This window comes from Balearica regulorum, chromosome 16 (genome assembly GCF_011004875.1).
Source record: "Balearica regulorum gibbericeps isolate bBalReg1 chromosome 16, bBalReg1.pri, whole genome shotgun sequence".
In the NCBI taxonomy this organism is placed as follows: Eukaryota; Metazoa; Chordata; class Aves; order Gruiformes; family Gruidae; genus Balearica; species Balearica regulorum.
The window spans coordinates 9,953,696-10,024,128 of NC_046199.1; the positions used below are offsets into that span (position 1 = coordinate 9,953,696).

The 70,433-nt window shown below is 47.0% G+C and overlaps 2 protein-coding genes across 3 annotated transcripts; one reads left to right on the plus strand and one right to left on the minus strand.

Moving 5' to 3' along the window:
* The first annotated feature begins 14,089 nt into the window (after positions 1 to 14,089).
* Positions 14,090 to 29,273, plus strand: OPRL1 (opioid related nociceptin receptor 1). Of its 2 annotated transcripts, XM_075768759.1 has the most exons (4): positions 16,169 to 16,473; positions 17,009 to 17,262; positions 26,173 to 26,528; positions 26,808 to 29,273. In XM_075768759.1, exons 2-4 carry the CDS (start codon positions 17,036 to 17,038, stop codon positions 27,329 to 27,331), a joined length of 1,107 nt encoding a protein of 368 aa, XP_075624874.1. In that variant the 5' UTR covers positions 16,169 to 16,473; positions 17,009 to 17,035; the 3' UTR covers positions 27,332 to 29,273. The 2 variants fall into 2 exon arrangements, with proteins under 2 accessions (XP_075624875.1, XP_075624874.1); XM_075768760.1 differs by lacking the exons at positions 16,169 to 16,473; positions 17,009 to 17,262 and adding an exon at positions 14,090 to 14,292.
* Positions 29,274 to 39,745: 10,472 nt separating this feature from the next.
* NPBWR2 (neuropeptides B and W receptor 2) lies at positions 39,746 to 41,611 on the minus strand. Its single transcript, XM_010310210.2, has one exon. The coding sequence runs from the start codon at positions 41,471 to 41,473 to the stop codon at positions 40,475 to 40,477; it is 999 nt and encodes a 332-aa protein (XP_010308512.1). The 5' UTR covers positions 41,474 to 41,611; the 3' UTR covers positions 39,746 to 40,474.
* Positions 41,612 to 70,433: the final 28,822 nt, after the last annotated feature.

Consider the following 70,433-nt stretch of genomic DNA (forward strand, 5'->3'; position numbering starts at 1 on the left):
ACAGCATCTTCCAAAGCCAAGAAACAGGATCTTCACCTTTCTGTCTTCTCAAAGTTTCTGAGGGCTCCATGTAGACAAGAGGATCAGCTGAAGCTGTCAGAAGGCAGATCAGATCAGGTCAGGAGATCTTTGGACTTGAATCAGAGCTGGGAAACCACTGCCTGGAGTGAGACAGGTTCAGAGGAATGAAGTGTTTGTCTTTGCTTTACATCTCACCATCTCTTTTCTGGCACCTCAAGGACAGTGTTTGTGCATTGAAAGAAATGAGTTGCTGGAACAGCCCTGCCCAGCCAGCCTGGTGGCTCTCTGGGGACTGAGACACTTTATTTCACTGACTGCAATGAAGTCCTCTGTCTCCTCAGCCAGGGCAGCCTGGGCTTTGCCACAGGGGTTGCTTCCTCCTCTCCCCCAGCCCTGTTGTGCTGATGGTCCTTGCAGCACTCCTCTCGTGCATGCACACGATTAACCAACTGAAGTTACTCTGCATGGGGTTGCTTTGACTCTGCAAAGGCAAGCTCAGTCCTGGTTTAGAGCTGTACCTCCCTGTGCAATTCTGCCTTCTCCAAGGACTGCTCCTAGCTGTGGGCTATTGGAAGCAGGGAGCGATGTTGCCCAAGCCTCACTTTTCCTCCCAGCATCACCCTGGCTATTAGCAATAACCCACAAGCAAGCCATGAAGCCCAGAGAGAAACACAAATTCACTCCAAAAGAGGACCTGAGCTATTCATTCTTCTTGTGTTCCTACTTCGTTTCTAACATTCACTTGAAAGGACACAATGTTGCTGTGAAGGATGTGCCAGGAGAGCCAACAAGCACAGGCAGAGCCTCTCGGAGTTGCTAGGTGACTGCTGCCCTCAGGGCACGATCCCCCAATACCGCCTGCTCCCAGGGTGAGTAATGCATCTCATTTGCATCCGTTGGACAAAAATGCTGTCACTTGGGTCTTGCTGGTTGAGTCATTCCCGCTGGGAGCAATGGGTTATGTGGGTGGCCAAGAGAGGCTCCTGCCACCCCGGAGGTGCTCAGCCCCCAGAGCAAACCTCTCCCACTGGGCTGGGGTTGACCTCAGGGAGCATCCTGGTCACCTGCCACTCTGTGGTTCCATGCCAAAGAGCTGCTCTTAGCACACAAGCACAGCAATAGCAACAAACAGGTGTGCCCATTGGCCAGTGCTCTTTGGCTAACAATCAAAGATCTCATCTGAATTTTTTTTAACTGTCCCTAGAGGGTAGAGAAGCCTTTCATATCCCAACTGTAAAGATGGGGAGAACAAGATATGGGGAGAAGGTGAAATGACGATTTCAAGGTGCAGCCAGGACTGCGATGCAGGCATTGACCCCTTTGGGTGTGCAAGCAAATGCTTGTGACATGTCTGTGGACTTCCATGGGTTTAGATTAATTTATTGAGTTAAAGACAGTTATAGCATAACATAAAAAAGTTGTTTGGCTTATCTTCCTTCTGGTTTCACATGTAAGACATGATTTCAGGTTAAATGCTGTTTTGGCAGTGGCCCAGTGATGTTAGGGCTGAATCGATGAACAAGACTTTTAAGATCACTTCTTCCAAGAGGACAAAATGGAGATATTTTAGTCCATGGTAGCCAATGATTTTAATGCTTGAGTGCTGTCTCTTAAGAAGATATTATAAAGTACAGGGAAACTTGTTTTAGTGTCATTCCCTGGGCAAGTGGAAGAAATTGTAAACTGTTGTTTTCAAGCTGTTCCTACTCACTTGTGGCATCAGAGAGGTGAAGTGGTGGTTGCAACCAAAGTGGTGGGATACAGCTCCCAGCACTTGCTACACAGTGGCAGCACCCATGGGCCACACCGTGGCAGATGCTGCACAGACACAAACTGAGCAGCGGTTTGTACCTCAAAGAGTTTGCAATTAAAGCTGAAGGGAGAGGAGTGGGAGAGTATGAGGAATCAATGGCAAAATATGAGCCATTATTTTCAGCAGTGGTATTGGACATGCTCGTATCCAGCTGGGTTTGGGAAGCTTTTATCTAGAATATAGAGTAAACACACACTAAGAGGTGAAGGAAAGACTTTTTCCACCAAGATTTCATTATTGGAGAAAAGCTGCTGCAGATGAGCTGGGAAAGATGGTCTGGGAGCAGAGTGCGGGCAGCAAAGCAAGAGCTGTCCTGTAGCAGGGCTTGGGGTTGGGGGTTTCTTTCACAAAACATCAGGAGGTTTTGGAAGCCCTCGGTGAGCTGTTGATGTGATCTGCATAAAGGGCACAGCCTCACACAGCTAACAAGCTCCAGGGCAGCTCATCTGCCTTTGATTTCAGGCTTTTCTCCAAGCAGGGATGGTAAATTGTAGGCAAAAATAATTTCTGTCAAGGATTTAATGATGCTTCAAGTTTCTGCAACCTTTCAGATAAACAGGGTGGAACAGTGTAGTGAATTTTGTAAGAAATCTCTAAAAATGTGCAGTGAACATAATGAAGTAAAATTGATCTGTTGTTTTCTCTCGGGAAACAAATACTGCATGAGGATGCAAAAAGAAGACAGGCCAGAAAAATACAGCTGTACTCTCAAAATGGGTCAGTCATAGGGACAGCAGCTGTCCTCAGACATTAATGTTTTCACATAAAAGAAAAGAAAAATTAGGAGCCGTATTTATGCAGCTGCACATTAACATCTAAGGATGAAATCCTCCAAACAGCTCATCTAAATATTCAGCCCAAAGCCACATAAATGCATGATCTGAAGAACAACCTTGAGACATGTGCACTTGCCTTGCTGAAAGACAGGAATTTGGAAAAGAGAGCATGAGTCCATGATTCAGAGCTGAGCGAGATTCACTTTACACATAAAAGACAAAACCAGGAGTTAACTGGGAAAAAAGACAGGTAGCACATTTCAAGCACATAATGCCCTTGAGGGGACAGATAGCAAACTGAACGAAAGCAGCAGCTGCTCAGCTGGGTTGGGAAAAGCTCAGGGATGTCCCTCAGCAGGGCTGCGAGTAATGCGCGATCCCAGCAGAAATGATCTTGGGCATCTTCACCCCTGTCTGAATCCCTCGGTAGAGTCCCAGGTAAATCGGTACAACAGCCTTCTGGGGGTAAGTGAGCTCCCAGGGCAGCAGATCAGAGCTGATGGATGGGGCCAGGGCCATCAGTGGGTACATCCCAGGGTCCCTAAATGGGTTCAAGACAACATGGGTGGGGAACGGGTCTTTGTTTTCTCCTGTGTGGCCTGTGCAAAGACACTGGGTGGTGTTGGGTTCTGCCCTTGCAAAATTTCAGGGGAGCTCCAAGGTTTGGACCAAGTCAGCTTCTTGCTGCAGGCTTAGGGATGTCCAAATGGGTGAGCCTGATCCAGCGAGAGGCCTGGCAGTTGTGCATGGCTGATGTTACTGACATACACACAGGGGCTTATCTGGACCCTGACACCCCTGAGGGTTTTGCTGTGCCTACGGGGTTGCCATCTTTCATCCCAGACGTGATGGTCTGCAATAGCAGGGGACAGGCTTCATTGGGTGTCTGCAGAGAGCTGCACCCTTCTGAAGATTCTGCTTGGAGGCAGGAAGGGCACAGCTCCAGCTCCCAGCACTGATCCACAGCCTGAGGAGCGACCTGGGAACTGAGGAGCGTGGTTTCCTAAATGACTGCTGAAAGGCTTTCCAGTGCTTTTTAAATATATGCCGTCATCCAGGGCTGTGATGAAGCAGAGATCTGGTTGGTGCTTTGCTGCGCCCAGGATGGAGGCTCACCAGTGACAAGGGGATTGCTGAGGATGGAGAAGGTCCTTGTGTCGTTTTGGGGTGGGAGAAAGAGGATGGTGCTGGCAGACCCACGCAGAGAGATTGGGGGAATGCTCCTGCCCAAAGTAATGATGGACTGCACGCAGGTTAGAAGAAGATGGATGAACACAGACTTGCAGGGGGAAGAGGCTGGGAGTCACTGCTGTGCGTGTATATGGCGGCGCTACCAGGGCTCACGTTTATAGCAGCACGTTTACTGCTGGCTTCTGCAGCTGCCATAAACCGTTTCCGCACTCCCGAATTTATGGCTGGCTCTCGAGAGCCCTTCGCTGCACTGCGTGGGCGCGGGCGTGCTCTGAGAACAGGCAGGTGCCAGCCCCACTTCTCGGGGCTGAAAGAGCAGAGCTCTCCTCTGGCGTCGGAGGGCTTCAGGTGCCTCATCGAACTCCCTTGTTACATTTTGCTGTGACTTGTTGTTAAGGAGCAAAAAACCCAACAGCTTCCCAGCTAACTAGGAAATGATTTTTCAACACTCTCCTTGAGGACGGCAGCCACACCTGGTATTTCTTAGAATGAAAGCAAATATTTTTCTTTCTTTCTTTGATTCTTCCTTTTTTCCTAGAAATTAATTTTCAATCATGCCATCTGGTTGCCAGAGGTGACATTTTCTGCAGCTGAGGTAGTTGATGTCATGGGAGGATGCCGTGGAGGACTCTGAGCATTTCTGTTTCAGATTACTTTTGTTTATTTTCCATCAAGGTCACTGTGTCACTTAACCAGGGTTTGATTCTTACTTTAGCTGGAGCTTTCAAGAAAATGTTAGTGCCATCATTTCTTTATGGGAAAAATGCTGTGCAAGGTTGACAGAAACTGCAGGAAAATTTGGGTGAAATTCATCTAGAATTGAGCTAGGGATTAAAAGGGGATATGAAAGTTTGCTTTGAACTTGTGGTCTTTGTTTGTTCTGTTTAGATCCTCATGATGATGTGCTTTCAGGGAAATCAGTGCACATCAACTGAACTAAATCCTCAGGGAAAGGAAAATAAAAGGAACTAAAATCTTTACAAAAATGTTCATCACGCAAAACTTTTAAGCTTGGTACATTTCCATGCTGGAAATAAAGGCATCCTACAGACCCCTAAACTACCAGGTGTTACTATTAGTTTTATGTGGAAGTTCCTTAGAAGAGGATGTATGGAATTTGTGCAGACAAAGCAATGAGGGATGCAGGGAGAAAAACATCCCCTGTGCAAATCCATCAGATCCAGCAGGATGGATGGAAACGTGCGTGCATTTCTTCTCCACATGCCCACCGGTGCGCACAATCTTTGCATGCTCGGATCAGTGTGTTGCAGCCCCCAATTCCCAATTTACACCCATTGTTGCAAATATAATACACGGAAACTGGGGTGTTGTGGAGCCACTGGCCAGTTTGCTGGTGTCCACTTTCATCGTTTCCTGGATGTTGGGGTCTTGGTCCCCACGGTGAGTGGGGCAGGACTGAAGGTGTCAAACTCTTCCCTTGAAATACTGAAGATTATTGTTTCCCCTTCAGCTACTGAAGTTTGGCAACACTTGCAAATGTCATTGCCTGTCAGGAATATCTTCTGCATTTCCCATCCCCTGGAGTGGAGGCTGCCTATCAAGTGTTTCTTCTTCACAGTTTAATGTTTCTGGTAAAACTACTGATTTGATTTTTACATTTTGTCTGCACAGAATTAGCACGTATCACATGCTTGAGCTGCCAGTTAAAAGAAAAGCCAAGGAATGGTCAGGGGAATAAAACAAGTTATCCCTTCTGGGGCTACTTCAGCAGACCAAGCCTAGAAGGCAAAAGGCATTTAGTCCATGGGATCCCGTGAATGTTTGCATGCGAGGGTGCCACCACATCAACCACGCCGTGCCTGCCCTTGGTGGCGGCTGGTGGGTATCAACTGGCGTGGAAATGGGGAGGATGAGGCAGTGGCTGCACATCTGGATGGGTCCAGGACTGACCAGCTGTGTGCTGTGGCTGGCTGGAGATGGGAGCTCAGCAGGGGCTTGTGCAGGTGTCTGGGTTCCCCTGCAGTGGTGGGGTGATGGAAAAGGGTGGTGGAGCATTTATGTCTCTCAGGGAACACTGGCAACAGCAAGGGATTTTGCTGATATTTAGTGAGACATGTCAATGTCTCCTTTTTCTTTTTATCTAATAAAAGTTGTCTCTCTCACAGGCAGAGATCTCAGCTGAAACATTTACATGCAGAATTAACTCAAGCACTAAAAGCAAAAAAACAACCCAGAGAGGTGCATCTGTAGCACTGATAACCTTTGCAATGTTCAAGCTTCAAGGGAAGACCATCAAGATGATTTGCCAGGGAGACTTGCAAATCAGTATGACTCCCATAAACTGCTGCTGATGCATGCCTTGGAAAGGAAAAAAGACATCTCTTCTTGCTTTAGACAGGGTCATTTACTGCACTACCTTATGTTTGCAGAGGGATGCACTAGAAGTTAGATGCTGAGCACAAATCTCCTCTTCCAACACAGCTGCTTCCTGCAATGTTCACTCCAACACCTGCAGACTTGCAAGGGGACATGCAGTGTCTGTCACACACCAGGAATGGCAAAGCGAGGTCAGGAAAATGCAGCCTTGGAGCTTTGCAAGTGCTCCAAGAAGGTCAGATCAAGGAAAGCTTAGATCCTTCTAACCTTCCATGAGATAAATATTCCTTTTTTTTTTTTTTTTTCAGATGTCCTCGCTCCATCCTAGGTGTAAAAAAGCCCATGTATATTTTCAGGGATTGAAGAGCTGACTACACAGCGAGAACAAAGCCATATGCTACATGTCATCATTTATATCCTACACTTTCTAAATCCCCCACCAAGATCACAGTATTTTTCTCACTTATGAATTTTATGGAAGGAAAATAAAAGTCTAATAGAAGGCAGAATGAACTCCATGTTTTCTGCTTCAGCATCACCTGCTGGTTCCAATGGGATTTGCAAACCCCTGAAAGAGCTCAGGAGGTGTTGGGTAGGAGGTGCAAAGTAACCCATTTTGCAGGCTTTGGGATTTCTAATGGGATGCGTGGGTGCTGTTCAGTAAATGGCTCACTACCTGAAGGCTTAAATGAAGAAAACAAGGGCAAGAAGGACAGCAATAAGGCAGGCTTGTTAAATAATTTAAATTTTACTGTCGTACTCTGAGATTCACAATGAGGAGGCAATAAAAGGCATCCTTGGGCAACATTTAACAACCACCTTGGTGACTGTGGCACTGAACTGCTTTAGTAGCTACTTTAAAGTTAGTAGAAGCAACTCCAAGCATATTGTAAAATCTAATCCATCTTGTCTGAAAGATCAAAGTCCTCAGGAAAGCACAAAATCCAAACCTCCAAAAGTATAATTGCCCCTGAGCTCCAGGTGCAATATTAAAAATGCCGTTTCCCTTCTTTTTCCCCTTTCTCTTTCCTCAGCCTTCATTCAGATTTTCATTAAACCAATTGATAGCATGAGATGATGCCCCAGCTTGTAGGGTGATCTCATACAAAGACAAGATCTCAACTGAGCTTTATAATTTTTGGGCAGGGTTTGGTTTTATTTGTTTATTTATATCAAGAAACAGCTGGGAGATTTATTTTGCTCTCAAGTCTGTCCTGTCATATGGATTGACCCTCAATGCAGAACACGGACTTAATATGTCTGCACCAGACCTCAGCCGTGGGGAAACCTTGGGAAGAACTTGTGGGAACATCTTCCTGGAACAGCCAGTCTTGGGGAAATCCTGATATACGAGCATGCAGCGAAAGCTCAGGCAGCACATGGGGGCTGTTCAGAAGTCATGGGACAGAGGGTGTTGGGGCAAGGAGGAAATATTGTCCCAGGATTGTCCTGACCTGTGCAGCATTTTTATTATGTTAGAACTAGAAACCTTCAATCACACATCAGGGGTGGTAGCTGGAAGCATTCAACTTATATAGTTATTATAAAAAAATAAGAGAGATGTGGCAAAGGTCTCCCAAAGTGTCCTCAGAAATTAATTCAGTGAGATCCCAGAGGAATTAGATGTCTAAGGCTGTTTTTAAGTTCTCCAAGGCAGCTCTGTCACTACTTTGTCACTCCAAAATGTGGAGGTTTGGTGCTCAGATGTCTAGATGAGACCTGAGGAAGGAATAGGTTTCCTGTCCCACAGAGTATGCCGAACGATTAGAAAACATCCCTTACTTACTGGATTGAATCTAAGACACTTCTGGGTAATGCAAAAACCCCCAAGTTAATAGTAAGATTTCACAAAAGCATGTGAGATTTCCTAGTTTCATGTGTCAAAGCTGTTCAACACTTTGATGTGGCTGAGATCTGAGCAACGTGGTATCTGGGCATGTCCGTGGTCTCAGAAAGCCTTAGCACTTGCAGATGCTATCAGAATTTCTCAGCAATCTGAGATGATTTCCAGGGGAAATCTGATATGGTTTGTATTAGAGATGGACTGTTTGGAGCAGAGCAGACAAACGTGCCTTGAGAGGTTGTGGTGTGAACTGAGCAGGGGATGTGATAAATGGGAAGGGGACTGAGGATCCTCATGGCTGTGCTGGTGCTGGCGAGGGGACAGGTAGGAAAGCCATCAGAGGTGGGTGCCCTCATCAATCCAGCTGCCTGGTGGGATGCTGCTTTCAGATGACAGTGCCCTCAATTTGGATAGCTCTCACAACTGCAGGTCCTCTGGGCACGGCAACAGCACTTTGCAAGGCTGAGACATTTTTACCTCTCTGGGATGCTCCTTTACTCTCACCTCCTGCATTTTATCCCCAGGCTCCTGGTATCTCTCCCCCTCCATCCATCTCATAAATGAGTTTGCAGAGTTTGCAGCGCTGTCTGGGTTTCTGCAGGAGAAGCACGGTTTAAAAAGTCAATCCTTATTTCTGTGATTAGTGTGGCTGGCAGATCCTGCCTCTGGCACTGAGCTCATGCTGCTCTGGGAGATGGACTCAACCCGACACTGCCTCAGCGAAGGTGATGGAGGGTGCAAGTCTGGAAAAAGCAGAAGATATGAAGCAAAATGGTCTTGAGGGCAGTTTGGGGGAAGTAATGAGAGGTTCAGAAACTGGGAATGAGCTGGGGTCAGGCCTGGCAGGAGCATCTCTCTGTGAAGGAGAGGATAAGGTGCTGAAGTGCAGCTATACCCCACCAACAGCCCCAAATTTGTTCCTTTTGTGGGTTGAGTGGGTGAGGGATAAAAGGCTGGGTGGGGGTAGGGGTGGTGTGGAGAGTGAGGGGCATGTGGAAGCAGAGAAGCCCTGGTGGGACCAAGCAACTTCAAGGTAAGACTTTGGCTTAGGGCAAGGTGGGAGAGGTTCTTGATGGAGGTTAAATACTATTTTTGTAGGGGAATGGTACAATATTGTAGGGGAATGGGAGGGAAAGCTGAGCAGCCCAGGGTGCTGGATAGCCCCTCTCAGTGCACCTCTGCACACTCGATGCATGCGTGCCCATGGTCCTGTGGGCAGGCATGGCTGGGCGTAGTCACTGGCATCTCTGTGACACAAATTTAGAACTGTTTTCCTATTCTGTCAAACCTTCAGGCCATGGTTTTTGGCTCCTGTGAAGCAGCACAGCTTTGCTGGAACCAAATTATCCCAGCAGGGTTGTTGACTCTCAATCCCACATAAAATTATGGGGAGCTGGAGTGTATGTACAGTACTTCTGGCATGGCTTTTTGCATGACATCTTCAGAGTAAGCATGACAGCCGCATAAATAGCATATGTGAGGAGACATTACATATCTGCTGGTTGTTGCATATTATTTACATACATATCCTCTACCTAGCTGATGGTTCTTCCTAGTTATAGATTCGTTAAAGACTGCAGTCTTTTCAAGGCAGATATTCAAGCCTTTGGAAAACTGATGGGAATGTTTTTCCCTCTACAGTTGCTTGAAATTTTCAGTAAACATCTATTGTTTTCTCTCGCTAGAAAATGGAGCAAGGGAAGGCTTCTGAGACTGCATTTAGGTGGGTTAAAACTGAAAAAACACCTGCCCGAAAGCAAGTATTCAGGCATCATCTGCTATTGATCCAAATAACAGCAAGATCTTGAGTGACATCTCTTTGGGGAAAGCAAGCTCAGAGGGAAGCAAACAGCAAATGGACACTGAATATCTTGGTACTAGACTTTTTTGCAGCAAATTTGTTGCTCTCAAAGCTGTTCGCTATGTAAAATGACTGCAGTACAGAGGTGATAAGCAGATCCTTCCTTTGAAAGACTTCTGTGAAAATCACCATCTGAGCACAGAGATGTTTTCTTCCCTAAGGGATAAGAGGTTAAAGTGCTGGGATGGAGCTTGCAGGATCTGATTTCAGCATTGCTTCTGTTTCTTACTGACGACCTGTGTAAATCACGCAACCATCATTTCCTTTCCCTAAATCAGAGACCCTTCTTCTCTCAGCATCTGGGCTATGGGGACCTCCAAATAGTGAGGCATGGATGCTGAGTGCCCGCTCCCAAAATGACAGGAAAAAAATCAGTGTCCTGGGTGAGGAGACAGCAGGAGGAAGGAGGGTTTCTGTCTTGCAAGAATGGAAGAATTTGCTTACTTTAAGGTCGATGGGTTTGAGATGCAAAGAGGAATATGACTATAAAAAATAATATAATGTTGCAGAGAGGATTGTTAATGGCCTCATCCACAATCACCTGAAATGATCAGTCCCTGGAAAATTGCAAATAATGATGGCAAACAATAAAATATCAGTGAAGTGGGTAGCATCGTGTACTCTCTTTTTCCTGTTAGAACTTGAGGTATTTTGCTCTAAACTAATTTTTGGTGAAAGCAGGATCCACTCTAATTATTTGTAAGTAATAAGGATCAGGCTCACCACTGCACCTGGTTCTTCAAAATGCAGGTGGCTGCTGGCATTAAGTGCATCTGGTTATTCTCCTCACCATGGGCCCTTGTAGCTTAAGGGGGTATGGGAACCTCTGGTCTTGGTGGCTGCTGTCCTTTGGACATGACCAAAGGGCATGGGCAAGGTGTGCTGGAAACATAGGAGAGACTGGAATAGGACTGAAGCAACTCTTCTTGTGAAGTTGTGCTCAGGTTTCGGGAGCTAAATGGCTCTTTCTTCTCCCATTGCGTGGTCCCAGGGAATGTAGCGGGAGCTGATATATTTATTGGCATGGTAACTCCATGGCTTTGGGAGCTGGAGAGCAAATGGAATGAAAAAGATGCGTAGAAGAGGAGAGATTCCCTTTGTATTTGTACTTGAAATGGGCATGAGTTATACTTGTTTCACTGTCCTGCTATTTTAGAAAGAGGACTCAATTGACCTCAACTCTGTTAGCTAAGTGTCCCTGAGGATCAGCTGTCTCTTGCATGAAATTGTTCTATTGTATAATATGCCTGTTCCTATGGATCAGTTCCTTGCTTGCAGCCTCAGGAATAGGCAGGGAGGTACCCAGCAGCAGTGTTGGGTTTTCAGGGTACAGAGAGAAGCAGGCACTGACCCCACGGCTCTGGCACAGCAAGCATCGAGAGCAGGCAGGTGGAGCTGCCTTTCAGGGCCATGGGGATGGATGGATGAGCTCACCTGCCTTTCTCTGCTGGCTTGAGCTAAAGGCTGTATGCAAGTGACTGGGCTTATATTTATGGCTAGGTCCAAGAGTAGATGGGATGTACTAGGATCAGTCACCTGTGATATGGACTGGACCCTCACCATCACCCTGCCACGTGCATCCTGAGATCTTGTCTCAAATGCGCTCTTCCTGAGAAGTTCAGTGATCTTGGAGAGGAAAAAGGGACTTCGAAACAGGTGGGGACATCCTGCTGACCCCATTCCCCTCAGTTGGTTTGAGTTTTAAGGAGTGTCCCAATCCAAGCTGAAGTCAGCAGGAATCTTTTTTCCCACAATGTGTTTGTTCCCAGGCCCCTGTTTGCTCCTTGAGAAAGTTATTCCTTTTTTCTTTCTTTGTTCTGACTCAGCACTGCTAGAAAAGGATCTGCAGAGATTTCTGCCATCTGTAAAAGGAGTCTGATGGAGAAAATACAGAAACTACACAGAATATTATTGCAAATATTGAAGAAGCTGATGTCCCTCTTCTTCAGAGGTCTTATTTCTCATTCTTTGAACGAGTCCATCAGCGATGGAGGGCAGATAATCCACTTCTGGAATATCTCTCTCCTTGCATTGTTACATGATTTATAACATCACACAAGGAACAGAATTTCTCACTGCTGTTTCTGCGAAGGACAACTGAATCCCCTTGTAGAGGGGTAGAAGTGTTTTTTGGGGCTCAAGAGACATTTTTTTTCATTTGGCTATGACTTCTCATTGATTTCTTCCTGCTAGTTTCTCTGATGCTCTAGTTGTTGGCCATAGATCAGTGATATTATGTAAATCAGTCAGTGTTCATATGCTGAACCCAACATCTCTGGCTCTTTTTTCTGGAGCTGGGGCAGGGCTAAGCAGTGATTTCCCCATGCTCTTCCATAGCTTGACCATCCTAGACATTATTTTCCATGTCTGTTTAGCAGGTTTTCCTGCTCTAGAAAGGTGCTCTTGCTTTAATTTCTCTAGCTGTAATGCAGTTTCTCTCTCTTCTTTCTTTTTTTTTTCTCTGCGCTGAACCCCAATACCCTTAGTGTTTAATGGTTGCGGGAAGATGCAGTGACTGCTGGTGCTGCTCTGCCTGCTGAGCTGCAGACAGTTCATTTCCCTGCTCAGCACCGACCCAGCAAAGGGAGCAGCGATGCTCAAGGACCTCCCAGTGCTCGCTGGTAATGCTGGCCTTGGGGAGGCCTTGGCTAGCCCAAGCCACTGCTAGGCTTTCCTTGACTTGTACAGATGCTTAACAAAACCAAAAAGCTGGGAGAGAGGGAGCAGAGAGCTCAGGGAAGCACTTGTAAAGCCAAGGCTGAAGAGGGTGAAATGGAGAACCAGAGGGAATGCTCTGAGGATGCAATTCTTGCTGGAGAGGTGAATCTGGGGGGTTCTGAACAGCCAAAAGCTGAGTATTGAAAAGTGTGAACAGTTGATCAGGAAAACAAGACATTCTGTGCTTTTTTGCATAAATTTTCAACAGCAAATTACAAACCTACCTGCATGTCACATCTGTTTTTCATCCTACCAAACAGCATGAGCTATGATACTTGAATGAATGGGCTCACTGATGGTAATGCACTGCCAGTACTATCAGTTTTGATGCGTGGAGGATGCGTGTATTAAATAGAAATGTTTTCAGTGTTTATGGTGTGGACAGTGGTGGGAGAAATGAGGCTGTGTGTCTCCCTGTATGTGCCTGTTCTTGGTTGCTTGAATGTATTTAAGTATGGTCATTAACATCCAAAGAACAAATTTCACCCACCACCAGTGGCTGTGGTACAAATTTAGCTAATTAGCCTTTGGCACGTGGTTGGTAGGTGCCAGTCATCCCAGGAGTGACAGCTGCATTTTTGAACCTTTGTTTTCCAGCCTTTCCAGCACCCTCCATGTCCCCTCCCCAGCCTTCCTCCCTCTCCTCTCCAGCCCAGGCTCTTGTTCCCTGCATGAGAAATGATTTCACATCTTGCAAAATTAATTCTCTGCTCATGATGGCCTTGATTAAACAGATTGGCAAAGTGTGCTAAAGGTGGCAAAACAGCTCTGACATGCAGACAGCTTCTCCTCCTGAAAGGAAAGGCAAAAAACCTGTGGGCTGATGCTATTATGAAATGAAGGTGGCTGTGGGCTGTTTTCTGCAAAAGCAGCAAAAATTTTCCACATTTAGGAACAGTGTCTGTAAAGTTAACCTGGTTGAAACAGCTGTAGATGTAATTATTGGCACTTGAACTAGATTAGCTTGAAATAGATAAGGTTTGTTCATGCACAACTGGATGGACTGTACTGATGCTCCAGGAGTTTGGAGATAGATATGCTATAGGTATGTGGGGAAAGCCCAGGGTCCTGCCTCTGCCAAGATATATCCATTAACCAAGCAGAGTACAAGCATGCTTAGGTCCCAGCTGTGGTTCTTTATAATATAAGCCTCTGAAAATTTACAAAAAACCCTCGAATATGCACAAAGCTCATTTTCAGATAATTTTGGTTTTTTATGGATATTCTAATCATTTACCCAATTAAAAAACTTTTGTGTATTTTTGGTTTGAATCTTATTTTGTGGATATTCAATGGAAAGTGGGGTTGAGAAAAAAAGTATTTGCACAACGAATGTGTTCGACTTGTATGTTGATGCTCTGGACACTTTCATGTAAATCCAGCATCTATTCATGGTGTGTCATCTACTGCCTTCATGCATACTTTCTGGGCAATCATCGCCTTGAAGAAGGGTTGCATTTTTTTACTTGTTCTTTTTTGGCTTTGTTTACCTTGCTGTCTGCATAGAAACCTTCAAGCAGAAGAGTTGATCTGTTTTTCTAAGAAATAGGCTGGAACAAGTCCTTTTGGGTCATGCAGATGAAATCTTGGTGGCCTTCCTTCTCAGCCTTTGTGCATAGACCCCAATGGACACGGTGAAGACTTCTGTTAAGGAAGAAAGCTGGCAAGTCTCCTGCTCTTGAGATGACTGTCTGTCCTCCTCCTATTCCAGGGATCCCCGGAAGACCAGAAGGTAAGATACCATGAGATGTTCTGGAAGAACAGATCTCTTCATGGTTGAATGAGGATTGAGGTCAAATCATGTGGAACAGTGGGCTTGGGACATGAACATCCTGGGCTTTTTCCTGTGCAAAAGGACAGGGCTGAACAGTGTGAAAATGCTAGATGGATGGAGGAGGAGAAATTTTGGAAGAGTTCTCAAAGAGTTTGGAAGAGAGGAAAACAAAACATGTCTTGGCTGTCAGTAGTTCAAGGTGGCTATCCTGATCCTTTTTACAGCAATCGTTACAAAACACTAGGCTTCGAGTTCAAACAAGCACCGCAACAAGATAAATAGGTGAACATGCTGTATTTGCTGCACTGAGTTAACATAAAATGAGTATGTGAAGGGCTAAGTGCATTTATTGGGGTGGGAGCCAGCAGATAGGAGCAGAGCTGAATTTGCAAACACTCTTTTCCCGTAGACTTCAGGGCTGTCCAGCTGGGCTTTCTCACACTGATTTACTGCTGTCCTTCCTTCAGCCTTTGAAAATCAATCCATTAACAATTAAAGTAATGTCTAGTCTAGTATTTATTTCACACTCTCTCCTTAATGGACTGACCAAAAAAAAAAAAACTTCTTCAAGCACTAGGACTGTTGTATTTCACAAGAGGGCTGTATCTCTGGGTCATGCTTTTTCCCTTGTTCCCTATTAGAACAGAGACCTGCTCTTATGGAAACATTCAGGAAAATTACCGTGCATTACCATACCATCACATTTCTTGTCAAGAAGGTGCAGCTTCCGTGCTAAATATCCCCAGACATCCGTTAAAGCCTAAAGGGCTAACCCTGAGTGTGTCTGCTGGGTGCAGGCAGCTCTGCATTGGGCTGTCTGTGGGCTCCGGAAGAGAAGCAGCATTTGCTGTCCAAGAGTCCGTTTTCCTTTTCTCCATCTCCTGGGCGATAGCAATGTGCCCTGAGTTGGATCCGAGCCATGTGTCTCTGCTTGTGTCCCCAACACAAACCGTTGGGAAATGGCTTCTTCAGGGACACACTATAGATGGCCAGAGGCATCAGACCATGAGGGTCTAGATCTCAGCTGTCAATGTGCCCCTGTTCTGGGATCAAGCTGGGGATGGACCCCAAAGACCTCTTTGCACCCTGTTTGAGGGGTGGGATACCTGGGGGGCTCTGCGGCTCTTGGGCACTGAGTCTGAGTCAATGTCCCATGGCTAGATTGGGGAGGGCGGGGAGCTGTGGGGTCTGCATGGATCACTCCACCCTAAGGTAATGAATTTACCGCTGCAGCTTCTTAAAAGAAATGTGCTACTCTATAACTGTGATTCTAAGTGCAGGATGTTTTGGGATACAAAAATGATCTATAGCGAATGCCACCAGAAGAATACTAAAGAATAACATTTTGTCCCCCCTCAGTTCTCAGTCCTCCTTGTATTTTTGCCAGTTTCTAGGTCAAATTCCCCATTCTGCTTCTCCTGCGCTAGCACAGCGTTCAGGTTGCACGATTGCAGAGGAGGGAGGAATTCGCTTCCCGAAGCCGTATCTCTCCGGTGCCCCGATCCTTCCCTTCCCTTCCCTTCTTCCCAGCGCATCTGGGTGGGAGCCCGCCCCAGGTAGGCTGCGGGTCCCCCCCGCAGCTGGGGGCTGCGGCAGGGCTTGGGGAGGGGGGGCCGGGGCTGGACCGCCCCTCCCCGCTCCGGGGGTGGGACGGGGGGGGGGCGGCGGCAGCTCGGAGCGCCTGCGGGAGCGGGGGGAGGACGCTGCCCTTGGGCTCGCAGGTGTGGGCTCGCTTTCCGTTTGGTGCGTTTGGTTATTTATTATTCGCCCCCCCCCCTCCTTTTTCTTGTCGCCCCCCCCGCCGCTTTTCTCTCACGCAGTGGGAGAAGCCAGGCAGCCGGGGCTGGCTCTGCCCAGCCGCCGTCCGTCCTCCCTCCCTCCCTCTCCCCCATCCCTCCCTTTTCGTTAAAAACGTGGGCTCCGGGGTGCAGCACCCTGCGCTGGCACCATCCCTGCCTGCGAGGAGAAGCCGCTTCCCTCCCCCTCCACCGACTGCCTCCGAAGCGGAGCCTCCGGCCGTGCCCGCAGCCCGGCTTTGTTCCCCCCCAGCCCGGGGTGCCTGGATGCGGCCGCGGGGAGCGCAGCCTCGCCCGGAGCCGCGGGGCAGGGAGCCGCGCTAAAGGGGAAACCCGCACGCAGGTAAGCAGCCAGCGGGGGCTTATTTTCAACTTTAGGCTTTTCCTGCCGTTTTACCGGGGCTACAGCGGGGCTGGATCGGGGCTGGGGCCGGGGGGAGAGGTCATGCTCCAGCGGCGGGATGAACCCCCCCCTCCCCCGTCCCGGTGGGAGGCTGCGGCGGCTCTCGGGGGGACATGGGGAGGGAGAGGTCTGGGGGCACAAAGCAGCGTGTGGGGACTCACCGACCCGGCAGGGCTGGGAGAGGCAGGTAAGAGCATCCAAGGCTTTGGAGGGATGGCGTTGTGCAGCCCGCATGTCCCCTGCGCTGGCAGTGTGGAGATATGCGTGAGCTCCCTGTGTGCTCAGGATGCACCAAGCTCTGAGGGTTGCATTCCGTTAAAATGCTCTTGGGGAGGTTTGGGGGGGGGGGGGGGCTGTGCTCTCCTCGGCAATAAATCATCCTTCTCCCCCAGCTTTTCTTGCACACATGCTTTGCTACGGTCCCGCGATACCCAACTGATCAGCGAATCTTAAAACTGTCTCTTTGGTGCCCCAGGTCCTTGGCACAGACTGGTGTTTCAGGATGGACCCGCTCTTCCCTGCCCATATTTTGGAAGACCCTGACCTGAGAAAGCTGCTGAACGACTCCTCCATGCTGAACCTGAGCTTTCTTCCCAGTAACTGGTTCAACAACGGCACGGGGGACAGCTTCCTACCGCTGAGCATCAAGATCACCATTGTGGTTGTCTACTCCATTGTGTGCATTGTGGGGCTGGTGGGCAACTGCTCTGTCATGTATGTGATCGTCAGGTAGGACACGCAGGCAGCATGTCAAGGAGGCTGTGGGGAGGGCTGTGAGCTGGGCAGACCTTCTCCCACTAAATCCCTGCTGTGGGTGAAGCAGGCAGGTGCTTCCCTGGTAATTGCGATGTGCTTTAGAGGTAACAATGTGGCATTTGTTTGATTGTTTAGGTTTTATTTGTTTTTCTCCCTTCCTAGGCTGTAATGAAGGTTCCCACCAGCTTTTAGCTGCCCTCTGGTGCCTCCTAAAGTTTAACCCAGAGAATGGAACAGAGTGATCAGAGCTGCTCAAAAAATGAGGCTGCTTTCCCCCCCACAAGCTGCTGGGCAGGGAGCTGGATGTCCCTGGGGAGGTCAATGTGCTGGGAGCATCCCGCTGCCAGGGTATGCCTGATCTTTAACAGGACCTCTCCCTCCTGTGCTGTGTCTGGTACCCCAGCTGCAGGTGCTGCTCCATCTGAGAGCTGGTGCTTTCCAAAGCTGAATGTAGTTGCAAGGGAAAGGGCCTGCTGGGAGGCTTGGTCTTACTTTTACAGGGGAAAAAATCACAAATGTAGCTCTTCCAACCATTTGGAAACTATAGGCAGAAATAAGATGTGACAGGATGCTGCGGAGTTGGGGGCAACTTCTCTGGCTCCTCACGCTGAAGTTGGGAGAGCAGGGGGACCTTTGCAGAGGGACAGAGCACGCAGTGTGCCCACTCCAGCAGCACTGCCCACCCTCCCTGCACATTGCTGGCATTTTAACTGTCCCTGTTTGGTTCTGCTGTGGTTCGACCCCCCCCTATTTCCTGCAATCAGAAACCCTGTTCCCCTCTGTGAGTCCAGAAGAAGTTTATGCAACTGTTAGGGCTGTGATTGTATGTCAAATGCCAGCAAGCCCCTTCTGATCTCTGTAAGCTGTATGTTAAGGAGGGAGGACATTTTATACATGTCTCAGAGCAGATTCCTGGTGCAGGTGGATGCTGCCAGCACAGAAAAGATAGGGTGAATTTGTTTTCTCCTCCAACAGAGGACAAAAATATTTAGCAGGTATTCAGACACTGATGAGATTAAGTCTCACTCCTGCCAGGAACCCTGCTGATGCAAAGCATCTTTCCCTTGAATACACACAACTCGGCTGGGGGAGATGCTGCAAAATGAAGCCTTTGGTGTCACAAGCCAGTGATCGGTGGCTAAATTTCTGCTACAAGGGCAAAACGACATGACTGTTCATCAAGCTGCCTGTCCATGCTCTTCCTGCTGAGGAGTGTATGGCAGGGAGAAGGGATCACGTTAACATTGGGGAGTCTGGAAACGAAGAGAGGAGGTTTGCGGTGCAGCAGTGCCACGTTTGGAGACCTTGTGTTTCTGTTCCGTGTAGTAGCAGTCATTTGAGTAGGCACGGTGTTTGTGGGTGCGCATAAGTGTGGTGAGTAGTGTCTCTGTGAGTGAGAAGTCCCTGTCCCACGGTGATGCAGTTCCCTGGGAATGCCAGCCAGCGTGCATGCAGGGGAAGGGAGAACCTTAGATGTAAGAAGGAAAAGCCTTGGCAGAAATCTTCTCCTTGTCTGCAAAGGTATTGTGGGACGCGGACAGCAGGACCCTGCTGGCCCCTGCCCAGGGCTCTGACCGGCGTATCACCAAGAATACAAATGTCCCAAACCAGCATCCTGCTCAGGGTGGACGTGTGCCATGGCTATGCAAGGCCATGCTTTTAAAATGGTGGCTTCTGTTCCACTCCTTTTTGGCTTTGATACCTTCCAGCTGGACAAATGAGACCCAAGGAAAGAAAGTGGGATTTAGCACTGGAATTTCCCCTGGAACATAACTTTTTGTGTGTGTCCCCTCTGGTTTTACTGGCTTACAGTTGAAAACTGAAGACAGGTGTCACGTCCACCTCCCCCGGGCTTTTTCCATTTCTTCCATTTCCCCTTTATCCAGAAACACCTATATATACAAAAAAGGCAACAGAAGCTTTAATTATTTAGGTAGTCCTTTTTAGGGATTCATCTCTGTTTTCCCCGAAAATCTTTTATGTGAGCCTGGAGGCACCCCTTGAATAATATGTGCTGGGGAAGTTATAACTGAGCTAGAGCACGCTTAGAAGATGGTGCTGGTTCCCCCTGGTTCTCCCCATCGTTATCTCCTGGGACCTCAGTACTGGCTGAGATTAATGCTGAGTTATACCCAGGCAAATGACCTTTCTTGGTTCAGTAAGTAACTGCAACTTCTGGTTATTCTGGGTTTTTCTCTCCTTGCCCTGTCTGTGGAGGTCAGGAGCAAGTGTGGTGATAAACTGGACTCAGTATCTCAAATTCTTGACCTTGGCCATGTATGCAGATTCACACAGAGCTGCTAAATTAGTGGCCATGCGAGGATGGTGTTGATGACTTCTCAAGCACAGGTTTTTCTCCTCAGACTGCAGCATTGGTGCTTTTGGGCTTCATGCCTTAAATAGCATTTTTTTTTTCAGTAGGTTGAAAGTTGGTTGCTGGTAAGTCAACGTGGGATTTTGGGACTGTTAATGATATATCTCTTCCATTAACGGAAAAAAGACTGGCAAACTCTCTGTGCTGCACCTGCATCATCTGTAGGTATGGTGCACCCTACAAAAGCTGTTCTATTTCTTTCCATGCTTATATTTCACCAGGGATAACCAGACTTCAACATGCTACACAACCTATAAGAAACCAGTGTATTATCTTCCACAAAAAGAATGGTATGGTGATGTAGACAGTAATTGTTTCCTGTTTTTGAGGGAGTTGGGAAATACAAAGACTCTAATATCAGCACTCAAGGAAATTGGAGGCATCAGGAAGGCTTATTTTTTGTTCCTCTTGAATGAGTTTTTTGCTGCACCAAGGGAAAAGTTTTAAATCTCCCAGTATTTCACACAAAAATACAAATTCAAAGCCTCCTCTGGGTTTTCCCTTCTGTTGTAGAACCCAGCCTACATCTCTATTATATTTGGAGTGATTTAACATTTGGAATGATTAATTTATAGAGACAGTCATCATGTGACTGTCAATCCCCTTCTAATACTGAGCAGTGCTAATTGGATAAGACCAAGAAGGGCTCTCATCAGAAACACGATTTCCTGGACAGTAAAGGGCCTATTGTGGAAACCTGCCTTGTCTGCGGCTTTGTTCTGCTTGCTCATTGTGGAGTTCCTTGCCAGGGGAGGTAATGCCTCCCCTCTCTCCTTCTCCTGCTGTTTGCTCTCTTCTGCATATATTTCCTGCACTGCTTTTTAATGAATGTGAAACAAGGTTTGGGGGGAGAGTGGAGGAAACCAGGCTGCTGAGGTCTCTCTATCTATTAACTGAATTCTGCAAGGCTGGATGCCCAAGAGCTTTGTTTTCAGGAAGAAAAGAGAAGGGGAATGTATTGTTCTTGCAATGGCCATGGGGTTGGATGATCCATGGGCCATTGGGCTGGAGGTGATGCATACATGAGAGTAACCAAAGAGTTGGTGCACAGGGTGTGACAGACCCCCAAGCCTCCACTGGTGTGTCAGGGAAGGGACCAGGGACACCATGCAGCTTCTGGCCCCCATGAGAATGACACCTTGTTTCTAGGGCACTTCTCTTTGCCATGACATTTCTGTGTCACAGAGTACTGGGGACGCTCAGCTCTCCCTATTGAAGAATGCCGTTCCAGAGCATTTTAAGGAGTTGTTTAGGCAGATTAGGACTGTCAGGCTCCTACACTTCCATTTTCTGCTTCCAGGTAAAGCTTTAGGAGGGATGTGATGGGGAGGTGCCTGCACTGGGCAGTTGCTTGGGGATGGCTGTGCCAGCCATTATTCTGCTTGCAAACTGCATCAGTCCCTGAGAATAGGGGTGAAGGCAGCTGGCTGTGTTGAGACAGGGAAAATGAAGTTAATTGTGACATTGCAGAGATGCTGATTTCTTAACAGAAAGCTTTCTAAGGGAAAAGCCTTGGCCAGCTGTGTGTCTCAGAGCTGAAATCAAGTGAGTGTTTAATGTGGTACGGACACTGGTGGGGCCATCTGAGACCTCAGCTCTCTCCAGATTAGCCTCTTTTAGCTTTTCCTGGGGGGGGAATAGGAAATTGTTGCAATTTGTAGGCAAGGGAAATCCATGCCAAGGGCTCTGTGCTGTGCAGAGTAATTGGAGCTGGGGAAGGATGGCAAGGTGAGCAGGAAGGGGACCAGCTGCAAAGGGCAGGTCTGCAGCTCCCCCATTTTCAGGCCCCCACGAGCCCCAGTGAGCTGGGCTCAGCCGCATGGCTCATAGCAGCCGTGTGTGGTCCCTGCTAACACGGCTCCTGCAACTCCAATGTGTGCTGGAGGGCTCTTGGTTTCCCCTGGCTTTGGTGGGATGAGTGGAAAGGAACTACCCGTGTGCAGCAGTAATTCTATGATGTTTAATGTGGGACTTGGTTCCCAGTGCTTTGCAGGGACTGGGCGATTCCCAGCAGCATTTAGGACACGAGCAGTTCAGCAGAGGCAGGTACAGCCAGGAACAGGAATGAGAGGGAGCATCTTGCTGCAAGACAGGTGCTGGTGAGTGCCCTCCTTAGACCAAAGCACCGTTTCTGGTGGCCGTGTGCCCACTCAGGGTTGCCTGAGCTTCCCTGCGAGTCCCTGGGTGAGTTGCAGAGGCTTTTGCAGCAGCAGCTGCCCAGCCTCCGCCCTTGGCATGGCAGCGATCCGGGCCATGCAGTGTCTCCATCTGTGCTGGTCCCTAGAGAGCCCCTTGAAGAGGAAAGGCACCAGTGTCACCCAGCGAGACTCAGAGGGCAAGAAAATCATCTGTCCCAAAGCGCTGCTGCTCGCCCTGGCTGGCAGCAGACTTTAACCCCTGCTAGTCAGTCGCCAGTTAATTAATAGGCTTTTATGTGCTGGTGTTGCTGGCTGCTTTTGCTGGTTTCATAGTCCAAAGTGATTTAAATTTGTCCTTCTTAAATTCTCTGGGGTTTTGTGGCCTGTTGAACCATTAAGAATAAACTGGCTTGGATTGGGTGATTTCAGGATGAGGGGGCTCTGAAAAGGTGAACGGAGGGGCAGGGTCACGGTGAGCACAGTGGGGGAGTATGGCTGGAAGGACACAAACCACGATGGTACGTGCCAGATCAAATATCAGCTTCATGCAACCTGTGGGCTAAGAGCAGGTTGGGAGTAGAGATGTCGGTGAACCCGTGCTGATTTCCACTGTCAGAGGGTGGGAGCAGGTTCGCAAAAATCCTCCCTGAGTCTTTTCTGCTCTGTTTTGCTTCCCTGTGCAGGTCCAGGGAGTGCAGCAAAGGCTGTCACTGATGCCAGGGCGTGGGGCGGGAATGGAGGGAGCTGCTCAAGGTGAACAGCACTGTCTGCATCCTGATTAGCTCGAGCTACAAATATCAAAATCAAGAGGCTCCAAGAGACAGAGAGCTCCTGGAGATAATGCTCACGGTTCCCCAGGGCTGAAGGCTTTGCTCTGGTCCCTCTGCCCCTGGTGTCTGCAGCGTCATTTTGGGTTTTAGGTTTGCTGCAGCTGGCTGGTCCTTAGCCCTGGGGCATCCAGAGCTGCTTGCTGCCCTGCAGCCTCACGGTGGCTGGGTGGAAAGGAGGGAATGATGCTAAAACAACAGGTTTGCAGCTCACCCTGAGGTTCAGCCAGGGACAGAACCTGTCCTTGTGAAAAACAGGACCTCAAAGCCCAGTACGTGTGTTCCCCTTGCCAAAGCACAGCTTTGTTCCAGGTAATGCTGCTTGAGGTCCACTTAGCAAAAAGGAGGGGGAAGCCAAGTGCTGAGCTGATATCCAGATGTTTTTTCCTCTTCGGCTTCAGCAGCCAGGAGAGCAGAGCAAAGCGATTACTTTTGTGACAAAGGTGGAGCTGGATGGAGAGCTGAGAACCGCCCTGTGGGAGATGCTCCATTAGGAAATTGCCTCTGTGACCGAGTGCAAGAAAGTGGCTCAGTGGGGAGCTAATGTCCTTCATGGATTGTGCCGGAGGACACAGTTGTGTCCGTGCTGTGCCATGGTGGGGACCTTAGGTGCCTCCTAAAGCCCGAGAGTTTAATTTGTCTTTTTTTGTGCAGATTAAGAAAGAGAACACTTGCAGTTCCCAGAGGAAAAGAAAAAGAGGTTAATCCACAGAGAAGTGATTAATTGATTTTTGTTTGTACTGAACATTCTGGAAATGTTTGGGAACATTGGTTGGTTGGGATAATGGCTGTTGGCTCTCAGCGTGCAGAGAAAGTGGAACTAAAAGTAATTAATTAGGTGTAAATCAATTTCCCCACCTTTCAAGAGCGCAAAATCCGCTTGAAGGTGGGTGGAAGGAGGTAAGCAATGGGCCAGCCACCCCAGCGTGTCCCCACGTTGGAGCGAGCGAAGGAAGGCGGCTCTGCTCTGCTGTGACCTTGGGGACAGTGAGAAAAGGGACAGCAGGGAGGCATCCGTGCATCGGGGGAGGGTGGGTTTTGCAGGGCCAGGCTGAGCGATTGCACCCAGCCTCTGAATTCTTGCTGAGAAGTGTCTTTGGAGGAGAGGGACCAGTAAGGTCCCCTGGGGTGGAAGGGAGCAAGAGGGAGCTGAAGGTTTGCAAGCTGCACACACCAGGCTCAGGGTTAGCTGAGATGCCCCAGACTTCTCACTGTTCTGGGGACACAGGCGTGTGCATGGAGGCAATGTTGTCCCCTGTGGATGCTGGATGGGTGGTAGAGCGGGGTGGATCGCTGCTTGTTTCTCCCACTGGTATAAAGAAACCCTTTTATTTTTTCTGTTTCAGTGGTGAAGTTGCCCATCATGGTTCAAAGATGCAGTTGTTATTCTCTCAAGTTATAACATCTGTAAAAGTAGTTAGGGTTAGAGGCATGTTGATGAATTGCCTCCAAGTCCAGTCCTCTGGGAAGGATGGACTGGAATAAGCTTGACCTTTGGGAAGCTTGGGCGAGCCCAGCCAGGTCTGTGGTATACAGAGGAAGACTACAGCTCCCAGGAGACCTTTGCTAACACAGTCTTAGGTGACTTGAGTAATTTCCTGAAGCCTAAGCTGACAATACTTATTTTTGTGTGGGCTGATAAACAACAGTGATTTAATTTCTTAATTTTAATTACCCACCCTGCTGACCTAGAGGGGAAAGTGTCTGAATCCATTCACAGACCCATCTCGTGCTCCCTGCGTGCATTGCCTCACTTATGCCAACTGCAAGAATTCAAGTGAAAAAGCAAAACTCACCCACCCTGAGATGCTGCTGCTCTGGGGTTCACAGCACTGGAGTCTGTTCCTGTGTGATTCTGCGTAGTAAGTCCCAAATCTTTAAAGCCCTGGCACCTGCCTGGTTGGATTTGCAAAGTGTTTTGCTTGTTCATCTCTTCACAATAGGAAAGACACTGGTATTTTTCCTCTACTGCTTTTTGTTATATAAGTTTACCTGATCTGGGCTGGCTTTCTAAGAACCCGCTGTCTTGCTTGGCTGCCGTGATTTCTGGGCCAGGAGGACCCTGACTCAGGCTGACATGGGGACCTCAAGTGCTTCTATCAACGTTCACCTGCTCCAAAAGCTACCCTTGGCTTTCAAGGGCAAATGTAGGATTGTTTGTTCTTGCTTTCTGAAGCCACTTTCAAACATCTGACTTTTAATACAAGCACAGCTTAGAGCTCTAAGAGGGGTAAAAAAAAATAGACTTTGCATTCTGGATTGCAGATCCCCTGGCTGTTATCCTTGCAAACCTGGCTATGTCACCAGAGTTCAGAGCGTGGCAATGATAATGTTCCTCCAAGCATTCAAATAATCTATCAAGACCTGAAGCTCAGATCATTGGCAGGGGAGGGGGGGCATGGTGCTGCAGTGCTGAGGAATGCAGTTGTGGGTTTGCCAGTCTGAATCAATTTGACAAAGAGCTTTTTTTGGTCAAATTGGACCCCATAATATTCCAACACATATCAAACTACAAATAGTGCAGTAGTTTATGGGTTTAAGTGTTATCCTCAAATAAACTTGCCCTCTGTTAATAACACACATCATTGTCTGCCATTTCTGGCAACATTTCTGCAAAGGCCATTAGTATAGTAAATGATAGATGAGCTATAGTTTTAAAATTATACCTATTTGAGCTCTTATTTTGCCCATGAGAGGAACATCCTGGAGCTGAAATGTTAGATTCAGTCACAGAGTCACCGTTGAATTTCCATTTCTGCAAACTCTGCATGTGTCCTTGGGTAGGTGATCACATCTTTCTTTGCATCATTTCCCATGTGTAAAAAGGAGATGATTACCATTAGAGCAAGGTGAATCTTCTTTCGGGGCAGTCAGTTCATGCGATAAAAGTAATACAGAAATGACAAAAGTCCTTTGAAGTAGAGTTGACTCACGACTTTGTCCGCAAACTGCTCCTTTCTTTAGAAATATCCACTGTAATATTTTGATTCCTGACACAAACCTCATTCGTCACCAGTTTTTAGCTGCCACTGGCCAGGGCTGACTATCTTGCCCATTCTGATTTGATAGCTCACATTAGCCATAGTCTTTGTCTATGAGCCCATATAAAATAGCTAATCAACTTACCCCTGGACCATATGATGCCTTTCAAATCAGCTTAGTGGGTAAAGCTCTCACCAATATTTATAATAATGAAGCCATATGTGATGAAATCCTAGATTAGCCTTACTGAAGTCATTTTTCAAAAAGCGCAATCTGAGTTGACAGCCTCAGGCTTTCATGGTCCTCACTTGCAATCTTTGGGAATAAGCTTCTTTTGTCCATGAAACTGATTGTAAAGGCACCATTTGTATTGTTGTAGGAGCTGGGTTGAGCTGTGTTGGTAAGCATAAAAAAAGGAAAGGGTGGTGTTCAATCTCTTGCAACATAAGAAAAATACGGCATCTCCTTCCTAAAGTGGCAGAATGGCCTCTTCAGTAGAATTCAATGTCTTACCCGTCATGGTCAGGTGGAGCTCTAATCATTGGTCATTCCTCCATTTCAGATTCACCAAGATGAAGACAGCAACCAACATTTACATCTTTAACCTCGCTCTGGCTGATACCTTGTGTCTGATGACCTTACCCTTCCAGGGTACAGACACCTTCCTGGGCTTCTGGCCCTTTGGCAATGTCCTCTGCAAGATTGCCATCTCTATAGACTACTACAACATGTTCACAAGCACCTTCACCCTGACGATGATGAGTGTGGACCGCTACATTGCTATCTGCCACCCTATCAAAGCACTAGACATCCGCACTCCCCACAAGGCCAAAGTGGTGAATGTCTGCATCTGGGCACTGGCTTCTGTCTTTGGCATCCCAGCGATGGTGATGGGATCTGCAGAGAATGAAAACAATGGTCAGTAAAAATGTATCCATGGGGTGCGAAGTGTTGGTGGCCAGGAGAACCTGTGGGCTTGGGGAGCCACTGGAGAGGGGTACCAGTTTCAGTAGTGTGGTGAGCTTCTCTGCTGTAAAGCCATTTTAACTATTTCCTCTTTGCCCTTGCATCTCTGCGTCACTGCTACTGCTTTTCCACTATTAAACATGCCTAAACTAAACTCTCTGTGTGCAGATGTTTCTCTTCTTGGTACGGGTTTGCTGATCTTCCTGTCTTTTTTATTTTTTTCACTTGCAGAAATTGATTGTCTAATTAAACTCCCTTCACCCGTGGATTACTGGGATCCAGTGTTTGGCATCTGTGTCTTTCTCTTCTCCTTTATGATCCCCGTGTTGATCATCACCATTTGCTACAGTCTCATGATCAGACGACTCAAGAATGTCCGTGTCCTCTCAGGCTCCAAGGAGAAGGATCGAAACCTGAGACGCATCACCCGAATGGTCCTGGTGGTGGTGGCCGTCTTCATCATTTGCTGGACACCCATCCAGATTTTCGTGCTGGTCCAGTGCTTGGGTGCCAAGGCAGAAAGCGAGCTCGAGCTGGCCATCTCCTGCTTCTGTACTGCGCTGGGGTATGCCAACAGCAGCCTGAACCCCGTGCTCTACGCCTTCTTAGATGAGAACTTCAAGGCATGCTTCAAGAAGTTCTGCTTCCCCACTGCCTTCAGGACCGAGCTCCAGATGTCCAACAGGATGTGCAGCATCGCCAAGGATGTGGCCTATGCCTGCAAGAACTCGGAGGGGACTAACAATCCGGCCTGACTAGGCATGGAAATTCCCATGGTGGCTGTCGCCCAGCAGAGTCCAACCACCCCCACGTCAGAGCTAACTCAGATAACGGCTCTTTAGCAGGACCTCAAAACTGAGAGGCGAGAAACTGAGGAAACAGTTTTGGGGGTTGGGAAAACCGGATACTGCAAGAGCATGCAGAAAGTGAGCCCATTTGCATTTTTAATTCCAGTGCACGCTGCACTAAGGAACGTGTTTGAAATCAGCCCTTTGATTCCTGCAAAACCCCGGTGGTTTGCAACATTACTGACAATTCAGGAATTAAGGCTTTAAAGCAGGCATTGCTCCTGGGACTTATACTTACTGCTGGGAGACAGACAAAATGCAAGCTATTCCATTTCTTTTCTCCTCACCGAGTTGTTTAAGACACTAACAGCTCATATGGCTCACCAGGCGCTCGTGTGCAGGTTTTATTCCTGCAGCATTGCTCTGAAATTAGACTTTGCTCAAGCCAAAGTGGGCAGCAGCCATCAGACAAAAACCCAAGATCATTTCCAGGATGAGTCATCACGAAGGAAAGGATGCAGGGAGGGAGAGGAGGGAGCTGGTGGAAAGGGAAATTCAAACTGCCCCGCGGCTGGCAGCCCGGGGAGGACAACGTGAGCTCCTGCAGATGGGGTCTGCAGTAAAACCCTTGAGAGGGGAGCAGGGTGGTGAGAAGGTATTGTGAAAACTGATGAAGGTAGCTCGGAAGAGGAGGAAGAAAAGACGGATGAAACGAACACAAATCCTTGTTTACATGCTGCTATTGTTGGTTTTTTAAAACCCTGTATTTCCATTGTAATAATGGACAGAATATGTCTGTATATACACCTCTCTATACTGCTATAGGTACAGCTATACTGTAGGATTTCATCTTGCCAAGCATGCCTTGGGGATCTTTCTCAGTCAGAGGAGGAAGGAATGAAGTGGCCTATATAGACTTGTATTTATGTATAGAGGAAAGCCATTTCGGAGAAGTCAGAAATGCAGCTCTTCCAGAAGATGTGGACATTTCTGGTAGGAGGGGCAGCCTAAAGCAGTCTCACCTGCTTCACACGAGATAAGCGGTGCGCAAACCGTACAAAAGGTAGTTGTTTCGGGGTTTTTTAATGAAATGAGATCCACGATGCTGACAGAGCTTGGGAAATGCTGCCGAGGTGCTGCCCCTCCTGCCAACCATAGATTGATTTTCCTCTCCCATTAGGTCAGAATTTTGTGTAAAATGAAATGCCCTGTCATTTCATTTGATAATGAAAGCATTCCTGAAGCATTTAACCACTCGGTGCCCTCTGTGCTAGCAGGGCAGCAGACTTGTATTCTCCCTGTAGCACAACATCCCGGTGAAATCTGGGCAGCGATGGCCAGTGGTGCTTGATGGGGAAGCAAAGCAATGACCTCCATGTGGAGATGGGAAGTCAACTCCAACGCAAGGACCGGCAGCGTCGTCCAGACTGTACAGATTTCATGTCAATATATTTCTTGTGCTCTGGTCTATGAGATTCTGTATTTTTAATGTATTGATTTGCCAATATTTTAATGCTGTCATGTTCTTTATATATGCTGTATAAAAGAATCCAATGTTATATTTCTATGTAGAGTGTTTCCCTTATGGTTGGTCTTAAAATATAGATGCAATTCCAGTGTTCCACATATAGGACCCAGATCCCTTGTAAACTGCTCAAGCTGGGAGGATTTGTTATGCTGATTAGCATTTGATTGGGAATCTGGAGGGAAACCAGAGCAAACTTTGCAATTAGCGCTTCCCCTGAATAACGTAGGGGGAGGAGAAAATCTGGGCACTTTAAGCACTTTGCAATGGATGTTTATCCCCAAGCGCTCACCAGGAAATCTCATACAACCCCCAAGCATGCTAAGAAGAACTCCCCGAGAACCACGCTGCTGGCAAGCTGCATCCATGACCTTGAAAAAGAAAGAGTTTGGTGGGCTGTCGCATTTGTGGATGCAATAACAGTGTTGGTCAGGGAGCAACTGTGAGTCTTCTCAGCCCGTCAGCTGTCGTACGGTCTGACAGGGTGCTGGGTGCGGTTGTGCATGAAGCTGGGAACCGACTGCCGAGCTTTTCTTGCCGTGCTGTTAGGGAGCAGGAGAGCGTTCGTTAGTGGCTGGCTAACGAACAGCCACCCTCCCCTTGTAGTTCTTGGTTGGGTTTTTAAGTAGATTTATGTCCTCTGAAAAAAGTATACCAGTGTTTGGCATTTTTTTAATAAGGATTTTGTTATAATGACTATGCTGCAACGATCTTACATAATCAAGTACTCAATAAATGTATGTTTACTAAGCTTTTGGGTGATTCTGTGGCCCTGCAGTGAATGTGTTTAGGCATTCTGTTCAATGCTCAGTGGAGTTTGTTATAAGAAGAGAAACAAAAACCTGAAAGCAAAAGCTTTATTGTACTGTGCCTATGGAGTTAAAGGCTTGCAATCGGCTGGCCGGCTGAAGTGCAGGCTCTTTAATTCTCTCCTGAAATGGTTGTGTTGGTATGATTTTTACAATTACTGCAGTGTAAATGACAATTTCCTAGGTGGCTACTTGTGTGCTTTAATAAAGGAAAATAAACCCCCCTGTACTTTGAATGATGTGGAGTCTGAAAGACTTAGCTGTGTGGGTCAGGGGGTTGTTTCAACCCCAACGCTGCCGGGATCTTTGCACGTGGGCTCGTTTTTCCAGCCAAAACCACTGCCGAGCACATACAATAACACCGAAGCATCCGATCCCTTTTTATTGACGTCAACGGGAACTTTTTTTATGAAGGCAACTTTGTCTGCAGGCAGCCTGGAAGAAGAAGATGTGAAAATGCTAGAAAAATCAGCAGTTGGAGATGAGCATGAGCTGCCTGCACCCTGCCAGCCTCCGCAGCTACTCTGGGTCTCGCAGCAGGCAGCTCTCAGGTGCGGGCAGGGCAGCGATGCTGGCAGCTGCCTGCTGTCAGGGGTGAAGTCTGATGCAGTACTAAAATGAGCTCTTCCCACTTACTCCCCACACACTTGCCAGGCATTGCGGGGTTAGGCATGATCATGGGGAACAATGAATTACAGAACTGCTCTGCAAATAAAGCCAAAGCAATATTCTGTAACCAGGAGAGATGGATTAGGCAGTGAGATGTGCAGTAAGGAAAGCACCTTCTTTCTGCACAGAGATCAGTATTCCTACCCAAGCAGGTAAATAAAAGGAGAGAGGTTTTTTATTAGCAGTGGTGATTTTCTTCTTTTAAAAAAAAAAAAAAAAAAAAAGAAAATTGGTGGGAAAAAAATTGAAATCTTTATTTCCAGTTCAGTTAATTATAAGTACCCAGGGGTGAGTTCTTATAGCAAAACCATAAACCAAAGTGCTTTATTCAGTATTATGGGATTTATTAATGTACTAAGTGTTCTCCCTGCTGCTGCTGGCTGGAGTCAACTGCTGGAAAGGCCAAGGAATGGATGAGCTGGGGGCTGAGCTCTCCCCTGAGGAGCTCGGTGGCTCATGGCACTGGCACATCTGGGCAAAGCTCTGGCTTTTGAGGGGTGCTTTGCTCTGCCCGTGCCGCATCTCCCTTCCTCTCCCTCTGCCCAGGCTGTTCAGCCAACAACTTTCCCCTGACATGAAGCACAATTTCTAAAAGCAGAAACAAGGTGCAGGATTTGCACCCTCCCTGAAGTTTGGATGGTTTTATGCCATGGGAAGAACTTACCTGGGGAGGTGCTGAGTTATTCTTTACCGAGCTACAGGTCAGAGTGAGACTAGTTGGTCTGGGTGAGTGTTCAGTTGAAATCACCCTCCTTGTGCCCGCTGTCTGTAGGAGCCACAAAGCCTTTCACCTGCGCCAAATGATGAGGCTTTGGGCAATGTGGTCTAGTGGAGGGTGTCCCTGCCCGCAGCAGGGAGGTTGGAACTAGATGATCTTTAAGGTGCCTTCCAACCCAAACCATTCTGTGATTCTATGATTCTATGAAATGCCTCACTCCGCCACTGAGCCTGGCCCCCAGCGCTGGAGACAATTTTACCAGGTGAAGAAACACCAACTGCAGAAAAACAAAAGCTGCATTTGCTGCACATGGTGCCCATTGCTCTGCAGCTCGGGACTTGCCCTGATGAAGACACTATCTGCACTATCTGATGCTGAGCAGTTGCCATATCTATTTTTCCAAAGTGCTTTTGTGAGGAGCTAGACCGTAAATACGTCTTCTTTTTTTTTGTCTTTTTTTTTTCCTATAGAGGAAGATTTGTTAACTGCTTAAACAACTGTAACTGGGCTCTGATGTCTCTCTGGTAGCTGGATAGGACAACGTGTGCCTGGAGAGGGATGGCTCTCACTCTGCAATGCTTTATAGGGAAAGTGAGTGCTCTCCATAGTTACAGCCTCTTTGTTTAAATGAAAAGAATCTCCAGAACCAGCTGGTACTGGTGCAGCCTTTGCTACCTGCTCAGAAGAGGGACTCTTCGACTGGCAGCAAAGCGGGCTCTGCCAGAAAAACTCCAGTTTGCTTTCCCACTCATTTCCCTTTGCTTTCCTTCAGCTATTTTTGCGGCTATTTATGCATAAACAAATTTCGCCTTCCTTCAGCAAGGAGAACCTCCTTCAGACAGATCCTGAGCTGTAGCCCTGATTGTGCATTCATGGCTTCACCTCGTGTTTCCATGTGAATCTCTGTGGCGGCAGAGCTTCTTTGCTGTGACTTTGCAGAATCAGCTGGTGATTCACATCCCTGATCTTCACCTCCCCAAGTCCTGCCCAGGGCTGTCTGAAGGACCAGTCCTTACTCCTTGGCCTTCTCCTGTGTTGAGGAGAACCACACAGCTGAGATGGGTGGCCTGGAGGATTGCTGGAGGGGAAAATGTCTCAGCTTTGTGGTGAAAAAAGCTTGTGAGGTGATGAGGCTGGAAGAAGGGAGAGAAAATGGAAGGCGGACCTGAGGCTTCAGCATCGGCTCATAACCCAAGTCATGGTGCTGTGTGAGGAACAGGGATGGACTATAAATAGAGCATATGCTGTGTGATGCCAATAGGTGTTAGGCATAGGGTTTTTTGGGGGATGGGGATGTGATGTTACAGGATCTGTAGCTTCCCCTTGCCACAGCTGAGCTGATACACATCTATTTTGAGTGGCTGCATGCGCCTACCATCTTGCCCATTTAGACCGGGGCTACACGCCACCTTTGTTCAAAACACGTGATAACAGACGTGCTAAGGCCAAAAGTAATTTTGAAAGAAGGAATTTTAGGATTTTTCAAGCAAAGGGACTGCTATTGGGGTGGGTACACTTTAGGTCAAAGAGCCCCATGGCTCACAAACTCCCTTTGTTCCTTTTTTTCAGTACCCTGAAGCCTGGTATACATTGCATGACAGAATGAAATAATCAATAAATAGAGCAACATGGTTATGTATCTTGGCAACGATGATGCTAATCAACCATGTAAACTGACTTTGCTCTCTCTCTGTCTCCCTTAATGCAGTGAAATCCCAGCTGTCTGCAGTAAAGGAGTGATGCTGGCTCTCTGCAGTGCTTGGAGACATGGACAGCCCTTTCTCCCACCTGCCTCCTCTCCTACTACACACAAGGTTTCTGCTTCAGCAACCCAAAAGCTCACTAAATGCTCCCTGGGGTAGAAAGTGCACAACAATATCCAACACCAGCTGGAATCATCTTCACCTGCCTGGAGAACATCTCTCATGTTCGTATTCCTGGGAATTTGGTCCTCCCGTGGTTAAGCTGCTGGAAGGTCTTCCAGGAGCAAACTGCGTCACTCTGTGCTGGCACATGGCATCACTTGGCATCTTCCTGAGTAACGAGCAGATTGGATCATTTGTGGGTCTGTATAGCGTGGTGTTATACATGTCCTTGCCTCTTGCTCCTGCTTTGCTCTCAAATCCTTGTGCCTATTGCAGTATATAGGTGCTGGGTGGGAAATCCTACCTGCAGAGCCCATGCAGGCAGCTGGTACTGGGAGGTCTTGTAACCAATGCAACCAGCCCACTCTTGCAGCAAAGGGTATTTTTCCTCTATTATATGTTATTGCCGTGTTATTCCTGTGCGGATGGAGTCCTCCTGTCTGCCTGCAGTGGTCAGGGAGAGCATCCGCTGCTTCCCTTCCCTCCGGGCCTGCAGCCAGGCAGGTCTGGAGCCAGGAGCCGAGAAGCACCAGCCCTGCCAAACAGCAGATTTTCAGTGTAGTGAAATGAAGGATGAATCTGCAGGAAACCAAGCAGGAAACTTGATTTTTTTTCCAAGGAAACCACTAACAGAATTAACATCTTCCCACAGTCTGGTTTTTGCTTGCATCACATCACCTTTCTCCTGGCCACAGAGAGGAGACCAGGCAAAGTTTGAACTTGCTCTGTCCATTCTATAAACATGGATATCTCTGTGTGTTTTCAGTCTGCCATGTCCAGCGAATGCTCTGAAAAGCTCATGCCATGCTGATTCATTTGGTGGTGGGGAATAAAAACACAAGCTATGTAGTCAATATGAAATCAAGATTAATGGCTTTTCAGCTTGATTTCCTCTGTGTGAAACAAATCCTGTGTTGTGATTTGGCTATTTAATGTTTGTTCAATGTTAGGCATTAATAGCAATTTCTCTGTGTGCATAGGTCATTTGTTCACATATTTTGGACTTTCCCTCATCTCAGCCTTGCGCTGCTCTTGCTTTGCTTAACCACAGAGAAAATTCCTGGAGATAATCACTTGCCTCCAGGGATTAAGCGTAAAAGAGCAGAAAATGAGCCCAACCTCTGGTGCTGGTGTTTATCCTTGCTCCCTGCATTCCTGCGGCAGCTCAGAGATGGATATGGAAAGCTGATCGGGGCTGCTCTCCCCGCAGTTTGCTTTGGCATCTGCACTGGGGTTTAATTTGAATGTGCTCGGCTGGAAAACTGCTTCTTGTCTTTTGACGAGTGTGTGTTAGCGATGCCACTGAGCCCTTCTGCCTTGGGGCGATCCGCCAGGATGGTGTATGATGAGCTGCCTGGCTCTGACCTGCCCCATCCACTGCGAAATGATGGCTATCATCAGCCTCATCTCCCTGGCTTATGATCAGCTGGGAAGGAAGAAGCTCAACCAAGAGCAGCCCATGGCACAGAGGAGCCCGCTGTCTCCATCGCACGGCTAAGAGAAATGTAATTACATCCGTAGCATTTCCATCAATACCAAGCAGCAGCAGGCTGAGTCTCAGGGGAGGTTTTTCGTTGCATTGAATTCTGACTTTATTAATTACCAGCCTCTGATCTCATTTGAGGGTTAAGTTTATGAAACTGAATTCTTATTTCTCTGTTTTCCTTATTCAGCTGTCTTATTGAGTTTTGTACAGTGGATGGTTTGGACCTTAAAAACTCCCAAGGTGTCTTGTTCTTCAGGCATGAGCTGTACAGGGGAAGCGGAGGAGCAAGGGGAGATGACGGAGACGTACAGAAGTCCTGGTGGAAGACAGAGAAAGAAATTACATCTTGGGAAAACTGAAAATGGGGACAGTTGCCCACTGTCAAAGGTCCTACTCCCAAATTATAGTTTATTTTCCCCTTGCCGGGAATTCCCCTTCCCACGTGAGATGCTGGTGGCAGCACCCAGAGTTGCCCCCCCCCATGCCCAGTGAGGGGATGCTGCGGTGGGGTGCTTTAGCAGAGGCACCACCACCCTTTGGTGCAGCCCGGGCTGCTCACCTCCTCCCGGGGAAAGCTTTCCAGCCTCTCCCTCTTTATCCAGTGAGCACCAGCCTTGGCTGTAGGCACTTAAAGGAGTGCCTGTTTTTTATCTAGACATCAAATATTATTTTTTTTTAAAGGGAAAATAGCCACTAAACAGCCCTTGAAGCTTCGAGCTAGTGTGTAATTCCACTCAAAGAGCTTTGTTAGATAATTGTCATACTTTTCTGAGAGAAAATAGAGCAATTGAGGCTCGTAATTAAAAGCTATTCAGACAGCTTTGATCTTTCCCTCTTCATCTTCACTTACCAAAAACAAATGCCAACGAGAAACTCTTGGCAATATTTACTGTCACTATTCTTGGCATTTGCCTTTAAATTAACTCCTCTTCCTCCCTTCCAGGCAAAGAGAGGTGGGGGAAGAGAAACGTGGCAATGTGGCACGCGGCTTTTCAAGAGGGGGTTCTTCGGAAAGCTCTTTTTTTGGGGTTGTGGGTTTTTTTGGGTTTTTTTTTTTTTTGAGGGTGCCTGGTGTCCTGTCATTCCACCATGACAGCAAGCGTGGAGCTCCTCTGGGGGCCTCAGAGCATCCCTGGATCAAGGGTTTATCACCCCCAAACCAGCTTCAGCCACAGCCTTGGCTGCAGTGGTGGTGTAGGTGGGGTAAGACCCAACAGTCTGCCCCGGGCATGGGACAGGGAGCTGCCGGTGCCGCGTCCCCTCAGGTGACCTCCTGAAGGGACTCCAGCCTGGGTAGTCCCCTTCTCTTCAGCAGCAGGTGGGAATGCCAACCCTTGAGGTGCTGAGGCCCTCTGAAGGCACCAAACCGGGCTCGTTTCTCCCAGAACTAGCAGTAAAGCCGGAGGGTCACCGGTTCCTCTCCTTGCGTTTGCAGCAGGACCATCAGTGGCACATTAGCACCTGATCGTCCCTAATTGAGATGACGCCCAGGGACTCCCGGCATCCGTGGGCAACAAGGTGAGTGGTACGGAGGCTGTACAGAAAAGGGAGAAATTCTGTGTCTTGGATTGCTTTTAACAGTATTCTCTAGAGATGCTTCTGCTTCATATCTTCTATATTCCAAGTTTTTGCTCATCCATTTTTAATCTCTCTGTTCTTTTTTTTTTTTCCCCCACATCTAAAGATGCTTCTGAGAGCTGGGACTTCATCCCTCAGTGGGATATTATTGCTTTTCTCACCCAAAATCGTGACCAGCAGTAGGAGACAGCACAAGACTGTGTAAGTACCAGGGGATTATGGCTTCATGGGGGAACAAGCTGCAGCACCGCTCGGACGAGGACAATTGATTGAAACAGCCATTATTACTTGCTGTAGCAGAAAGACTTAAAAAGCAATAGTAATTTCCGATCGCCGCCTCTTATCTCCGATGCCTGCATTTAAAGCCTGCGATGGGAATATGAGTCCTGTATAAGCCCTAATTCCTGTTTCTGGGGTGGAAAATGGCTCCTTCTCCCTCTCCCAGGGATGATGAAGCCGAATTCTCCAGGTCTGTCTGTCTGTCCTCATGGGTGCAGCCGGCGCAGGGAAGGCGATGTCCTTCCCGGAGAGGAGGCAGGCAGGAGCCTGCTGCCTTCCTCCCTGCTGCTGCAGTGGGCAGGAGCAAGCGGAAAGCTTTCAGCTCCTGCTGTAACCAGGCAGCCCCGAGGTTACCCAGCACCTTTGCACTCATTAAGACATCCCGGACTGTCCCGGAAGGAAATTTCCCTGGCTTCGGGGCTGAGCTGGTTTCCCCACACGACACACGGCCGGCTGGGAAGGCGGTTAGGACGAGAGGAGCTCTGCAGGTGCCTGATTCATCCTCCTGCGACCCTGCAGAGCTTGGATTAGAAGGCGGTTTATTTGGTGTCTTGTTAGTGGGATTTATTTCCCTTCTTCCAGTCTTCAAGATGCGACTAACGTGGGCTGGTGTGATCTGCAGTAAACCGGCCCCAGCAGCATGATGAAATTCAAACGAGCTGGGGTGTGGGTTTTCCCTGGCGTGAACTTGCGCAACGAGCGGGCAAACGTCTCCTCCAAGGTGCTTTCTGCTCTCCCAGAAACAGCAGAATCAGCCTGGCCTGGGGTGCTGCGCTCCGAGGGTCTGTCCGGGCACGGCCAGCACGGGTTTGCAGGCTTCCCCGCAGAAGCACGGTACCAGCCGTGAGAGGCCGAGCAGCGCTGCGGGAGCCAGCGGCGATGCCGAGCTGAAAGCAGAGAGTGCCGCTTAGTGCCGCCGGGCTGAAACACAGGGCACCGGCCAGCTCGGTGCACCGATGGGAGCCGGGGACCCTCCGAAGCACGGGAGGAGATCTTGGCCAGAGTAGGCCCCTTCTCCCCTTGTAGCCTTGCACCCCATGAGAGAAAAGAGGAGTTGGCACTCCCGTCTTAAGCATTTTATGTAGGGAAAAGCCCAGGTGCAGGCAGGATGCTGTAGTAAGAGGAGATGCTGACAGATGGGGCTGTTCATCTTCCGGGAGAGAGGGCTCCGGGGTAACTGAGCAATGTCTGTAAATGCCTGATGGAGGGGGCAGAGGAGAGCGAGCCAGACTCTCCTCGGTAGTGTCCAGTGGCAGGACACAATGCACAAACTGAAATACAGGAAATTCCATTTAAACATAGGAAAAAACTTCTGCTGTCAGAGTGGTGAAGTACTGGAACAGGTTGCCCAAAAAACAGTTGAGGAAGTTCCATCCTTGGAGACATTCAAACCCAAGTGGACATGGTCCTGGACAATCTGCTCCAGGTGACCCTGCTTGAGCAGGGGGGTTGGAGCGTGCGATCTCCAGAGGTGCCTCCAACCTCAGCCACTTTGTGGTTCTGTGACAATCGTGATATTTGCTTCAAAGGCAAAAAGCTCCAGCAATGAGAGTCAGGTCTGAAAGTGGGTGACTGAAACTTGAAAGATACTTTCCACCTAATGAAATATATTGCCTGTCCTACAGCCCTAACACCAATGAACAGCAGCATTGCAGCTAACTAGACAATTTATGTGTGAGGTGGCATCATTTGAGTCAGTTTTCTGCACTCAGAGAGGTTTTTCCATCTGGGGAGCCCATTGCCAGCAGGTGGCAACCGTGCTAAAGCAGTGGGTGCCCGTGGTGCCCGCCTGGGCAGGCTAGCTCTGCTCCCTGGGCTTGCCTGGGCTGCTCCAGGGGGTCATGCAACACCTCTGCACTCCCTCGTCTGCTGCTGGTACCTGCCTCCTTCCCTGAGAAGGTCGGTCAGGACCACAGCACCCAGCTTTCCTTCCAGAATCAGACACCCATATGGTCCCCAGTCCTCCATCTGCCAGGTCTTCCCTCTTTTCTCCAAATTCCTGAAAAATCCTTGTGTTTTCTGATAGTTGCAAGGTGCAGCTAGTGAGAAATAGAGACAAACTATAAAACTTAGCTCTGAGAACCTTGTGGGCACTAAGTCTGGGGGTTTAAGACTGTGGGATTAAGGACCCATTGCTGTGATCTGTTCCTCATCAGGCTGGCTGAGAGAGGGGATTCAGCTCTTGATCTTTACAGCAAGTTAATGTTGCAGTTGGTGTAAATAAAAAAATTCCTGGAGAAATTTTACCTGGAAGAATGTGTTCTCCTTCATTGTTCTTCCAAAGCTAACACCTTTAATACAGAAAAGGCAACACAAGTGATCTTGATTCACAAATCTCTTTCAGTTTTCTAAAAGGGAAAAATGAAATTGCCATCATGATGTATTGAAGGTTGCTAATTTTGGTGTCAGTGCCCTGAGAGCACTGATAGGACTGAATTGCCCTGAGTGGCCTCACCTGGGGCCTCCACCCACACCCTCACCCATTGCTCCAGGAGCCCATTTAAGCTGAGTCCTACAACTTCCCTCCCTGGTTTTTGGAGGGGTACCTCTTTCTGGTCCTGCCTTCTGATGGATCTTGGACTTATGTTGCAGCCTTGTCTTCAACCCCATTTTCTGGGTGGGCCTTGGATCACTGCTGTAGGTAGCTTGTCTCCTGGATGGGCTCTGGTATGTGCAATGTAGCTGGTCTCCAGTCCTGTCTCTAAACCCATATTCTTTTGTTTTACTTGTCCTGCACTTTCCTGATGGAGTTTAGAGAGGTAAGAGCCTGACTTGATGCTTGTGGATCTGGGGAAAGCTGGATAGAATGATATTAACTGAGACAGCCTCCCTTAAACCAGTAATATGTATACCCTACAGGGATTAAATGGTGTGGGAATAAGCTTTTCACAGCCTCCCACTTAGCACAGCCCTACAAGACAGCTTGCTGCTGTATTCAGCTGGGCATCGCCCTCTAGAACAAGGGCTGGGAGCAGTTTGGTTTTTGCAGAGGGGAGGTAGTCTCTGGCATTGCTTTGACATAAAAGGTCCACTCAGATTTGACAAGGTGCTTTGGTGGCTAATACAGAGCCCAACTGAGGGACCTGTGGCACGTGCGCTGTCCTGGCTGTGGCAGGTCACTGCTGAGAACAGAATGTGGCAATGAGCCCTGCTCTCCTCCACAGGTACTGTATTTCTGATTTCTAGACTCTTTCTCTCAGCCCCTGGTTCTGTTAAAGTACTTTACTACTTACTGTTAAAGAAGGAATTTTATCTGCAGTGCTTGCTAGAGTTTTTCTTGTGGCTTACAGAACACCTTAATGTGTTATAAGTGTACAATATTTATTTTACAGTAGGTAAAATGCAATATATATCACAAAGATGTGGGACAAGTAGCATAAGTTTGCTCTGGTGAAAAAAGGACCAGTCTCTCTTTTTTCCCATGAGGTTTATTTCATTAATTGCTCTTAAATAAATATATATTTGAAACTTAACAGGAACAATTAGTCAAAAATAATTTCTAACAAGAATTCCCACAGTTGCTATAGTATTTGTATGGTGTGTTGTTTAACACTATGTTTGAGATACAAATCTTGCTTTTGGTTTAAATTTAACTTGTGTTAACAGCTCGGGAAAGAGGGAATTTAGGGTGGAAAATAGACATCCCTTAATCAAAAATAAAGCCATAACACATACGCACATACATGGACATGAAAATGGTTGGTTTTCCAAATTCTCATCTTGCATCCTCTGTCCACTTTATTGATATGTCATTGAAAGTGCTTGTTAGCTCTGTTCCATGAAACGATCCTCCAAATAACATAGCCGTTAAGAGCTGAGCATTACATTAATTTGCAAGCTGGGCTCCAGCTTGTCTGTGCTGTACAGCAGATGGCAATAAAGGACCACTGTGTAGTAGAAGTACACCTCTGAAAAGGAAGTTTTCTCTCCTAATGCTTCAGGGGGTGTGATTAAAAACAAAAATATAGAAATGCAACTTTGAGAAGTTGGGAGGTGCAGAGAGGGGAAAATGCAAGACTTGTAAGCAGGACAAACCATGTGAATGATAATAACCAGACACATATGTTACATGTAAATGAGAGAAAGAACATTGTGCATTCATTAGCCACCCCTTTAGTTGGCAAAGGTGCCCCTGCAAAAAGCCATGGGAGAGAAGGGATCTGTGAGCCTCAACCCACTGTTCAAGAAGTTCTGCATTCCAGCATCTTCCGGAAACTTTTCCGAAAACTGTCATCCAGGAAAGCATACAAGAAAGGATTCAAGCATGAATTGGCATAGCTTAGGCTGGTGATGAAGTAGGATATACCAATGACCATGGAGGTCTGGGGCAAGTCAGTGGTCAAAGCCACAATGGTGGCCAAGTGGAAGGGGGTCCAACAGAAGAGACACACAGCTAGGACTATGAAGACCATAATAGTGACTTTCTTCTTGGCTTTGTCGAGGGCTTTAGCATTAGAGTTCAAGTGCATGTTCCTTAGCTTGTAGAGCATCATGGTATAGAGGATGCAGATGGTGGATACTGGGATGGCAAAGCCAAGAATGAGTGTATAGATCCTGCTGGCTTTGAACCAAAACCTTTCAGGCTTGGGGAAATTGAGACCACAACTCTTGATCTCCAGGTCATCTATGTAGACATTGGCAAAGATGATGAAAGGGAGAACTATGATGGTGACTAGGATCCAGATGCACAAACTGACAATCCTGGCTGCTCGGTATGTACGATGTGGCATCCTCTTGGACCTGACTGTAGCCAGTACTACCAGATACCTGTCTATGCTCATCACTGTTAGGAAATAAATGCTGGAGAAGATATTGTAGTGGTCTATGGACAAGATAACCTTGCAGAGAACTTCTCCAAAGGGCCAGTAGTGGAGGAGGTGTTCAGCAATATTAATGGGCAAGACAAGTGTGAACAGGTCATCAGCTATAGCAAGGTTCAGGATGAACATGTTTGTCACAGTCTTCATCTTGGGGGCCTTGAGGATCACATAGATGACAGCAGTGTTGCCTGTGAGCCCAACAGCGCAGATCACTGAGTAAATCACAGGTAGGACAATGTAGAAATCAGCTGCCTGCTCTTGGAAGGTTAAGTTGAACCTCATACTGTTGTCCAGGTAGCAGTTGTTGCCTGCATTGCTGCAGGTGCTGTTCAAATCATTCCAAAGAGAGCTGCTTCCCATGCCTGCTGGTCACAGACTACCCTCAGATGTCACTGAAAGCCTTGCTAGCCCAGGTGGGAGAGCCTTTTTTCTGTTTGATAAGCAGCTGCTATCTCATTTAGAAGTGGGTTATTTCCAGAGAGGAGGTTGTGAGGCAGTATGAACCATCTAACTTACCTCTCTTGCTCCCCACCATTGTGGAAGTTAGATTTTTGAAGTGATTGGGGGTAAAAAAAAAAAAATAAAAAAAAAATTGAATGACACATAAGGCTCCATGACCAAAGCAAACAGGAGAATTATAACTCCCTATGTAAGTCAAGGAACTCTTCTCTCTGAGAGCATCCTGGTGCGCTCTGGCTTCTCTTTGCTGGGGAAGTCAAGTGGCTCCTGCTCAGTGCTCTGCAGCAAGAGTCCTTCTCTTCTCAGGGCTGGCAGGAACAGGGAGGGCAGAGAGGAAGCTTTGTGCCTGGTCTGCTATTCACAACCCTTGGAGGACTTGAGGGATGGCTGCTGTCTCACTTGCACAGCACTTGCTTTTCCATGCGGGAGCAGAAGCGTTGCAGTATTTAATTAGTGCCTTTCTCTGTGTTGGAGTTCAGACTCTTTTCATTGACTCAGATTTCACAAAAAAATGAAGAAGTTTCCAACACGGCTACTCCCCACTCCCACGGTTCCCTAGCAAAAGAAGGAGAGGGGGGGGAAAAAACAGAGTTCAAGGAGTATTTCCAAAGCTAAGGGTTAAAGGGGCTTAAACCACAATTACAGTAACCCTTTAACCAAGGGTAGGTTATGAACTTAGTCAATATGAAGACAATCCCCAATGCAAACAACTGTGGCAGCACACAAAACTTGGCACAGATGGACAGACAAACCTGTAAATCTCAAAAGTTCAGGATTATTCAGGGAAGGGGGGGAGAGAAAGAGAGAAGTACCCTGAAAGCAAATCCACTTTAGAGTTAAAGCAAGAATTACCCCATCTGTTTACATCTGTCTAGTAGTTGCCACATCAATTGCTATTGCCTGACCCATGCTTCCAAGAATTCCTCCGCAGGGAAGCAAGCAAACAACAGACCTCCCCTGTGAAGATCAAAGAATTGGCAACTGGTCCCCAGGCTCTGCAAAGAAGTGTCTCACTTCACTTGCGTTTTGTTGTCACGCAGCAAGAAAGTGAGCAGGAAAGTCGGGATTGGGAATCGAGGGTTGAAGTGCCCCTTACCTGGTGAGCGGCTCCGGCTGCCTCCTCCGGCACCTGCTGCTCGGCACTGTTGAGCCTCTTCTCTCTAATCCGACTTGGAGGAGGGTCTCTGGGATGCTGACGTTTCCCGGCTTTGCAATCATATCAACATGGTGGCTCTGTGTGTGCATTGCATGTCTGAGCAATTAGCACTTGTTCACACCAGGGAAAAGGAGGAGAAAAAGTTTTCTCTCTGCAGGGCTATTTAAATAATAAATAGGATAGATGCTGGTGAGCAGCTGATGCTCCAGGGCTGTTCTCTTCAGGAATGAGGGAGATGTTGAGGTGCACAAGCAGCACCCAGGGCTGACAAGCTGTGGCTGGCTGAATGAGGGATGTGGGAAGGGGGGGTTAAACTGCTTCAGCAGGGAACACTGGCTGGTTTTAACAAATGGGGGAGGAAGGGGGGAGGGAGTCGAGGAGGGTACACAACATTACAGTGCTCAAAATGAACAAATAAACAGATGTACCGTGCCAGATCTGTACTGGTTTCAGCTGCTCTGGGGGAACTTGGCTGTTTTTCCCCAGCTGGGTCTCTGGTCCAGCTTTGGAAATGCAGCTAAATCCTTCAGATGTGCATCACAAGGTGCAGGAGTCCTGTGAAGCTCAGCAGAAATGCACCCCAGGTTATATAGCAAAACCAGCACCAATATAAGATCACTTTACCTTCATGTCCCTATAAAAGAAGAAAAAAGGAAATCAAGGGTCTTTTAATTCTCCTTTAGTCTTTTAAATATATCCCCCAATTGCAGGTTGCCTGACCTTTGCTTTAATACGAGGCGAGAGAAAACGCAAGCATCCGTCAGTGCTACGCTTGGCAGTGTGCAGTGTCGTTTGACGAAGCAGGTCACCTTGTTTAAATGAGCCATGTAGCTAAGAGCTGTGTTTGACTTTGTTCCTCTTCTGGGGATGCTTATCCTTTTCTGGCAAGATTATTGTGCACTGGTAACTGGGTGGGAACAAAACACTTCATTGCACTCGGGGAGGTAACTCTTTAAGGCTGTGGGTATAACAGACTCTTCAGCAGATGGTAATTTTTTTATGCCCAGTGTACATCTCTTACAGATACTTTCTGTATTTCAACCAAAATCTGACCAGCCATTAGGCCCAAGCAAAATTAAACAGAAATTAAAGATTGCCCCAGAAGATGCATAGGAATAATATGGATGATATTTCCTCCGATGAAAGACCTCCAGAGCCCTCCTCTTGCCTGCTTTGGGAAAGCTGGCACAGTTTATAAGTGCTTGTAAGGGAAAGGGGGTTTGATAGGTCTGCAGAGGGAAGGCAATTTTCCAGGAATTGCTGTTGTCTTTGACAAAGAGAAGGAAATACTGGAAGATAGAAAATTTCAGGAGGACGAGATGTTAAATTTGCTGATCTGTAACTATTCCCCATGGCAAAAAGTTGAAAAAGTATTTTGCATTGAAAATCCTTCCATTGTGGCTTTCTGTTTTTCAGCATGAAGCATATCTCTCTGGTCCCTGGGAGATCTTAAAAGCTGTCCTTTCACTCCCCAAATTATGTTATCTTGGGATTGGCTGTCACGCTGCCTTGGCCAGTGGCTGTGTGCCCGGGTGCTGTGTGCTTTGGGATGTACTCCTAAGGGGATGGGAGTTTGGGGGCTTGGGAGGGCTGCAAGGCTGGCTGTGCCCCATACCGGGGCTGTTTCCCTCCCCGGCTGCCTGGGCTGCCTTCTCATTATCCGCAGTGAGCACGGTCTCCTGCGTGCCTTGGTTAGGATGTGTTTGATTAAAACAACCTTGTCGGAGATGAGATGGAGACTAAGAATTTAATCTCATTGTCTGGTGTGAGTAGAAGGGCTTTTGTCTCTTTTATATCCCCAAGACAAACGCACGTCGCCTGCTTTCTGAGCTCTGCCCCTTGCCTAGTTCCTCTAGCAGATTTGCAGTAAAACTCACCTGCTTTGGGGAGAGCAACTGCAAACAGATCTAAATTCACACATGAAATTGCATTGCAGCAGGTGCACCTCTATCAAGAAAGAGAAAATCTTTCCCTTGTGTTGGCTCTGGATCCCACCAGAGCCGGTGGCTGAGCAGAGAGGAGGTGGCACATTGTGTGTATTGGCATGAAATGGGGAGTGCCTGGAGGAAAGGCTGAGAGGATGTTTTATTCATCTTGTTTTCTCTGGCTGGGTGTCCCTTCCACTTGATTATAAATGTTACAGTGGCACAAAGCCCTGAAAATCAAGCACTAGTTCAAGTTGCTGTTATGAAGGACACGACCTGTGTTTTCCCTCTGAGACACTTGGACCTATTCTTGTGCAGGTAGCTCCATTGCCAGTGCCATGCAAGGGAGACAAAGTTTCTATCCCTGGCAAATCCATGCCATGGAGATGGACTTTGCCTCTTGAAACCCACGTTCACAATATGCAGCTGGAGTCAGCTGTGCAAACAGAAAAGGCAGTAAGGGAGGGGGAAGTCTCTTGCAATGCTAAATCAACGGCACTTTATTGCCTTCATAAAGTTGATGTGGTGCTGACTCCAGACAAAGGCCATCCATCATTTTGGAGTTAGAGAACTGTTCCACCGCTGGTGCCTGGGGGGCATCAGGAGTGCCTGGCACTGTCAGGGCTGAGCCACAGCAGCAGCTCGCACCTTGCTGGGGACAGGCAGGGCAGAAGCTTGCTTCACCTGGGTTGTATTTGGAGAGAACTGCAAAATGTCTGCTTGAATAATGGGATTATTTCCCCACCAGCAGTGTGAGTGATGCTGTCTAAGCCCTCTGAGATGCTTCAGCCCTCCAGCGAGGGCATGTTGCCTAAAGGGTTGTTGTCTAAGGCAGAAGGCTGACCCCTCTAACCAGGTTTTAGTCCTTTTGAGGAGAACTTCTCCAGGTCATTAGTAGTGAAGTCTACCTCACTTTCCTTGTTAATCCACAGGGGCAATTAAAGAGGATGAGTTACTCTGGATCACCCCCTGAGATGGACCCCTTTTTCCTTCTCCTTTTTCAAATTCAGTTATCTTGGCTGTGTTTAATTTTGAAATTTTGTTGAATTAAAGCTGCTTTTTATTCCATGGAGGAGCACCAGGGGAGATGAAGGCAGGCTTGCTGGAGCGGTGACTTCACCCGGGAAGGCAATGAGTGTGTCCTTCCTGCAAGGTCTCACAAGGATAGGAGGCATGTTCAGCCATTTAAAATTAAATGAATTAACTGTGGGAAAGAAAACTGAGCACTGATCATGCTTTGTTCTACCAAGGGGTGGTAATGCTGGAAATTTTTAATGCACCTGTGCTACTGCTGCCTAAAGTCACCTGCTGATCAGGCAGTAGCTTTCCAGGGCTTTTTCACCCCCTTTGAAAAAGTATATTCTTGTCTTTGGAGTAGGGTTCAAGGAGAGCTGCTAAACAAAGCCAGATGAAGATGGCTTCTTAGTCACTCAGGGTACCTCAGGATGCACCTTGCTTTTGGCATTCTCACTTTGGGGACAAGGTATAATCATCTCCCCACGGTCACAGTGCTGGTAGTCCTTGTCCTTTTCTGGGGTAGGCTTTGAGCCTCACCTCCATGTCTATGACAGTCATCCTGGGAAGATCCATAGACAATTTGCAGAGACAGAGCAGAGGTTTGTCTGAAAAGCTGGGGCTCAGAGGAGGGTGTAATCACATGAACAGGTCAAATCTGGGTTGGGGTTGCTATTCTAGGAGTCCAGCTTTCCCAGACACTTAAAGGGATTGTTTTCCACTTTGCTTCATGTCTCGATGTTGAAGGAAGGGGTTGTGCAGCGCTGGGCTCAGCATCCCTCCCAGCAGCAAAGCCACGAAACAGCAGCCCTCTGCTTCACAGGCCCTGGGCATGATCATGGAGTTCCTGCAGCCACAGAAGTCCTGTGACTGGGTCCAGTTTGATAAGATGCCTTTGCTTCCTATCCCTGCCCCTTGAGGGATTAGCAGGGGGACATAATCCTGTTTTCTTGGGCTCTGGTTGCTGTCACAGTCAAGTTCATCTCAAGGACGCAGATACACAATCAATACTCTTTGCTCACCAAGACAAAATGTTCTCAGCTGACTATCTTGCAGTCACTGGTTATTAGGGTGATTTATTTGTATGAGGTGTTCAGGCTTTTCTGTCGTAGCTTAGCCCCAGACAGCAGCTACGCACCGCATGGCAAAAGATGGGACAGCACTGCAGGTTAATATCCAGAACAGATTATGTTGAATGGTCTGCAAGTGATGGTTTTTGGTGAGTAAAGCCAGTGTGCCTGGTCAGGTTACTAGTGTAGGGTAACTGTCACTGTGCTATAACCTTTGCCTTGGGGCTGAGTCTCCCTCAAGCTGCTCTGGTCCCAGCCTGGGGATGCACCCAGGATGGCTACTGCATCCCCCAGGAACCACGTGCTCCTCCTTGCTGTGGTGCTGACTCAGCAAAGGAGCAGTTGATGGGTTTTGGGGTGAGCTGGAAAGGACAAAGCTTAGCTTATTCATCACCCCTGTGCTGGCTGCTCCCTGCTTTGCCACTAGCTGGGACATGTCCTTCTGCTTCCTAACCCCTTGCCAGCCAAAGTGAGCTAGGTTTTCTTAGGCAAATGATGCTCACCTTGTGGGACAACCCTGGGAGCTGGGCAAGGGGTGTAGGTGTTGATTTTTCTGGGGGATGAGAATAGAGCAGTTATCTCCATCAGTGAAGTGGTAAATTGTGGGTGAAGAAAGTGCCTTTGGTAATAACAATTGCAATGGATCCAGCAGCCGGTGACATCAACCTGTCACAAGCTGGAGTGAAGGCAAAGTGGTACTGGAGGTGCTTTAAAGAAAATCAGAGTAATCAGTCTTACTTATAAACGGCCTGTTTTTGTCAGGCAAGGGATGTATCCATAACTGCCCCATTGCCGCCTCTGCAGGGGAGCAATCAAGACAAATGCTGTGTAATTTTCTCAGACCAGAGGTGATGGGCAATAAAGGCTGTAGCACCGGGAGGTGGTGAGTGGGTGGCTGAAGCTGTTTGCTCCCTTCCTGCAAGGCAGGAAAGAGGCTGTGGAGCTCCCGTAATGGGTTAGCGCTCATTCCCAGCAGCTTTTGGAGACTCCGGCTCTTCTGCAGGACATCCCTAGCCCTGTGGTGCTGGCACAGCCTTGGTCTGGGCATGTTCCCAGAGGTGCAATCCAGCCACGGAGGATGAGAGGCATTGCAAGAGGCTGCCGGGCTCCCAGCAAGGAGCCCGTGCTGTCAGAGTGCCTCTGCCATGCTGGCAGTGGTGTGTTAATTAACAGAGCTCTGGCAGCGTATTCGCAGCCTTACGAGTGAGGACATGGTGCCATTCTTGCTGCAATTTATATGTATCCATGAGGATTTAAAGAGTGCAGGCAGAACACTACGCAGTTTCTTTAAGCACCTTCATTTGTCCCCACCCCTCCCCTTTGGTCTGGCTTCAAACAGCCTTGCTCCAGAGAGAAATTAAAATAGGGTTCTATTGCAGAATGCTTTTCCTCTCCAGTATTTTTCCCTGTTCTTCCCCAGGGCTGGAAGTGAGTCTTTGCTTTGGTTTGTTTTCTGCCCTGATCCAGTTGAGTCTGTCCAGACCAGAGCCCTTTGGGAGACAAAGGTTTCTGGAAGGGGGCTGTCACCCTTTCCAATGCTGCTCATCTCCTTTGTGGAGTTTGCAGGGCTGCTGGAGGTGCTGAGCAGGAGCCTGGGACTCCCCATGTTATGTCATGAGCAGCGGGTAGAGGCTGTTCTACAGTGACCTGTGATGGCTCTGACTGCTGCGGGGATGCTGCTGTCTCATCCTCCTTAACTCTGTCTGGAATCACAGGAAATCAATCTGCTGGATCAACCTATGGATCAGTCAATGGAGTGGTTTGTCTCCTGGGCTTTGAGCTTTTGGTGTTCCCTATCTTGGGTTTCTTCTGTCAGCCCGTGTGAGTCACAGCTTTCATGTAATCTGACTGCAGGACCTGTGTCTATGAGGGAAAAGCATCATGTGTGACGGTACCTGGTGCTGCAGTACTCTAGGGTACAGTTAATTGCTTACTATTGCAGCTATCTTGGAATGCTGTTAAGGTTTGAAGCTATCAATGACCATTGAAATGTTAACAGGCTTTTGTTTTCCTGCTGGTTGCCTTTAGAAGATGTGCATGGCATGTCTACAGGGGGGTTCTCCAGCACAGTTGTTGGATTGCAGAGGTAACAAGTAAGACATAAGGAGCAATCCTAGTTTAAAAGGATCAGAGAAAAAAGAGAAATAAAAGGATGTTAGTTACCCTAATTGGGTGGAAAAGAAATGGGTCTGAGTCAGTAGGTAGAGATCTTCTCCTGGGTCTCCATCCGCACTGTGCTTTCTAGTGCCGTGCTGCTGGCAGACAGGGCTGTGTAGGACATCTGCGCCGTCTACTGCTGCAATGCATTGACATCCCATGCAGGAGCTATACGTTATTTAGTTGCTATTAAGCTGGTTATTATACAGCTGCTAAGAGTCCTTGGTGTCTGTGGCACTTCTAGGTAATATGAGTTGTCATCTGGACGTTTCTAACGACATCTGAACTGTGCTTCTGAAAAGTCACCCATTCTGTCATTTCTTGACTCGCTTTGAAAGCTATGAGGCTTTGCAAACAACGGCATTGCAATAGGGTTATAATGCATCCTTGGAAAACCAGCACGGAGCCCTTCAGGGATGCTTGCCGGAGAGCAGGCTCTGTGCAATATATTCCAATATCTCTAAGCAACAGCTAAATGTGTCACCTCCTCTGGTTAAGTAGCAGAGCTTGTCTGGCCTAAAAGCCTATTCATCGGAGAGTTATGGAGTGCAAATTGCTGCTGAATGAATTTGTTGCTTTGTTCACTCTGGTTTCCCCTCCCCTCCTGTGTTATGACAGTGAAATGACTCATCTTCACCTTAATATCATGTTTTAGGAAAATGTTTTAATATTTTTTACAATGTTCATTGTTTTTTTTAAAAAAAACCCTCCAAAACCCACCACTTGAAATCTGTCTTCTGGCACAACATATTCTGGTGCAATAATACGGAGCCGGCACCTTTCTCCATATGCTCTTCAGGTCAACATAGTGGAGTACAAGGTTTATGATACTGTCAATTATTCTAAGGAAAAAAGGAAAAGCAGGAGGCCTGATTTGAACTTGGTGAAACTTGAGTCTATGGCTTTGGACTAGAATCACTTATTACAGCTCACTTTTGCAATTAATGCCAGCCTGGCCTATTTAAATAGGTCATCATAATTTGTGTGGCCAAATATCTGCTAATGAAAAATTCAGTTTTAAGATCCTTGTTGGATGTGTCAGCATGATGGAGCAAATGAAAGCTGGATAATGGAGGGTGACTTCAGTAGGAAATGGTGTGCTGTGAAATGCCAAGCAAAAAAATAAAAAGGGAAGACATTGCTGCAAAGTGAGGTTTCCAGCTGGTGCTGTCTGCTCCTCTGCACCCTGTGGTCATGGGTTTGGCTCTGAGCAAGTGAGGGAGCGAGTGGATTCAGTATGTGCACCAGAAATAACCAAAAGAGCAGCAAAAGTCAGTAGGACCTGATTCTTCTCCCTTTAAAAATCTAATTTGGACCCCAAATCCCAGGCAGCCCCAAAGCAAACCCCCAAAATTAAATTCCCTTTGGAACTGAAGCTGCCAGGTCACTGACCGGGATTTTCACAGTGTGCTGGGGAAAATCAGAAATCCTGTTGATGCAAATTTAATTAGACAACCATGCCATAGAGAAGATGTTTCAGATTCTTGTAGAACAGAAGCAGAAAGAGAAAAAAAAATAAAAATACACCTCTGCATTTTCCACTTGGAACAATTTCTGAAACATAAAAGTCTCTGGGCCATGCAGGGCCTCCTGCCAGGTGAGTAATTTCAGACAAGAGCTGCCTGAGCAGGAGAAGATGTTTTGTGTTGGAGGGGCTGAGTTATGACCAAATAAGTCTTTCCACTTCTAATACCGGTGATCCTCAGTAATATCATTGTCATTTTATCAATAAGGAGCATACTTGGGCTCTGAGACCTCTCCATCTGCTTCTCAATTCCACTTGAAGGTGGAGGAAAATAATGTCCTTGTAAATGGCTGTTTCCACTGACTTCTGCAAACTCTCACCAAGGCTCCTTGCCGGGAAGTTGATTTATTTGTAATAAGAATTGCTTTCTTCTTGTAAATGTTAAGTGATGCGTTTCCCCGCCTCGGATGTCAGGAGGTACAGGAGGCACATGCTGTACAGAAACACTCCCCAACTGCATCAATAACCTTTTTGTGTTGCTTAGCGAGTCCTAGATAACTGCAGAGTAGTTGTGTGTGTCTGCAGGTTACTTGGCAATCAATTACATGTCTGTCCTCCAATACATCCTAATTTACAGGGAGGGAGTGATGAACTCCTTACTCTGCCATCAGGGGCTGGCAGTCCCCGTTCTCTCACGGGTGTATGAGCTCAGCTGAATAACACTGTGCCCAGCTGCCAGGTTGTGCAGGAATAGAGGTGCTTTATTTTTGAGAATTCAAATCTGTTATCTAGCCAGGACTTAAGGTGAGAAGAGCTTTTGGGCTGTAGTAGCATCTCCCCTGTTTTCCCTGTGCAGCTCTGTAGCGCTCCTGCTTGGCTTCCTCCTCACTGTGTGTAGCAGCTGGGATCCTTCTACAGCCCTACAAGGGACAGAGGATTTTCTGGGTTGGAAAGAAAAACAGCCATGAGAGAGACAGAACATGATGCTGTTACCGGTGGCTGGTGTTCCCACCTCTGCTCTCAGTTTTTCCTTTCCTTGCTGCCCTGGGACACCTGAATAATGGAGATTTTGTAGTTTTGTTGAGTGTACTGAAATCGGTTGAAGAGTATATGGGCTTCGTTCCAGAGCAAAGACAAGCTCAATTTTGCCCATTATATGAAGGAAAAATGATATCAGGCAGAAAGTGGTAAGAAAAAGATGGGTGATCAGCAGATCTTTTTCATGTGGCTACGGGGAGGGAAAACACAATTGTGGTGCATGAGATGTGTTATTAATGTAAAAGCAGCAAAAGTGACCCAAACAGTGAGCGAGCATCAATTGAGCTGGCATCGCTGTCAGTAATGGAGTGTCTCCGATCTCTGCCGCCGCATCTGCTCCTTTGCCCGCCAAGAGGTGCTTGTATTGTGACTGATTGCGCCTGTCACTTAGGTTTCGATTGCACAGCAGGTTCTTAGGAAACAGGTTGGCTTTTTCAACTCTCTTGAGCATTCAAGTGAGTCCAGGAGACGCAGGGATGGGCTGATAAGTGGGTTTGTATTGTCTTGGCCTTTGGGTGTGTTGCTGCTTCCCAGTGCTCCTGTCTGTGACGGAGCTATTTGCTCGGCTCTGAAGCAATCCCAGCCATGCTGCTTTTGTGGAAGGCAGAATAGCTGAAGAGAAAAAACAGGCTGGAAATTACCTGTTCTGGGGAAACACAGTCACAGCGACTTTTCTCCTGGGACCTGCTTGTGAGAAAAGATGGAGCCTGAATGGGGGCTCTGCCCTCGTGGGGGGACACTTATGGTCACACGATGCTCTCCATGCATCTGCAGTGGGTTATCACCCATGGAAAGATGTTCCTGCAGGAGCGTCCTGCCAGGGGGAGATTTGACATTGCAGCTGTGTGGCTTGAAAAAAACATTGAAGCAAATTTTCCCTTTCATGTGCCTTTCTTGCCAGGAAAGCCGGGATGTCTGCCTGCTGTATTTCACGAGTAGGAAATCAATTGCTGAGGGATTCCTGCTGGGAGATTTGTGCTTTATGAAATTCATGCCGGGGGGCAGAGAGGCAGGCTGGGGAGCTGGAAACGATAGCTCCGTCTTCCTCCACTCTGCTGCTTTAATTGTTTGTAATGACTTAATAAGCAGCACTAAACAGGGAAGCTGATCCTTCCCTGCAGCAAACGCAGGCATGCGGCATTTTATTAGCTTTTCTAGGGCCTCTGGAATTGCTTTGCTGTATTTTCTTCTTTATGGGCTTGATCCAAAGACTGGGGAGACGAGCAGGAAAACTGTTGACTTTGTGGTGTCAAGGGTCTGAGCGTTGAGCCAGCACCAAATCCATGCGGTGATCTGGGAAGAAAATAATATGGAGGAATGGCATGATTTAAGCAATGAAATGCTCTTTGCCTTGGTACCCTATGTGTAGAAATGCAAGCCAGGGAGAGGAAGAACCAATTAGGTACAAAACCCCCCAATATTTGCAGAAGAACAAATGGAAATAGCTTGCCATTTAGGCTGGAAATAAGGAGAAAGTTTGTGCCCATCAGAAGGGTGCAGACATGGAGCAGCTGCCCAGTGATGGCAAGCAGATGGAGAAATGAAATACCAAACTGAAGACTTTTAAGGTGGAGATTTTTGGATGTGGGGGACTGCAGAGGCAGATCTTGGGTCCCATGGCCGATGCAGGCAGCTTTCTGGGGGACCATCCCTGCCCCATGGCCAGGGAGCTGCTGCCTGGCTGGCAGCAGGTCTGGTGCCACAGGGAAATACCCCAGGCTCTATGACTTGCTTACAGTTGAAAGGCATTTGGGTCAAATGGATTTATTTCTGCTCTGAGGGATGGAGTCTTGAGTTCTTACTGGTTTTGCTTGAAAGGGGTGGTATTTCTCCAATCTGCCTGAAGAGACCCCCTGCTCCTCCCACGGTGTCTTTCCAACAACTCTGATCCTCAGTTTTTCCCTTAAACTACAAGAACTGAAAATTGGAATTTTTTTGCTGCCTTTTGGTACTGTGCAGCTCGGGGAAAGAAACTTCTTCTTCCTCACTTTGTTTTTCTGCAATAAAGCATTTTGCTCCTCTCTCGGAAGGAGCAGGAAGAAACACTTTCCTTAAAACTAACGGAGCCGAATTGAATTCCCTTATTGTTTGGAACAAAATAAAAAAGTTATTTATGTTAAAAATAACTCCAAGTTTTTGAAGAGATCTTCTGAGAAAATATTTCTCTTGGTGACTGATTACAAGTGGGTATGGGAAGAAACTGTTTGCCTCGAACCACTCAAAGCAGTAATTTTTTCCAAAGACTAGACATAATTACATTTCTAGGATGAAAAAAGCTGTAGTGGACCAAACGAGCTTCAAGCCAATCTTAATTTGCTGTCAATGACCAATTACAGCACATGGTTACCGTGAGCTCTGCTGGACAAAATGTTGCCTTTGGGTTATTAAGGGTTTTGTCAGAAATTTCTGTAGAATGAATAGTTCAGGTACTCAGCAAGTACCTGAATATAGCAAGGCAGCTTATTTTATTATGTTGTCCTTCAATTTAGATGTGCAAATTTTTCTGCTTCTAGCCCCAGTTTTCAGCTGGACAGACACATTTTCTTATCTGTGAGTGTATTCAGTGATGGCCACAGGTGGAGGGAAGGAGTTGGCAGGTGATAATTTATGGAACTTTCTACAATGGCTGGAAAACCCAGACTTCAGTTTCCATCTCCTTAAAGATGTCTGTCTGTGTTTGTTTTGCCTGCTTGTTACACCTCTGTGCTTGTGGTCTTTGTGGCTGGTCTGAATTTATTGCTTGGAAATACAATTATATGGCTCCCAATTATTTTCACACAGAGGAATCTTGTGTGTGAAACGAAACAAATTAACCCTTCCAGTAATATGAAGTCAGTTTTGAAACTTAATGTTTAGGATTGCCTGGTTAAAACTGGGTAAGTTTTCATTCATGCTTCATGGCCTTACTGTCACTTTTTAAAGCAAACAAATGAAAGAGCTGTGCCCAGCAGATCCATCCCTAACACAAAATGATGGAGGACAAGGCATTGCCCATCGTCCTTCTGAGGCTATAAACCTTTGCCCTCTAATTTATTCTCGGTAAGGGACTTGCAGGGCTCGGCAACGAACGGATGCTCTTCTCTTACGAGTGGGCATGTATCACTCAGGGCTTACCCTGCAGCAATGATGTGGGGGGAAAAAAGTATGACGTCAAGTAACTTATTTACTGCTGCTTATACCACAAGGCTAACAGCCAGGCTGCGTTGGTTGTATTTTCCCTTCTCCAAATATCTTTTTTCAGCCCAACAGACATGGATGGAAGGCAGTGGAAGGAGCAGGCATGTTAAAGAATGGGATCCAGGTGGGAATAATGTTTATGGGAAGATTGCCTGCACCTTGCCTCTGCCATTGTGTGTGTTATTGGAGTGGAGGGAATTTAAGTAAATGACTCTTCATTTCTCTTGATGCTCATTTTTAAGTTTTCAAGCCTCTATTATGTCCTGTTTGTTGGTGAGATAAGGGAGGGATATCAGCATGTTCTGAGGATCAGACAAACCTGCCTATATGCGAAGTGTCTGAGTTGCTAGCTCTCCATGCATGAAAGTCATCTAGAACAGAAATAATTTGCTGGCAGAGGAAGGAGACAAAAAGCTCGGGGAAGCAATCCCTGGCCTGGTTTAAATGGCATAGCGCCTGCTTGGCTGCCCAAGACCCCAGCAGCCTGCCGAGATGCCCTGGCACCTGCTGCCCTTCTGCTGGGCCACCCCTGTCCACTGGGCTGTAAACGTGCTGTTGCTGGATGCGATCGACAGCAAACACAACAGGATCCTTGTCCCCACCCCACCCAGGGCAGGCTTATTAATCACTCCCCTCCTGATGTGTCCTCCTCATCCTCAGAAGCAGGCCTGAATCTGAGGGAAACTGGAGGATTGAATTGCTCCTTTCATGGAGAGAAAAGGAGGGATTTGCAATTTGCTGAGCTCCTATTTGCAGGACGAGAGGGATGCTGGCAGGTTGGGGATTGTTCTTGCTCTGGTTTCCCCCCTTGCTGCAGGATTGGTGCCTTGGGGCATGGCTACCTTTCTCCCCCCAGAGCCCAACGCTGGGGTCAGGCTGTTAAGTGACACCAGCAACAACACTTCATGACGACATTTCAGCAGTTTGACATTCAGGCAGCTTTGACATAGGGATGTGGCAGCACTTAACTGCCTGGCCAGCTTCAGAGCAAAGAGGTTATCTGCTTTTGCTGAAATCTCTTTAATTGTGGACTGAGTAAAATTGCCTCATATTTGCTCAGTGCTAAAAATCCATTAGAAGCGGATTGCCAAGCCCTGCTGCGGCTGCTGAGTAATGGGGTAACCCCCTGCAATGGCACCATGGAAGGGAGTCTGCAATAGAAATATCAAGAAATGACATTTCCAACTGTTTATTGGCTCTGATATTCTGATGTTGGCTTGATGCTGTCAAAGGGACTGATTTTCGTGATTTTAAGGGCATTCACTTGAAGGGCAGTGAAATGCACCTGAGGCAGCAATTGCATCTCTGGTCTCTTCAAGCACCTCCATCTCTGTGCTCCTCAGCACTGAAATCCTGCAGGGACCAAGCAAATCTGGTCTGGGAATACTCAGTAGTGTCAGCTTTTGGAGACATTTGAGGCAGAACACAGAAATGGCAGCTGAAGATGGTGTAACCCTTCATCCTTGTGCTCTCCTGTATGCTGATGCAGCCTGAAGGAGGCAAGGAGTGTACAAAGCATCTTCTGTATCTCTTGCAGGGGCAGAAATAAGTGATGATAAGTGATGAAGCCCTTCCTATCTTGGAGCTTCAGGCATGTGTTGGATGGCTGCACTGCACCCCTGGGGCCAAGCTCTGCTGCTCTTTGTGCTAGCTGGTGCTTCCAAGCTGTCTTCTGCAATTTTATTTGCAAACCATCTCTCCTACCAGCCTGCACTTTGCTTTAAAAATTCAGTAGCACATCAGCAGCTGAATGGGCCCCAGGACTGGGGAGAAGGATTTGAGATGGGATTTGCACCACCGACTCGTAAAAGCAGGGGGAATGCCACATTCCTCTTGTGCCTAGAGCTGCTGATCTTGTTCTGAATGTTGAGAACCTCTCCAGCTTCTCTCATTATAGCTAAATTTGATTATTGCTTTGACTTCACACTCTTTCATGCAGGCTTTTCCTCCTTCCTTGACTGGAAAGATCATCCCTGAGGAAAGAAATTTTGCTGAGCCTTGGACTTACACACATCGCCCATCCCTGTTCTTAGTGCTGCTTTTAACTGGGAATCTGAGCATGGGGAGAGCTGGTGATGACTTTAGAGAGGGGAAAAATAAGGCACTCAGGCAGAAGTGTAAATGCAGCGTCTGGGTTACTGCAGTCTGCACCACTGTGGGGGTTCGGACTGAGCGAATTAGTGCTTTTCTCTGTGAATTAATGACTCCTGTGTTGTCTCTTCCTGAAATTCCTATGGAAATGGCAACGGGATGTGAATGTGTTATTGCAGGTGGTGAATTGAGCCTAACAGCTTGATCAATCCCTGCCCTGTGTCTGAAGGTGACCAGGAACAGATGTTCCCAGCCTGGCACAAGGATGAAATCCTGCCGGCATGGAGGAGCATCTCCTGAGCCGGGTGTGTTTAAAGACTTAGCACCTATCACCTTCTTGACCTTGCCCATGTGCCTTTAAGACATCCTTCCTTTTGGAAAGCAGCTGAAATGTCTGAACATTAAACAGGTAAAAATACCTGGGCTGTTTTCAGCTCATCCTGTGAATTATTCCAGAGCTAGTTTGGCTCTTTTTCTGCAGATGAAGTTACTTGATGGTTTAACCATAACTTTTTCTTCTTAATGAAAATATTGCCTGCCTTGAACTCTTGTCATCCCTCTTCTCAAAGCAGGCAATATGCTGGGATGCTGCACCAGGATCCCAAGGGGGTCCCCGCTATTGCCCCTTGCTGCTGAGCCAGAATGCCCTGTAGGCAGCGGCGTTTGGCTGCTGAACGGCCCCCTCCCCTGTGTGGAGAACAGGGCAATTTCCAGCTGCTAGATGGCTGTGTTCTCGTGTGCTTAAAAGAAAATCACACATTTTGCAATCAGCCCTTGTTCTGTTGGTATCAAATAGCGAACCCCTTGAGATGTGCCATTTGGGAGAGAGACTGGACTTGCTGGGGCACTTCAGGCTCACACTAATTACCTGTCATTACAACCCAGTCACTCGCTGATTTTTAATTCGTTGGTGGCTGTGCTGGGCAGCGAGGCTGTCTCCTGGAGCAGACGGGCTGGGAATGGGTGATCAAGCTGCAATTCACTGCAGCTCCACTCCCCGAGTGGTTGCAAGGGGTTGCTCAAAGGAAATAAATTTATTTCAAAGTCCTCAGGAACTGGGGATGGGTGTAAGCTGCTGTGTTGGGGACCTCTGAGCTAGGTCTAAATTGAACTAATGCGTGTCATGCAGAGAAACTCTGCTCAGATGTTAGTTCAGAGCTGAAGAGTGCTGTAATGGCACTCATCTACTTGCCAGGGATGTGAGTTGAGGCACAGCATCCCATATGTGTGCTGCCTTGGGTTTTGGCTGGTGCACCAAGCTCAGAGCCGTGGTGCTGCTTGGGCAAATAATTCATGATGAAAAACTGTTGTGGATTTGGTCTCTTTCTATCATGTTCACAAATTACTCGCATACCAACTGGTTTCTGTTCTGCTGCTCAAAAGTAGTATTTCCTAGGAGAAATACATGTTGTCCTGAAAGTAGCCCACGACAGCTCCGGGGGTTCCACGCAGGAGGAGAGGTGGGAACAGAGCAAGGAAAGCCACTGCTGCCAAGCAGGGACCCATGTAAGAGCCCAGCTCCTGTAGGAGAATCACTGGGCTATAGTAAAGCTATTTGGTAGAAGTGTAAAGCAGTAGTCCAGCACTGATGTTAATTCTAGCTGATCTGTCAAATCTGCCTCTGTGAAATTAGGGACTCATAATTATATTTCTCATTGAGTTGGTTCCTCGGGTCTTAGCAGAGGACCAGGAAAAGACAATTGGGTTAGCTGGTCCCATAAAAATAAAATAATTTTATTTTTTAAAATATATATCTTTCTTTCCAAAACTTAATTATTATTCACTTGTTTTCTGATAAGGTTTTTGTTTGCTAGTTTAATGGTTTGCTAAAAAGTAGGTAAAACTATATAAAAACATGTAAGATACAGGTCCTGCCAAACTCCAGCAGCGCTTTGCATTGCTGCTGTTTCTCAGGAGTCCCCCAGCTCCGTGCTGCGGGGTGGCTGCATTACCTGTGGAAGCCTCGTCCCAGCAGCACCACGCTTGGGCCAGGTCCCACCTTGTGCCTTGGGTGCTCCTGGTCGGGTTTCACCCTTGCACCAGGGCTCGTGCTGGAGTTGCAGCCGTGCAAGGTCCCCATGGGGCTGCGTGGGACCCAGCGTGAGTCGGTTGTTCGCTGCTCTTGACGAAAAGTTATGACATGCACCTTGGTGTCAACAAGGCGACACTTTAATGCTGCTGCTGTCGGCTCGTCAGGCAGTGCCCACACACTGTGTCTAGAGACAGCTTGGAAGGAGAAGGTGAAGGAAAGCTGGGATGAAATGCCATGTGCTACTTGGTGCTATCAACAGTTGCTTGGGACTGAGATCTGCGAAGGGACTTGGGAGGGTTGGGCTGAAGGGGCAGCTCTGAGAAGTGCATGGCACATTGGTGACGTACTAATAATTATCTTTACACAGGGGTGAAAAAGTATCAGTTTTCACGGCCTAAATGTCTGGATCTGAGAATTCACGCTGCGTATTGCAGAAACCGTGCTGAGCTCATCTTGCTCTGAAATACTATCTCTGCATCTTAATCAGGAACAATATTAGAGTCCTGAACCCAGTAATAAAAGTCAGTCATAATCCAGGAGCAAACCTTTGCAATACACATTCGTGGCGGATGAGGAGACCTAAAGCTTTCGTTAGGTTTATTGTTGTTCTTGGAGAATGAGTTGAGCATTAAAAACTCTCTCCTTGGTGTCAGCTATGACCTAGACAATGCCAAGTATTTTATTTCGCTGTCGTTGCTGGTGGTACGTTCTCCCCCTGTAGCCATCAGCAGGTAGGCGCTAATTAAAGATGTGCCGGGGGTTCATCTGTTCTGATGCTGAGCAGGGATTGCAGAACAGGGGTTACAAACACTGATATTTGCTGCGATATAAAGTCCAAGGAGCAAATTCATCCCAATTAACTTCACACCTTTAACTAGGAGGATCAAGTGGTGTTACGCTTGTAGCAGAGCCTAGTGACAGAGGTGGTCTCAAAGGGAAACTCGGTCCATGTAAGACCTGGCGGTGCTTTTCCGCTCTGCTCCATATGGCCAGCAGTGAGTTAGATCAGCAGGAAACGAAGCTGGAGGGTGGAAAATAGTATCAGAAACTGAAAGGTGAAATAGTAGCATTAGACCCAGGTTTGTCTCTAAATATCGAAAATTAATAAAAGCAGAGGGACAGATGGTGTGACGACCCCTCTGCTCTGAGCTGATTAATATTGTCTTATTTTTCTTCCTGCTTTTGTCTGTCATGCTGACCCAGGTTTTGACACTTGAAAAGGAGCTCGATGCAGTGTCTGTCCTTCTCTTCCTTTGCACGGCGCTGAGCACGCAGAGCCTGGGCAGGCTGATGGTGTAGAGCAAAACCTGCAAATATTTTGGTGATCCTGAACCCAGCTATACTTGGGGATGCAGCTAAACCCAGTCAAAAGTAATTTCTGGTAAGTCAGGCATGGTTTACATTTTCTTGAGTATGGCAGTGTAAACTTTAGCAGTCATGTCTTTAAAAACAAACAAAAAAAATTAAGTGTTGGTATTAGTTGAGTGGGTACAAACCTGTGAAGGACTGCTTCCCGCAGGATCATAATGAAAAGCCTTATATACCAGCTGCTCAAAAATAAACATGACAGGAGAAATATGAAAAGTGATACACGGTGACTTCAGGGGTGAGCGGCAGCCCCTGTTGTGGCAGCTCGACATTAAGGTGAAGGATGGGCATGGGGTGGGCTGGATCCAGTGCTCCCCACCCTCCAGACTGCTGTTTGCTCCTGATAAAAGACTATTGTGTGACCTTGGCCCCTCTCAATGCGATATAAATCATTCCCACAGCTCTTGGTTCAGCTGCTGGTATTTCCAGAGCAGGATTCAGGCACAATTCTGCTGGCTAGTGAGCGTCCATGGAAGGTCCTGAGCTTCTTCACCCCCAAAGCCATGAGCTAGCACAGGCTTTTCCTGAATCACGTCTTCATGGGAAGTCTCCAGTCCGTCTGCAAGATTTTTTTCTTCCCGTCAACAAAGATGATTTTCCTTATGTACAGTGATGCGTTTGGGTTCCTTCCCTGTGAGTAATCAATCATGCATATGGATGATACTGTTTATAGAAAAATACATTCCTGGCTTGTCATTTTACTTCACTGTCACTCAGATGAACGTGGTCCTTATCTAACTGGGCAAGAAATCTGTAGGAATTTTGACTCAGCAAGAAGCAGAAAGCACATTTTCTAAACCAGATTCCCAGCTGATGCTGTTTCACTGGCAAAACAGGGATTCCACTTCATCTTCCTGTGAGGAAAGTGGAGACTCATTCACAGATCACAGATTCAGCTGGCCTCTGATTTTGTGTACCTCATTTTGCACATCCAATTTCAAGGCCCATTAAAATAGGCTCCTGTTTGCTTTGCTACACAGAAATGCTATAGTTATTCACAGAACAATAAATGACTGTCCCACAGGAGTTCTTGTAGTAACCTCCCACGTACAGACTCCCTGCGTGGTCCCACAGTAGCCAGACATTTCTGGGGACAAAGAGGACCCCAGCTGACTGTGGCTGACAGCTAAAGTAAATCACAGTGGCTGCATCACTGCACGGAGTGATGGTGGGTCCTGGTGAGTGAGAATTGTGGCTGCTGAAATCCCTAATTCTTTTTGTATTTTCTTTTTTTTTGTCTTCCCCCCCCCCCCTGCCGCTCAGTAACCTTGCAGTTCCTACTTCAACCTAACCCCCAAATGTGGCTCTTTGTTTTTGGAAAAGCCTATTTCAAAGCAATCTTTGTGAGGGTTACAATGGGGAAAATTAACGCTGTCTCAGCCAGATCCAATGCAGTGAGCTTGCTATTTGGATGAGCGCATTAGAACAAGGTAAATTGTTATGAATCGCCACAGTCTCTCCTTGTCAAAATTCCCCAGTGCTCACCCCCAGTTTTCAGGGACTCTCGCCCCCCTCCTGAGATTACAGCTCCTCTTTAGGAGGGTAAAGCTCAGCGCAGGCTCTCGGCTGTGCGCCCAGACCTGAGGATGATGATGGCGTTACCTTTCCAGCTTTACAAAATCTGGTAGAGCGGCCACGATGCCCCCACCATTTCTACCATCTCAGAGAAAAATCCCAGTCCTGAAAGCTCTCAAAGGTCAGGAGGAATTTATGCACAGCCACACACAAAGTCGTGCCTTTCCCCGCTGGCATTTCCAGGGGTCCCAGACCAGGCAGCATCCAGCCACTGCAAACAGCTGCACAGCGACAGCCCATCACATGCGGCGCGGCTCTGCACCCTCCAACACTGCTCTCCCATCTGCTCCCATCATTGCTTTCGTGGCCTAACATCAATACAGCAAAAGTGCTTTAAAAATAAATTGTCAGGAGGGAGAGTGCTCTGACCTGGATATTGATGGACTGCTGCCAGGAGGTGCTAGACTTGTCTTTCTGTGCTGCTCTGAAGGCTGCTCCTGGGCCAGGGGGCTGTGACTTTACATCTAGTCAGAATTAATTGGTTTCTCTTCTATACATTTATCGTGACAAATCCCAGCTCTTTCAAACCAGTGGCTGTTTTACTCCCAACCTCATTGGTATCCACATGAGGTACAACAAAGATCCTGTTATTGCATCAGGAGCCCCATTGTATTTTCTCATTGTCAGCGATGAAACCAGCTATTAAATAATTATTCATTGCTCACGATTTATTTTCTGCTTTATCCCCACCCAGTACCTAGCTTCCAGTTCCCTTCTGTCTCTGCAGATATACAAAACACGTGCCGTGGCTGACTAAACACAAAGGGAGAAACCTGATTTTGCAATGTTCAGTGCAAACAGGAATATGGTGGTGATGGAGTGGGAGTCTATAGCACAGGATGATAAATATTTCAGCAGAGGTTTGAAGATTGTTTTTCGACTCCACATGTGTCTCTGGGAGATTTTTTGGGGTTAAAATCTGAAAGGTGAGACAATTTTTCCTCTGTTCCCTCTGGTGCTATAGGGGGAGGTGGGAATGTGCCTCCTGGGAAGCCACAACCTGCCCCAGGTTGGTACCTTTGGGTAGAAGTCCCACCACGACTACAGCGACTCCTTGAGCAAACACAGCTAGTGCGTTTTGGGGCTTGGGCTGTAACAGCCCAGAATGTTGCAGAACAGTTTTATATTATTTTTAGAGGTTTGAAAACATTGTTCCCAAAACAATTTATCTCTCCTGTCTTCTGTCATAAATTGTGGAACAGAGGAAAGGGAAAATAGCAGAGGTTTGGTTAAATTGGCTTTTTTCAGTCTTAAAATAGTGTCAGCTTGATGCCTGATATTTTAGAAATTGGATTAGAAGCATCTATTTCATCCCACTGGAGAGGTGGGATTTAAGGCTTCCAACAACAGAAACACTGGATGCGCAAGAGCAGAGGTTTCTATCCCTAGCACCCTGGTATCTCATCCTACTATTTTAAGCAGCCTCAGCCAGATATATAAATATACTGCTACAAACAACAACAACAGAAAGAAAATGTTCCACCAAACGGGGAGAATTAAGAAAACAGGGTGGCAGCCCTTTCTGAAGAGCTCATGTTGATTTTGAAGAGTTGAATCCAAACAAAAGAGGGTTTGCTATATTCCTTTCCTTGAGAAATGTAGATATTTAATAGAAATATATCTCTGAAGCTGTTAAGTTTGGTATATTTTTAGGTCTGGGAGGAACAAGACAAACATTCTGTTTTCCTGAGATGTTGCCTTTGCAAGGAGAGATCACAAATATCCCACCTAGTTTTGTAACGTAGAGCCTAAGCAGCACCCTGCCGTGCTCTCCCCCGGGTGCTGGGGGATTTCATAACTTGCATTTTATGGGGGATTTTCACCAGACCCCGAAAGAGTGGCAGGCAAAGAGGACCGGTGCATCTGTAGCTTAATTCAGCAGAGCTTTTTTTTTCCTTCTGTGATCGTTTGTAACCCGAGGCACTCCGGGGCTCTTGAACTCAGCGGCTGGGGAAGTTAATCAGTGTAATTAGTGATAAATGAACCTGTTCCCTTCCCCTTAGCACGGGTGTGATGAGCATTAGGTAACCCTGGGAGCACTTGCCAAGAGGGGGGCTTGTTACTTGGCAGAGAGGAGGAAGAAAATATTGCTTGTAGTAACTAGGGCAACTTGGCTTCCCCAGGAAGAGGGAGAAAAAGCAATTAAAGATGTGAGTGCTGCATGGAATCGTTTGCATCATTAGCCTCATTGCAAATGAGGCAGCTATCTTGAGCTCCACAGCATGTCCCTGACCTGCTGTAATCACCGGGCAGCGCAGCCACCGTCCCGGCTCGTTGCAGGCTGAGCGGGTGGAAAGCATGGGTCTAAAATTGCCCATGCAGGAGTGAGGGAGAAAACTCTTGTGTTTTCTGAGACCCTTTTTCTTTCCCTTTGCTTCTTTCTGGATCTCTCTGAGATGTTGCACTACCCAGACACAACCCTGCTGTTGCATGAGGTTGTATCTTGTTTGCTATGGAGGAATATTCTCAATAAGCCATGCTTTTCCTAACCTTTACTCTCATGTTTCTGGATTTCTATCATATGATGCAAGAAACTATGGGTTAAAAAAACTCTAGTGGGCAGGGAACGGATGAGATACTTAGGAAGAGTGCAGAGGCATTTTTTTCCTTTCTTCAGGCTGCATCTTCCTTTTGTTCCCCTTTCAGTTGAGCTCACTTCACTTCTGTTGTTTGGAGCACATGCTTAGCTCTTTCCTGATCTCTCTGGGCTTGTTTTGGCTCTGGGTGTCATGCTTACTATTTGTTAATTGTGGGTTGGTTTGTTTTTGCTTTTCCTCCCAGCTACCTACCTGTTTCTTTAAATTGTTTACATTCATTTACCTGTTGGAGTGATGGATTTTTCTTACAGAAAAACACTAAGTGATAAAAGGTATTCCCTTCATTCTTTGAATTCATTTTTTCACTTGCCTTGTTGTTGTTAGGTGCCTATTATGTGAGTATTAATTCTTTCTCTACTGCTTGTCTTAGCTTTTACAAGGAGGTGAGTAGTTCTCTTGGGTTAAACTCATCTTAAATGCTTCCTTGATGCTACCTATGACCTTGGACCACTTTAGGGAGATAAAGTCTTAGTGTGGAGATTATGGGTGTGAACCAATGATTCTTCTTGAGAGGACAAGAAGCCTATTATCCAGCTTTTCAGGGATAAATTCACCACCTCATTTTGGGGAGGAACTGCTCTAGATCAGCACAGAGGTGTCTGTTGCAGGTACCTGGGCTTAGAGGACAGCAGCAGCTCCTCAGGGCTGTGTTGATATGGCACCATAAGGTTTTGTGTTGGGATGCTGTGGGAACACGCACCCCTCTGAGATGCACGCAAGGAAATGAGGTGTGTAAAAGGATCTGAAAAGCTGAATTGCTTTGCTTAGATTTCTAAGACTTGCACAGAAAAAAATATTTTTACTGATATTTTGGAGAATTTGAGGCTCCTTCTCATATTCTTTACCTGCTAAATCTTCCCCTTTTGTAAGATAACTGGATATCCAGAGCTCATGTGATGAAAAACCCTGATTATTATTTTTTTCTTTTCCCAATGTTTTTATCACAGCAGGAGCTGGGGTAAGAGGATATGTGTAACCTGCTTGCCTTCATCTTAATGACAGTAGCAATGACATGGGGAAGCTGGTCAGAGCAGCGTCACTGCTCTGTCCTTAATTTTCCTTGCGCAACTGATGGTGATTTAATAAATGAGGCACAGCCAAGACCTTTTGCTCCTCTTACACTCATCAAGCAATCATCGCCCCTGTCACGCTTTGGCTTCAAATCCCTCATTTGCATCTGGCTGACCTTGACTCTTCTCCAGGGACGGGAAGATGAAGAGGTGGAGTTGTAAAGGCTGGGGGCTGGCTTTTATGGGTGAATCATGAAATAGTGGCTGGTGCAGGCTCATGCATGGGAGGTGCTGTGGAAACATCATGTGCCGTGCCATGAAAGATGATAGCAAATGGATTAAACAGGAGATAAAAAGGGGGAGGGCACCTGGTTAGCTATTGTTGAAGAAAATGTGGAGAGAAAAAAAAAAAAAAGTAAAATATATGTTAGAGACTGTCATTAACTGCACTGCAGGTCCATGGCTCTTTTAATAATTGACTGTGTAGCGAATGCTAGAAATGATATAAAAAGTCCTTAAGTGAGTGAGGGCTTTTAGTGAATGGTTGGGTGAAACAAAGGAATATACTGATTCTGGCAGAACTTTTATTCTCATTTAAGCAAGATCCTTTTTCTGAGATAATAGCTGCATTGAATATACTGAAAAATCTTTTCCATTAGCTCTGGCAGGAACTGGATAAAGCTCTCATTTAGGTAAACTTTAATCCAACATGTGTCTGCATAGCAATAAGTTAAGTGGGAGCCATCAAACTGTTGTAGGAGTAAGCATGGTGCTTAGGGCTAAGATAACTAGCTCTCCTACAAGTAGGAAGACTTAATTAGGAGTGGACGAGCCATGAGTTTTAGCAGAGCAATTATAATTTATGCCAGCTCAAGGGCAACATTTAACTAAATTGAGCTAAGGGTCTGTCTTCATTGCAAGCTAAGCTTTAAACCAGACCTCTACTAAAGAGAACTTAGTAGTCCTGGGCTCCAGACAGACCTCTAGATCCAAGTTTTCCTGTGATTTGAGAAAGCTCAGTGCTTAAGCAGAATTTTTATGGCCTTGGTCTTGACTCTTGGGCTGTAAACACTCCTGTAAAATGAATGCCAAAGTTATAACTTCCACAGATTTCTAAGAGCTCCAACGGAGAAAGGTCCACTTGGATTTTGGGGACAGGATCTCAGAGCAGAACATTCTCAAGTGTTATTAAACTGCATTAAAACTCCTTTTTATGGGGGAATTAATTTCAAACACCAGTCTATCAACCTGACACTTTCTTCGAGAAGGAATAAACTTTACAAGGCATATTTAAAATAATTTCATTGACAGGTTTACGGCTGTGAGAACATTAATAAACTGAAACAGCTATTCACCATGCAGTAGCCACTAAGCAATTATGTTTTATCTGTAGGCAGCCTAATGAAACCAGCAGTTAACAACCTAATGAGAATTTAAACCAGCCCACTGCTCCATGGAGACATCCCTTTTCTGTCCCAGGTTACCCTGTACCCAGTATTTTCCAGAGAAGTTTAGTGCTGCTTGACATTCAGGTAAAAACTGCCTTGTTTTTGCAGAAGTTTTGATGTGCTTTTTCTGTGGTGGTGTTTCACATGTGTGTGCCCAGATTCTGCCATGTTGGGGTGAATAGCGTGGCACGGGAAAATCAGAGTGGTGGGATTTTGGTTTAGTGTTTCCCTCGGTGCCAGACAGCATATTCATACTACAAATAAGGCAGCGGAGAAATAGGGCAGCGGAGGGCTAAGGGATGTTGTTAATGAACAGGAGGTGGATGCAGAGCCCAAATGCTGACCCATGGAGGCCCACTGTGCCCTGGCTGCTCCCAAAAGAGACGTCTTTGGAAAGTGTCCACTTTTTTTTTTTTTGTACTGCTGGAGTGCTCGGAGCCTCTTTTCTTTTGTACAAGGCAGCCTGAAGGGTCATGCTGCTAACAAGCAAACTTGTACAGTCCTTCTCCAGCTCATCAGCGAGGAGAGGACAAAGTCATTAGCCATCTGTGCTGGGGTAATTAAGCAGCGCAGCCTGGCGGGCAGCCAGCGAGTGGGCAGGGAAGGGGGGGAGGCTGCAGGATGCTCAGGGCAGGGAGACTGATGGTGATTTTCTTGTCTGGGGCACAGCCTAGCACTGGCAAAGGGGCTCAGGATCGGAAGGGCTGGTTGTCTCCTCAAGTGCAGGTATTGCCCCATCCCTCCAAGCCACTCTGAACTCTGCTGTGGATGTCAAAGCTCCCAGGTGAGCTGATGGAGGTGCGCATGTGCAAAGAACGTGCTGGATAAAGGTGGTCCGATGACAAGCATGTAAAGCAGTCAGTGTTAAAGAATAGATATGCCAAGTAATTTTAGCACCTGTTTTGACCAGAGCAGGGTCAGAAGTTGAGGAGACATGGCCACGCAGTAGCAAACTGGGTTTGCAGACTGCAGCTCGTGCTGGTGTGTTTGTGCTCATCTCACCCTCCCTTGCAAAGGATCCTGAGCAGAGCTGCGCACACAGACCTTGGGGATGAGCTCAGGTTTTCCATTTTCCCCTCTCTTATTCAGTTGCTGATGGCGACAGCCTGGAAGGCATAGGTTTGCATCCTTCTCTGCCCCAGCTCAATGTGGATACCATACTAACTATATGAATATCTAAGCTTTTTTATCTGTATATTGATAAATCTTTAGATCAAAGATACTCTGAAAGTTGCTGGTTTGGTTCCATTTCTAGGTTGTTTTCAATATAGTTCTCCTCTGACAATTAATGTATTTTTTTTAGTTTCTTTGAACAGTCTGTCATTCTTTTTGATAGATAATGAATAGCGGCATCTATTTTACCTTCATTATACACATTATTATATGATGTCTAGCCTTTTTAGGTTCTTTCTTCTCCAAGTCCTAATCACTATGCTCCCTCCTATATGCTTTTAATTATTTCTATTGCTTATCGGTGGACTCTTCAGTTCTGCCACCCACGTTTTGAGCCAGGTGTCTGTGACTCACTGCACTGTGTGCTAGACATCAGGTCAGTCTAAAGAATAGCATTAGGATGCATTCAGCCATAGTTTCTCTTCCTCCTCCTGTTTACATGCTGATGTTTTGTTACAAACACTTGCTTTCTGAACCCTCTCTTGTGGCTTGATCCTTTTCTGGAATAATCAGAGTGATGTCAGGATTTAATCCCCTCTGAGGTCTGGCTTTTGAAGAGCCCCAGTTGCACTCGCCTACTCATCTCATCCTGTCCTTGATGGAAATATTAGGCTTTCATGGATAATTTTCCAAGCCTGTGCATGCTGGTACTATTTCCCAAGGAAGGTTTTTGAGTCTTTAAGGGTTTTCTGGTGTGGGAATGACAATCCTAATGCTTGATGGGGGTTGCAGTTGCCTGAGTTGTGAAACCTGCTGAAAAATGCTGTTTCTTTCCTTTCAGGTGACTGTTTTAATCAACAGATTATGAGCTTTTGGAATTTCTTTTCAAAGGGAATTTCAATGAGTCTCTGTTTTGGGTTTCAAAGGGGAATGGTGTTTTTTCACCATGTTTTCTTACAATCCAATTAGCTAACTGTCTTTGGTAATTAACCATAATGTATTTCAGGAGAACAGAATAACAACAGGACAATATCAAGTAGCAACAACTCTGTGAGAGTCTTGACTGAATTGGACCCACCTTTCCCAGGTGCAGGAAGCTGAACAGCCCCGTAACTCCCTGCCATCTCCTCTGAGCTCTGCCGTGCAGTGCCTTGAAATGCTGGGTGGGGGGGAAGCATCCTGTCGCTCTGCTCCAGCTTCACACGTGTACAGTCACCTGCAAACCCAAAGAGACCAGTGGGTGTTTCTGCCTGGGGCTCGTGGCCCTGGGCATTGCACACAGGATTTTTTATTTATTTATTTTTTTAAAGTTGGCTAGCCTGGCTGCCAGGGCACAGAACTCCCTGGCTGAGAGCCATTGGGCTTTCCTCTGCAAGAGGTGCTTGCATTTGTTCTTTCTTCACCTGGCTTTCCCCCTCGTCTGAGTGTCCCTTTGTGGGCAGGAAAGCATGGCAGGATTGCTAGAATGAAATGGGCATGTCCTTTGCTGTGATGTGCAGTGACTGGCATTTACATAGTTGATTAATCCCTTAGCTGCTGGGATTAAAAACTCCTTAAATTTTACAGCTGATGATCTGTTACCTATCTGGGACTGAGAACACACTGAGCTTCTGGGCTCTTCTTGAGTTAGCTGAACACGCTACTGCACATCTAAACTGTATGCAGCAGTACTAACTCGAGGCTTTGTCCTACTCATTACAAACACGAGTGGATAGCTGCTTATACTGGTCCTCACCACCACTGGAAGAGATACGTTAAAAGAATTGGGTGCCCCATAGGTATCTGGTTATGTGTTTTTCTCATAAATGTGGTTGGATAAGGTGTGAGGAACTCATTTCTTTAGAAGGATAGGAGAAACAGCTGATGCTCCCCATGATGAGCCTCCCTACCTAGCAGTCTGGCACAGATGTGCTTCTGAAGAGCTTTATAATTTGTCCTTATTATGTTCTATGTGTGATTTAATGAAAGACTTTTTAATGAAAGACCCTTTCTGTACTATAATTGAGCTCTTAATCTTATGTGAAAAGCAGAGCACAATCCCTTCAGAAATGGTGTTCGAGTAACAGCCCATTTGCATTTCCTGCACCATGGTGTCGCTCACAGGAGCCGTTCACTCTGTATTGAAGAGCAGACAATAAGCAGATTTCTTTGAGTCAAAAAAACACCAGTGATGCCATATGGAGTAGGTTTGAGCAGCAGACTATCTCAATTCACAACTGAGCAAGCAAGACCTTCCCTGGTACTGAAAAGCAGTAAGTGAGCTTTCCCTTAGTGAGCGCTTGAGTCTTCATGTAGCTTGGTGCTCAACAAATGGGACATGGAGATGACAGCTGTCAGCAAAATGAGTTACTCTGGTCAGGTAAAAGTTGGCAGGAGATAAAAGTGGAAAGTTCAAAACAACAAGATGCTGAAATAATTGTGAGAATGGCAGTGTGTTCAGTGAAACTCTCTCCTTCATCCTGAACCTTCAGAAAACATTTTTACAAAAATCCATAGATGTCCTGCTTTTGATCAATCTGATCTTCCTAAATAGTGTTTCACCATCAGGATTATGAGTTAAGAGAGTTTAAAGAAGAAGGCTGAGTTTTTTTCATTGGGACCTTAGTGCATTTTTTAATGTGCTGT

What these genes read in the sequence shown, in the direction of transcription:
- NPBWR2 (XM_010310210.2), bottom strand. Translation starts at nt 41,473, where the DNA reads ATGGGAAGCAGCTCTCTTTGGAATGATTTGAACAGCACCTGCAGCAAT.
- OPRL1 (XM_075768759.1), top strand. Translation starts at nt 17,036, where the DNA reads ATGGACCCGCTCTTCCCTGCCCATATTTTGGAAGACCCTGACCTGAGA. An exon ending in GTCATGTATGTGATCGTCAG is followed by an intron (nt 17,263 to 26,172) that starts GTAGGACACGCA and finishes CCTCCATTTCAG; the next exon opens with ATTCACCAAGATGAAGACAG. An exon ending in TGCAGAGAATGAAAACAATG is followed by an intron (nt 26,529 to 26,807) that starts GTCAGTAAAAAT and finishes TTTCACTTGCAG; the next exon opens with AAATTGATTGTCTAATTAAA.